Genomic DNA, 72089 nt, shown 5'->3' on the forward strand with positions numbered 1-72089 from the left:
GGGGTGGTGGGGGGGGAAGGGCGGGAAGCATTGCTTGGTCAAGCATTTTCTCTTGACTTCCCAGGCTTCATTACAAGGTCTCCTGGCTCTGCCTGAGGCCCGCTGATATTTCTAAATCACCTCTGCAGAAGAGATTTAATAATATGATGTATGAGATAGGGTTGAAAATTAAGTATGATAATTCCTGCACGCTCAATATGCATTAGTTATGTTTATTATTATCATCCCCACTAGCACCATCATCACTCTGCATTCATTAATTTATTCACGGCACATTTGCTGTGTACCTACTGTGTGTAAGGCACTGAGAACACAGTGGTGAAATAGACAACCCCTGGCTATCTATCCTCCACTGTCCGTTTGATCTCCGAAACAGACCAGAACATAGATCTTAGGGTTTAAAGATTCGGGTTTGAGCTCTAAGTTTTATCAAGCATTCACTTTATAATCTTGGAAAACCACATCTCTGGGCCTGTTTATTCATCTGCAAATGGAATGAAAAGACTTGCCTTGCTTCACAAGATTGTGTGAGGATCAAATGAGGAAAAGGAACGAAAGACTGTTCTTTACTCCTTGTGAGTAGTATGTTCTAGGCGCCCTCAGGTGCCAAGAAACTAATGCTTCTCCCCCTTCCTCTCCCAGCCCCTCCACATCGAGGCCACACGCATTCTGGGTGCCTCTGTCTCCTGTCTCTAGGTCTGATTCCCCACCACGGTGTTGCAGATTTCATGGTCTCTTTTTTCTGGGACTGCGACTAGCTGCTCCTCCAATAAAGGAAAAGCCAATTATGTAATGAATCAATTTGCCTAATGACTAATTAGTGAACATATCAAACACACAGAGTTGTCAACAACTTGTTTCTTTTGGCTCTTTATAGAGTGTTTGGCTGTTCTTACTGGATGTGACGATTTTATCAGCTCATGGATATTTTAAGGGATGTTCCATTTGTGCTGCTGCAGGGATCCTGGAGGGTACTGAGGCAGAGAGGAATTCTCTGATGGAGGAGAAGCAAAGGACGGTCAGCACGTGGTCCCGCTTGGACTGCTTGACTCAGAGATGGAGGGACTGGAGGGAGCAGGAAGATATGGAGGCAGAGACCCTGGGTCCCTGGAGCCCCGGAGCCCAGGAGCCCCAGCTCCCAGCCCCCTTAGGCTCTGCCAATCCATCTAATATAAATCACTGGAGACTTCAATAAATAATTTTTAAAATGCTTTTGGGAAATCTACAAGCTGGTCATTGAACAAAGTAGCCATCCAGTACCCAATGATCCAGGCACTGATTCACATGTCGTCAACTGGCCTTTAAGGACTTGTTAAGGCCCAGACAGACCCTCCCAAGTGGATTTCCAATCACTTCCAAGCACAAGCGGCAGACCCTGGTCTCTGATGCACTGCGATCAGAGTCATCTCTGACAGTCACATGCCCTCTTACTTTAACTGGAAGCCCAGCACATTTACCAGTGTCCTAGCACAGGCCATCAAGTGAAAGGGACAGGGGCTGCTTTCCAGAATCCCAGGTGTGGTACTCAACGCTATCGGAGAGGGTCAGACCTGGAAATGTCTTAGGTAACCTATTTTCCCTCTAACCTTCCTCGAAGTTACCACATTCCCTACCTGTTTCAGCCACTTTTCTTTTCTGAGCCAAAAAAGAAGGTCAAAGAACTTTCCCCATTAGCAGATGTCTTCTCCATATGCTCAGCTTCCAGGTGGGGCCCAGAGTGGCTGGATGGCAGACCTTCACCTTCTTTTTTTTTTTTTTTTTAATTTTTCTGTAATGTTTATTTATTATTAAAAGACAGAGAGAAACAGAGCGTGGGCAGGGGAGGGGCAGAGAGAGAGGGCGACACAGAATCCGAAGCAGGCTCCAGGCTCCGAGCCATCAGCACAGAGCCTGACGCGGGGCTCGAACTCACAAACTGCGAGATCATGACCTGAGCTGAAGTCGGACGCTCAACCGACTGAGCCACCCAGGTGCCCCAGACCTTCACCTTCCTCTGCTGCTCACCATCTGTGGTTGCGTTAGCTGTCCCCGGGGGCCTGCACCTGTGCGATGCATCAGCTGCGGTCCCACTGAGCATGTGCCCTGATGCCGTAACGTCCTTTCACCAGGAAGAAGGTGGGCTTCCCAGAGTGGAAGTGACCACCAGGTCCCAGTGGGCTCAACATGGGTAAGGCTGAAATTGTCCCACTCTCCCCCTGCACTTTCTTAGGAAGGGGAGAAGAGAGAGGAGGACCGAGGTCTGGGAGAGAAGTTCACTGCTGGGGTTCCGTCCTCACTTGTGACATGTGAACTGCGTGGGAGGACCCAACCCCCGACCAGAGTAGCGGGCAGTGAAGGTAAACACCTCACGGTTTTGTTCACCAGGAGGAACTTGCCTCAGGCCTATGCCCGAAAGAGACAAAGCTGGATCCTTCCCGCAAGATTCTGAGCCGCTCCGTTAGTGGCCGCTGGGTCTCTCTGTTGGGTCTCTCTAGGCCCATTGCCCCAGCAGGAGAGTCGGCTGAAATGCAAACCAGATCAGATGTCTCAGGCCCCACGTCCCATTCCAGAAACCCCTTGTCCTGAAGACAGTTCCTAAAGTCCCCAGTTTGGCACATATGGCCCTCATTATCCGAGTTCTGTCTTTGTGTAAAACCTCACCACCCACTCTGGTATTTCACTAAACTTGCACGTTTTCTCACATGCTGGGCCCCTTGGACAAATGACTCTCTTCTTGTCTCAAGGCTACTTCTTTCCAAGCGTATGACTTGGCTAGGGCTGCCGTGGCTCACGGTCTGGGTGGCTTAAACAACACATACATGTATTCCCTCACAGCCCTGAAGGCCGGAAAGATGGAGATCAAGGTGTGAGCAGGGCTGGGTCCTCCGAGGGCCGTGAGGAAAGTGTCGGTCCGGGGCCCCCGGGCCTGGCTTGCAGACGGCCGCCTTCTCCCTGTGCGGTCACACGGTCTCTCCCCTGTTCGTGTCTGTCTCCCAACCTCCTTGTCTTATGAGGACACCAGTCATTTTGGCGTGGGGACTTCCCTAACAACTTTGCTTTAATTACTTCCTTAAAGACCTTATCTCCAAAAACAACCACATTCGAAGGTTCTAGGAGTTAGAAGGTCAACGTAGGAATTTGGGGGGACAATTCAGCCGGTAACACCAAGCCAAAGTAGGGGGAGTCATTGCTTTGGTTTGAAGGGGTCAGAGGGGGGTGCTCAAACTGGGGCAATGCTGAGCAAGCCCAGACAGTTGGTCCCCTGGCCCTCAGTCCCTGCAGGCCTCAGCGTGCACAGGGTGTGACTTCTATTACATACTCTGTTCCTTGTTCTTCCGAGTCTCTAACTGCTTAGTAGGAACTCCTTGGGTGAAGGGGCCATTGCTTACTTATCTCTGCAGGTACCTAGCATATATTTGGTGCTCAAATATGCAGAGGAATTAATAAATGTTCCCTATGTTCTGGATCCTTCCTTTCCTCGTGTCTCTTCCTGGAATCCCTTTCCCCCTTCCTTTTACTTGCAGTTTTTCTGTTTTGTTTTGTTTTTACGTTCAGCCCTCAACAAAAGCCCAGCTAGAATGCAGAAAACCATTCCAGATTCTTCCACTAGAGCTCACAGGGAAAGTTTCTCCATCTTTCATGCCTGGCCCTCCCGACACTTTGTCCTCTGCCTGGGGCTTAGTTTTGTGGAAGGAGGCTTGGCTATGACAGTGTCTCATCTTTTCCAAAGGCTTGAGTGCAAGAAGCTCGCTCAGCCCCTCCCTAAGGAGACATGCTCACCTCGGTTAAAGCAATGCCTCCTGCAAAGCTCATCCTTATGAGCTTGGTTTACCTCAGTCTACTCAGAGCCTGAGGAGTGAGGCCCAGAGAAGGTCAACACAGGGGCCCGGGCTGTGGTCAACACAGGCTGCTTTCCGGGTTGCAAATCTGCTGGGGTGGCTGAACTTCGAGTCAGGTGGTATCTGATCCACCTCGTTCTCCTGCCTTGCATCCTGCTTCCCCATGGGCGTTGATTGCAGCCCCCACTGGCCGGGGGCTCCTGAGAGTGGGGCCACCAACTCCACCATGCCTTTTTCATGGTCCAGGCAGTGCCTGCAAGATCCCCCTACTGTCTCCTGGCTGACTTGTGATCACCTGCTCTGTGCCCATCTGGGACTGGAAGGCGACTGCACCTGTTTTAGGAACAAGAGAACTGAAGGCTCTGGAACTATAGCTGAAGACCATAGACGGCTCTAAATTAAATTCTGTGCATCACCATAATCACGATAGTTAATCTTTCTTCTGTGCCAGATCCTACGCGAGGGGGGCTTCCGTGTATTAATCCATTTGCAACAGAGTACAATCCAACCAGGCTGGTTCTCTTGTTACATTGCAGGTGAGGAAACTGAGTCACAGGGAGGTTAGACTACCTCTGTCAAAGACAGACCAGGCATGGTAAACTGAAAGTTACACCCACATCACCTCTCCAGCAGTCTCATAACAGATCTTAAAGTTTGTGTGCCCCTCTAAACCAGTGTTGAGAGAGAAACGCTCAAACCGAGAGTTTACAAACACACACACTGGCAGGATTGGGCCACCCAAGCCCATCCAGTGCGAGCGCTGTGCCTGCGCCAGGCCAGGGGCTCACCCAGATGGGATGCGTCGCGCAGGTCAGGCACACCCGCACACTGCCGCCTCCATGCCTCCCCTTGGCCTTCGCCCTGCCCTGTCCTCCCTCCCCTCCCCCTGCACTGTCCCTGTATTCCGTGGTCATGCTGGCCACACTGTGGCCTGTTTTCATCACAGCTGTGGTCAGGGCCATGGGATTTAGCAGGGAATTAGCCTCTAATTGTATCCTGTGAGTCATGAACATCTCGCAGCTAATAATAACTCCGGTTAACCCCTGCACAAGAACTCGGAAATCTCAGAGCTCTTTTATCCAAGAAAACCCAATTGATCCTTCTCATCACCTCATCGGGAAAGCAGGTGGTTTTGCCGATTCTCGTCTTCTTGGCCAACTAAGGGCCAGGCAAAAAGACAGAGGGCGGTGGCTCCTTTGCTGGGTGACTGGAAACCCAAAGCCGGCTTCAGTTGGGGCAGAGCCAGTGGGATCTGACCAAGGCAGCTGCCTCTGTTTGGACCTTCAGAGAGAATATAGATGGGACAGATGCTTCCCCCACAGTGTGGGTTATTGCAGAAGGGACAGAACGTAGTCCCGGCAAAAGAATCTGTAATGAGACAGAGAGGAAAGAGTCGAAACAAAGTACAGAAAGGAGGCACTGAACAGTGGGCACACGGAAGTGATTGGAGCCTTAAGAGATCGCCTTACACCCCAGGGAAATCAAGCAGGTGGTGGTGCCTGGGGCTCGAGGTCGGGTGGGGGGGGGGGGGTTGAAAGTAATTATCCTCGGTTTATTCTTCAGAACGGCGTCATTTATAGCTGAGCCAGAAGAAAGCAAATCCACCCTTTCTGATCTTTGGCCTCCTTGATGGCACCAACATTGGGACCTGGACGGTGAACTGGGCAGCGAAGACAACTAGATTAGACAGTTGGGTCCCGGAGAAAGGCATGCGTGTTCAAAGGAAGGCTGCAAATCTCTTATCTATGAGAATCTCACAGCTGCGAGTGTCTCAATTTGCCGTGTGTGGAATGGACCTCTGAGACTCCAAGGGTTAGGGACTGGCTCTGGATCATCATGCAGATGCAGGGGCAGGGCTGGGCTTGGAATCCGAGGTCTGCCTCCCAGCCAGGTGTCAGGCAAGACCCCTGCAGATCAGGAAGAGCTCCTCATCTTGAAATGCCCTTGGGGTGGGGGCCAACTTGACCTTGAGCATCTGAGTTCAGCCTCTTTTGGACAACTGTATACACATCTTTCTCTCCAGCCCGGCCTGTGAGCCACATGCATAATGTAAGGCGTAAGAAAGCGATTTTTTCCCCTTTTCCTGAGGAACATCAGGCTTTGTTTATCTGTTTTCCTTTTTCTCCCTCTTGTTTCTTTCTCTGTTTCTTCACTTACAACAGATCAGCGCCAGGCACATCATAAGCATTCAACAAACAGCTGCGAAGCGGGTTACTTTCTTCTTCGGTATTTGATTATGGAATTAATATAAGATCAACTGCAGGAAATCTCATAGAAGTGTAAAGTGTAAAGAGGAAAAATAAAATGTCTTTAAATTTCCACAATTTCGATAAATACACGCTAACATTTAAGCGTATCTTCTCCCAGTCTTTTGTAGATGCATACCTTTACGCATATGGTTAACAAAGGTGGGTCATAATCTAAACACAATTTTTGTGTACTTATCATTTTATTTATATATACTTGATTTTTACTTATTATTTCAACAGGATTATCTTCCTCACATTATTCAAGTTTCTTAGGAAAAAATGCACCTTACACTTGCTCATAATGCCATCATATGATGGGTCGTAATTTTCTAACCCATCCCTTCTGTAAACAACACTGCGATAAATAGCACCACGCACAAACTGCCGTGTGTCCCTGGGGCTCTCTTTAGAGTCATCCTTAGAAAGCAAGAGAGTAGGGCAAAGGGCACGAGCAGCTCGGGAAGCTCTGGGCACACCGCACCCCCGGGAAGCTCTGGGCACACTGCACCCCCGATTGTCCCGAGGACATCGCAGGTGGGTTTCTATGACTTGCGCATAGCTGTGTAGCTTGAGAACACTTCAGGCATACGAAGTTCCATGAATGCTTACCAATCTGTGCCTCCGGGTCATTAAAAATGTCCTAAAATAAGAAAAGGAAGGTGGAACAAAAACATGGAATGCAAGAGAGGACAAAGGCAAAAAGCACACATCAAGAGTCTGGCTTAAGGACAATGGACACTTTGTCAGCACTGTGGCCCTCCCAGGGCATAGACAGATGTACCCGTGGTGAGTGCACGGCCACTTTCGTACTGAATGCCTATCAGGCAGTACAAGGGTGCCTGTCTTTCTTGTAGGCTGGATAGCTCAGTCAGCATGAATATTAAAATCAATCCCAGTGGCTCTCCTTTGCTTGGAAAATGGCCATGGTTTTCCCTCTCACCAGATGGAAGGGCCAATTTCTCAGACTTCCAATCTGAGTTGATCTTTCAGGCTTTATTTCCCACTTACCCACTTGTGCAGGTTTGAGACCCCAGCTGAGATGATCCGACCATCTCCCCCAGTTCTTCCTTTCTGACCTTTGCGGAGCCCAATCCTTCCATAGCTCCACTCGGCTCCTGTAGAAGTTAAAATTGCTTCAAATCTGGGAGTTGCTCAGGAGGCTGGTTTTAAAGGTCTCACGTGGGGTCTCTGCCATGTCAAGAATCAATGGATCAGATGAGCACCAAAATGTCACCCATCTAACACGTCATCTAGTACCAGAAGAAAGGCACAACTAGAAAGCACTCTCTGGCCCGGTTTAATTGAGAAGGAAACAGGGGGCAACCATCCCTAATGGTGCTTAACACTGGAGGGCAGAGGGGGATGTATTAGCCTGACTTCACCTTGGCTTTGTTGCCACAGGCTGAAGCAAGGCACACAGACAGTTCTGTCTTCTGATGAAGACGTTCCTCAACACAGCCGAGACTTTCTATGGAATGAAATTCAGCATTTGGATCTAAGTAGTGCCCAACTGAGTTTTTGGTCAATCTGACCCAGTCCCAAATGGAAACAGCTGCACCCAAGTGTAAGTGGGCCATCACACCCTCAGACTTCCTATGAGCAAAGCGTAGAGAGGGAGGAGGCTGCTTGGTCGACCCAGTTTCTTTCCTGTGGGGGAGGAGCCCTGGGAACCTGGACCTGACTAGGGGTGACAGGCCACAAAAGCTCAGGCCAGGCTGGGTAGCAGAGACTATCTGACCAATGCGTTTCACCAGAGCTGGGTCAAGAAGGGAAAGGTCCAGCTATATGCAGAAGAACAGATATCAGGGAGAAAAGATCAGAGCAGAGGTTTCAAATGAGGAGGGGGGTAGTTAGTGGAGGGGGGGGGTGTGGAACAGCACATCCCGGAAATGTCAAGGAGACTGGAGCTCGTTCATCTTCTTCATTTACGTTTTTCGAGAAAAAAACTCAAAGTTATAAAAATCCAAAAGGAAACATACTCTTATGATCCAAGATTAACAGTTGTTTTCAATATTGTTTTGTTTGTAAGGAGAGCAGACGATCTCAGATGAACTAAAGTATTTTTGAACCTCTGTCTTGTTTCTTGCCTTTTCGTCTGTGGCAACCACTGCCATAAGCGTGGTGTGTGTTTTCCAGTCATTGCCTTTTATATTTGTACAAACATGTATTTTCATGTATATAGTATTGGGCGGGGGGCTCAGTGTATGGGTGAGTAATTTAAACAGTATCGTTCCACATGCTTTATTCATCATTTTGCCTGTGGTCTCAACAATATTGTGGAGATCTATCCACATTGACACATATGAGGTAGTTCATTTCACTTACCATCGGTGTCCGGGTTCTGTCATATGAATGCCACACAGATTTATAAAGCAATTTACGTGAATTTATACTCCTACCGGTAGTGAAAGAGATGTCAAGTTGCTCCACATTCTATCCAACCCTCTGTCTTTCTCATTGGAGCCATCCTGGTATGTGTATCTCACTGCGGTTTTCATTTGCGCTGGTCCGATGGCTCACGCTGCTGACAATTTTTGTACGTTTGTCACACGGACGTCCTCTTTTGTGCAGTATCTGTTCAAGTCTTTTGCCCATTTCTTTTTGGGATGTGTGCCTTAATTCTTACTAATTTGTAGGAATTTGTATATTCTGGATACGAGCTCTTTTTTGTTTGTTTGTTTTCTTTTATGTGTGGCAACTATCGTGTCCTGCTCCAGGTATAAATTTGGGAAACTGATTAATAGTCATATTGGTAAGAAGTGAATGCATGGGAGGCCAATCTAGATGTTTCCTGATATACTACTACCAGTAACAGCTGCCTTTTTCATTTCCTTAATTGTAGATTGCCAAGAGCAGGCATTTTTAAGTTGAATGAGGTCCTATTTATTGTATCAGCCTTTATTTTATGATTGGTGCTTTTAGCTCCCATTTAAGGAATATTTGCATTTCCCAAATCATGTGATATTATCTTTTATTATCTTATGGAACCTTTGTTTTACTTTTTATATTCATAGTCATAATTCACTTGGGAAGTATCTGTGTGTGTCTCTTATGTGAGTAAGGGTCAAGGTTTATTTTCCCCTGAAAGGAACTTCCAGTAGATCTGGCACCATTACGTAAAAGGGCATTCTTTACCATTGCTCTGTGCCTCTACTTGATCATAAATTAAGTACCCATATTTAATTGAATCTATTTGTGAGCTATTTTTGCATGTATCTATTTGTATGTTCGTTCCTAATACCACACTCTTAATTATTCATTTTGAAATATTTGATACGTAGCAGAGCGATTCCTCCTACCTGGTTCTATTAAAAATTACCTTGGCTGCTCTTGACCTTCTTGCATTTTTCATGTAAATTTTCTTCCACCTTGTGGATTTTTATCAAAAATCCTACCTGATTTTTGTAGAGATTGCCTTAATCTATAGGTCAATTCAAACGAGAATTAAAATCTTCACAATGCTGAGACTTCTAATCCATGAACATGGTAGACCTTTCCATTTATCTACATTTTATATACATTTATATCCATAATGTTTTAGAGATTTTTGTGTCGTGGTTTTGTACATGTTTTATTAACTCTGTTACTAGATCTGTGGCATATATTGGTATTAATGGCACATTTTTTATATTTAATTCTCTAACTTTTTGTTATATATAGAGATATAATTTTTTTTCATCTCATACATTTATCTTTTAAGGTATCAATACCACTGTATTAGTTTCCTAGCTAATTAGCTAGGCAGTTATTAGCTGCCATAACAAAATATCACCTCCTGGTTCACTTAAACTACTGAAATTTATGGGGCGCCTGGGTAGCTCAGTCGGTTGAGCGTCCGACTTCGGCTCAGGTCACGATCTCGCAGTCCGTGAGTTCGAGCCCCGCGTCAGGCTCTGGGCTGAGCCTGCTTCTGATTCTGTGTCTCCCTCTCTCTCTGCCCCTCCCCCGTTCATGCTCTGTCTCTCTCTGTCTCAAAAATAAATAAATGTAAAAAAAAATTAAAAAAAAAATAAACTACTGAAATTTATTTTCTCACAGTTCTGGAGGCTACAAATCCAAGATCAACGTGTAAGCAGGTTTGGTTTTTCCTGACTCCTCTTCCTTGGCTTGTTAGACAGCCATCTACTTGCTGTGTCCTCACATGGCATCTCTCTGGGTGCACGCACTCCTAGTGTCTCTTTGTGTGTGTCCAAATTTCCTCTTCTTGTAACAAAGCCAGTCAGATTGTAAGGTCGATAATCAGATCATTCTTCTTGTAAGCAGACCATTCCAACAATCTCATCTTATTCACCCCTTTAAAGGTCTATCTGCAAATACAGTTCAAGCACTGAGAGTTTATGGCTTCAACTTATGAGTTTGAGGGGACACAATTCATTCCATAACAACCACATTGTTATAATTATTATAGCTTTATGATATGAATTTTACATGTTTTAATGCATTGCTTCGTTTCCTCCTTCCATTTCAGAATTACTTAAACGAGTCATTTAGTTTTGCTCTTCCAATAGAAGGGGAGGCAGGTAGGAAGAAAGGAATTTGTGGATAGATGAAAGAAAACTCTGGAGAAATTCCATAAAGTACCAGAGAAGCAGTACTCATGGCCAAAGACAGAGCTGTTAAGCATTCTGAGCTCCTCAGATTTCTCTCTTTCAATTTCTTATTGCAGGTAAAATAGGGCAATGAGTCACTCGGGTCCAGTGGATTGAAGACTCTACCTTTTTCTGGAATAATCTGAATGTGGGAGGGGATTCCTTTTTTCTTTCATCCAAGTCATACTCTCCCCAGTGGACCAAATAGTAGAGTTTACTGTAGCTTCCCCATGGGCCTTGTGGCGTCTTTCACTTTACTACTACTAATAAAGCTACCATTTACTAACATTAAATTAGGACCTAATTTAATTCTCTCAATAACCCTGTGAATTATACATTTCTCATTCTACAGATCAGCTACCTGAAGTTTATGGAAACTAAATACTGTCCCAAGATGTCACTAGTCATTAATTTTCAAATTAATCCTGGGCTAGTCTGACTCCAGATCTCATCTTGCCCCCTGGCTTAGGTCCTCTCCTGGCTTAAATAAGAGTCTCACAGCACTGGGTCCATTGTCCTGAGTTCCAGGTCTGAAGAAAGAAGACTTGCCAGGGGGGTTGATTCACGAGGCATGAGAGTGATTCCAAGGATTTTCTTTTTAATTTTTTTTAATGTTTATTTATTTTTTTGAGAGAGACAGACAGAGTGTGAGCAGGGGAGGGGCAGACTGAGAGAGAGGGAGACACAGAATCCGAAGCAGGCTCCAGGCTCTGAGCTGTCAGCACAGAGCCCGATGCGGGGCTCGAACTCACAAGCTGTGAGATCATGACCTGAGCCGAAGTCAGACACCTAACTGACTGAGCCACCCAAGCGCCCCCCTCAAGGATTTTCTAATTAAGATTTTTGTTAGGCCAAGAGGTACAGTATGAGAAAAGTGGATATCCAGGCATAACCTTGGGAAACTAATTAATAATCATACTGGTCAGAAGTGAATCCATGGGAGGCCAATCTAGATGCTCTCTGATCTCTTTCCTACTGTTGTGTCCCTCCAACATTCATGTTTACCCGGAACCTCAGAATGTGACCTTATTTGGAAATGCAGATGTAATTAGTTACGATGAGGTCATAATGAATTAGGGTGGGTCCCGGATCCAAAATGACTGGTATCCTTATAAGAAGAGGAGAGCGCACACAGAGGCACCCATAGAGAAGAAGGCCATGTGAAGACAGAGGCAGACATTATGCGGCCACAAGCCAAGGATTGATGGCAACGGCCAGAAGCTGGAAGACGTAGAGAAAGATCCTCCCTTAAAGGCTTTGGAGGTGGTGTGGCTCTGCTGATTCTTTGCTTTCTGACCTCTGGCCTCCTGAACAATGAGAAAATACATGTCTGTCACTTTAAGCTACACGATCAGTGGCACTTTGTTATAACAGCGCTAGGAACCTAGTGTAGATACTTAGAAGTGGGAAGGGATATCCCTGGCAAAGAATTGAGGTCACGTCGCAATACCTCTACTTTCTTATTCTTTTGACTACCTGACTTGTGGGATCATTTCTGCTTCTTGGCAGGTGAGATGTCAATGAAACAAAAACTTGGAGCTGGGGCCGTTCCTGATATCTTTGTTTTAGGCTGTGATGGGCTTCTCAAAATGAACATTGTCTGGCATACAGGAAGGAGCGTAGGAGGTGCAGATGTGTAACAGCCCTCTGCAAACAGGAAGCTTCTTGCACACATCATGTGTGTGTGTGTGTGTGTGTGTGTGTGTGTGTAGATCTATGTGATGTGTATATTCTTAGGTATAGGGTATATACAGAGTAGTATGTGTGCACATCAAACGTCTGTCCTGAGATAAACCTGAAAACCTGTGACCTCCCTCGGTCGTTGCTGAATTCAGCTCCAGAAAAATCAACGTGTTCTTAAGAGCCCTCCTCTGAGAGTGGAGCACCAAAGAACTGTCACTAAGTCACACATTTTAAATCTCTGTGCCATTTTCTCATTTATCCCAGGACTGTCAACACAGCTGTTACCCGGCTTAGGTGTAGACAGCTTTCTAAACGGAGTGGCAAGCCCACTGGCTCTGGTAATAGACACAGTATTAGATGTGTTCCAACTGTGGCTGCTGTATTCAATAAGTCATCTTCCCTGGAAGAAATGAAAAAGGAATTTTAAAAAAATAGGGAGGAGAGAAAGATATCAATCTTTGATATCTCGATAGTGATCCCAGGTGTTTCTCTCCCCGGGAAGAGTTTAGGAAGAGTGGGTGGATGCCGGTCTATCGGTGGGCACAATGAACCTGTTCCCGGATCGATATGCCAGCATTCCTAACGCTGAGCTGTGACCCTGGGGAACGTGATCCCAAGATGTTTGTGAGGAAGCAGTGGGAAGTCTAACTGCTAGAGGCAGAGGCTCCAGGTATGTTGGAAGGAGATGTTGGCAAACAATTACTCTGCATGGCCGGGTCTCCAGCCAATTTCTTAAACTTCACCAGATCCTATAACCAGAGCAAAGTGTCATCAAGTCCCCGCTGACTGATGTTAAATCCAGATATATATCCAAACTATTAGAGGACATCGCATCAGTGCTTTTATGGCTTTGCAAATCCATTCTTTGTCTAATGCAGTAGACACCTTGGACAACTGTTTGGGTGGCTGGGAGGAGGGAAAAGCAAGACATCCCATAAACAAGCAGCACTGGCATCGAGGCTAGGTCTGACTCCAGCGCACTGCTCTCAGAGTCCCTCATAATCTGGCCTCAGCTCCTCAGCCTGGTCTAACTTCCCATAAATCTACGTTGGCCTTCCTGGTCTCCAGCCACACTGAATTCCTCGCCTTTCATGGATGCACATTAGCGCTCAAGTCCACGTCTTTGCACTTCGTGTCTCTTCGATCTGGAACACTCTCTGCTTGGAATAGCTTTTGCCCTCTCGGCTGCTTACCAAATTTCTAAATAAGGGCAGCCACTTCTGAAAGGTTTTCTCCAGCCCACTTTTCCTCTGCCCTACTTTTTCATAGCTCCTTTTTCAATAACTCATATCCCCGCGTCTCTAATTGTGTTCGCCTGGGTGCCTTCCTCACCAAACTGTCACGTTCACCTTTGCAGCTCCTGATTTGGGAGCACTTCTGAGCTCCGGTGGCATCTGACAGGGATAGTTTAATGAATGAATGAAGTAATGAATGGGCAAATCCAGTGGCATATCTCTGCGAGGTTCCTAAAATCCTTGGAAAGAGGTGAGCTATTATCATTCCATAGCACGCGCATCATTACGTAGCATGCTAAATAAACCATGACTGAGCTAGGTCTCTCTGAAGCGGAATCCATGCTTCTTTCTGAGAGCACAGAAGTCCCAGTTTGCTTATAAATTAAGCATCAGAAATAATTAGCGTTGTGGTCAGTTTGCCGGTGTAGCCAATTATCTCATATATCCAAGGAGGGGGTTTAACCACTAATTCATGTAGTGGCTTAGCATGTGACTTTGAGCAAGTATCTGTTGTTCTTTAATCTTCTCACTCATACAGGAGAGATAAGGACTTTGATCTTTAATTCAAGGACTAATGAGGTTGAGTTTGTGAAGGCTCTGAGCATCCTGGGGAAAACGCTTGCCGCAGGACTGTGACCGTGCCCTCTCCTCTCGTGTGGAGCAGAGGGTGATAGAAGCTGTCATCATTCTTCTCCCCCAACTAAGGCAGATAATCTGGCTTCAAAACATCACTATGGGGAAGGTTGCAGTTAAGATATTTCTGGCTAAGAAAGAGAAGAATTAGCATTTCAGGAGTTTTCACCAGCTTGGGGTACAAAATGAAGCCAACCCAGCTTCCTAGGGCTTCATTTGGAGCACCCATTTGGCAAACTGTGGGCAATTCTATCTTCCCTCTTGGTAATCTCCCTCTCATGATAAATTTGGGAAATTCTTCCTTGGTCCCTACAGGTTGGTCCTGGTGATTATGGTCATCCAGAGAATCCACTGCTGCAGGCACTGAGTTCTGTCAAAGGTTCCTCATGCTGAAGGGTGGAAAGAGCCACACACCCAATCACAGGTGCTCTACTCCAAAGAAGCCTGGGGCTTGGATGCTGTGCTTTTGCCTTAATCACATGAGATGCTAGGAATGAGCTTTTCCCACAGAAAAAGCCCATGTTATTTAGATGGCCGTGTCTCTCAATTAAAAAAAAAAAAAACCACAACTATAAATAAATCAAGATGGAATCCTAAAATATTGTTCAAGTAACGCAAAGAAAGGCAAGTAGAGATAAAGAAAGGAACAGAAAATAGATGAAAACAACAAAATGACAGATTCAAGTCCTGTCATATCAATGATTGCCTTAAATGCAAATGATCTAAATACCAACCAAAAGATAGAAATTGACAGAGTGGATTTAACAATATAGTCAAAAGTACATTGTCTGTACAAATACAATGATGTGCACACATCAAATACAAAGATCTAGGTAGGTTGAAAGTAAAAAGATGGATAAAGATCTATCATGAAAACATCAATTAAAAAAGAAAACAGGGGTGGCTATATTAATACCAGATAAAGCAGACTTCAGAGGAAAGCAAACAATAGCGACAAAAAGGGACACTACCTATTGGTAAAAACATTAACCCACTGGGAGGACATAATGATCCTAAATGTGCATGTAATCAACAACAGAGCCTCAAAATATATGAAGCAAAAACCGTTGGAGCTGAAAGGAGAAACAGACAAGTCCACAATTATGGCTGGAGACTTAACACCTCACTTTCAGAAACTGATACACCCACTAGACAGAAAATCAGAACAGAACACCATGATCAGCAGATAGGATCTGCCTGACATTTACAGAGCAGTCTATTCAAGAACAGCAGAATACACATTCTTTTCAAGTGTCCATGGAATATTAACCAAGATAGACCATAACCTGAGTCATAAACAAACCTCAACAAATTTGAAAGAATTCGAATTGTACCGGGTACATTCTCTGAGGAGAATGAAAATCCAACTAGAAATCAATACAAAGACAACAGGAAAATTTCCAACAACCTGGAAATTAAACAACACTCTTGTAAATAATCTATGGGACGAAGAGTACGTCTCAGAAGACATTTAAAAAAAATACATAGAACTGAATCAAAATAAAAGTACAACATACAAAGTATGTGAGATGTAGTTAATGCAGTGCTTAGAGGGAAAATTATAGTCTGAAATTTTGAGGCTAGAAAAGAGGAAATGTCTCCAGTACACAAATAACTTGGGGGAAAAAAAGCAAAATAAACACAAAGCAAGCAGAAGAAAAATAAGAACAGAAATTCATAAAATCTAAGACAGTGAAACAATAGAGAAAAATCAGTGACACAACAAAAAAAGTTCTTCAAAAAAATCAATAAAAGTGATAAACCTCTAGCAAGGCCGACAAAGAAAAAAGACACAAATCACCAATATCGGTAATGAAACAGAGGTAGTCCTGATGGATTTTGAAGCCATTAAAGGATAAGAATGAAATACCATGAACAGCTTCACTCTCATAAACTCAATCACTTAGTAGAAATGGACCAATCCCTCAACAACTAGAGGCTAGCAAAGTCAATGAGGATAAAACAGACAATTTGAATAGTCCTATAACCACGGAAAAAAATTGAATTTGTAACTTAAAAACTCCCAAAATAGAATCTCTAGACTCAGATGGGTTCCTTGGAGAATTCTACCAAACATTTAAAGAGGAATTAACATCAACTTTACACAATCTCTTCCATAACATAGAGGAGGAGAGAACACATCCCAGATGATTTTAATGAAGCCAGTATTACACTGATACAAAACCAAAACAGGACCAGGAAAGGAAAGGAAGAAAAAAAAAAAGAGAGAAAACTAGAGACAAATATCTCTCATGAATTTTGATGTAAAAAAAAAAAAATCCTCAACAAAATATTAGCAGAGCAAATCCAGTAATGTATAAAATGAATTATAAACCATGACTAAGTGGGATTTATTTCAGATATGCAAGGCTGGTTTAACATTTGAAAGTCATCAGTGTAATCCACCATATCAACAGGCTGAGGAAGAAAAACCATATGAGCATACAAATTGATGCAAAAAAAAAAAAAAAAAGCAAAAAAATAGAAAGTGAAATTCCATTTCACCAGAAAACAAGTGTGTGTTGTGCTGGCCTTGTCCAGCTGTGGCAAAGATGGACACGAACAAGCTTTGGTCCCCTGGCCTTGGAGAAACAGGAAATCTGGGGGTAGAGCGGACATAGGGAGAAGAGTGGAGACAGAGCCCTGGCACCACGGGCTCAGGAAGGCTAAGTCCTTTGCCTGATGTCACCTTGCCAGTAACTGAGAATCAGATTGGCTGCAAATCCGGAGATATGTACACAAGCGTACCTTGGAATTACATTTTTGATCAAATTCTTTCACAAAATTACACACACGCACGCACACACGTACACACACACGTGCAGGCACATTACCACAGAGATGAAAACAACATGTCTCAGGACAAGATCGTAAACACAGTAATCTGAAATCCTTGCAATAATTTAAACTAATGACTTTCATTCTTATGATATTTTGAAGGGATAATTGGCATCACAGAACTCTTTCAGATGCCTAGGTTTTCAAGGATGAAATTGAAGTTCAGAGCAGTAAGGCTTGCTGACTTTATAAAGCCACTTAAAGGCACAGAGCAAATTAGACTTAGTTTACTGCTTGGCAGAAAATGCTTTTTACATTGATCTTATGCAGTTCCCTAAAATGTTAGTTATGAAAGCGCTGTGTGTATTAATTATATAAGAGAACACCATATCCTTCAAAAAAAATGTTAACGCCATGTAAAAATCCAGCCTCACTGCATCATTAATTGGAATTATAAAGTTTTTTATGTTTTAATTTATTTTGAGAGAGAGAGGGGGAGCGAGTGGGGGAGGGTCAGAGAGAGGGAGAGAGAGAAAAAGAACCCCAAGCAAGCTCCGCATTGTCAGCACAGAGCCCCCAATGGGACTCGAACTCACGGGCCGTGTGATCGTGACCTGAGCCGAAATCAAGAGTCGCACGCTTAACTGACTGAGCCACCCAGGCATCCCTTAATTGGAATTATAAACCTGGATTTACTATAAACTGTCGCGAATTCTTCTAAAATTATGTGGAAATACTTCATAAACACATAAGAATTAGATCTCATGTATTTGGTCTCTAAAAGAATATTTCAGAAAACATGGTAAACATTCATAAATATTTTAATAATAAAATCTGGTTAGTTTCAGAGGACAGGGAAGGGATTGGTTTGGCGGGATTGCCTATGTTATTTACAAAAGCTGTTCGTAAAAATGGGAACAATGTCTTATTTTTTCCCTAGTACATCTCCCCAAAGCAAGCAGCTGTTCAGAATCCTTCCATGAACTGTTCTTTTCACAGAGATTTTGAGCATTTGCAGGAAAAGCATTTTTAAAATCTTATCCCATTAACATTAACAATGATTTTGTACCAGACACAATTCTAGGCCCTTTCTACATTTTTTTAAAAAAATCCTCACAATTTTCCAAGGTAAGTATTAGTGATGGTAGTTTTATTTTAATTTTACAGGAGATTAAACTCACTGGCTCATCCAGCATCAGAGCGGGCAGCTGGGGGAGTCAGGGCTGGACCCCAAGCGATTCTGATACAGAAGCCTGGGCCCCTCCTCATTCCCATTGCCCCTCCCACCACGCTCCCCACTCTCCTCTAGCGACAGAGGTCAGTGTGAAGGTACCTTCCAGGATACTACAGAGGGAAAATCTGAAGGAGGGGGAGGCCAGGGCAGTCTGCAGAGGTCATGTTCTTGAGCTGATATAAATGCCCAGGATTCTGTAGAAATCTCAGGAGCTGCTAGGGGCACCTGGGCGGCTCACTTAGTCGAGTGTCCAACTCTTGATTTCAGCTTAGGTCATGATTTCCTGGTTTGTGAGATCGAGCCCCGCATTGGGCTCTGCGCTGACAGTGCAGAGCCTGCTTAGGATTCTCTCTCTCTTTCTTTCTCTTCCCCTCCTTCCCTCGTGCTTTCTATCTCTCAAATAAATACACATTAAAAAAAAAAAAAGAAATCTCAAGAGCAGCTAGAAACTAGAGTGATAAGGACTGGCGTGCAATTGAAATTGTCCTGCTACCAAGCAGACCCATCACACGCAGCTGACCAGACACTTTCAAATGTCCATTGTAAAAGCAACGGCTGTCTGATGGCCCCACCAAGCACCCCTCCGGCTGTGCCTAGTTTGGGATCAATCCTCAATTGACATCCATTCTTTTGCTTATTTTCCAAAAGTTAGGGAGAAATAAAACTCTTAAAGGAGGTGGGTAGACTAGTGGGAAAATCATGGAACCAAGCGTTACTGTGGATCATGCGGGAAAATCACCGTTGACATAACTTTGGATCAGAGGTATATATCAGAGGTTATGGATCGGAACAAGTGGATTAAATTCACTTTCCAGGTGACCCGGCAGAAATCATCTGACACTTGGGATCCCTGACGTGAAGGGGTTTTAGAGAAGTGTGACAATGGACCAAAAGTTCTCTCTCTGAATCATAGTAACTATACGTCTATCAAGGATCATTGAAGGATCATGGCTACCTCCTATTTCTTGTCTCCAGAGGTGACCCCACTCAGAAACAATGACTCTTTGTTCCGAAAACGGGAAACCAGACAGATATTGAGGTATGTGCTCGTGCCTCTGGAGGATTGAGGTATGTGCTCGTGCCAATGGATACATGGGTGCCAGGATGCAGAGCTCTGAAATAATCATGACAGTTTCCATAGAAAAGCCTCCTAAACTGGAGATGCCATAGCCCTGAGCAGGAACAGTTACAGTGGGGAGGCTGACACTGAATCCAGTCTCAGCTGGCGCAGGACCATGCTGAGGGAGCAGGTCCGTGGAGGAAGCAAGGCTGAGGAGACGGCAGCAAGTTTCCTACCAGGACTCCAGGCTTTCTCTGTCGCTTTGGGGCTTTGGAGGTTCCTGGTGACTGGCCCTGCCGCAGATTGCTTAGAACCTTCCACAGTGTATTTCTCTGCTTACAGTAGAGACAGCATTGGCCCATCTTCTAGGGCTAGAAAAAAAGAGAAAGGTGCCCAGGGCCGCGCTGGCTGAGGGTGATGTGGAAAGGGTACCCACTGGAAAGGTGGGAGAATTTGGGGAGCCCGGCGCAGGACAGCGTGAGCAGTCATCGTGGTGTGCTGCGGCGCCACCTACACGGGGTCCCCGGGGTCGGGCGTGGGGTCTGTGGACTCCCCAAAACTCAGTGGGATACTCTGTAGGGAGGAAGCAGAGCGTGCACTTTGTCCAGCCCCCTGGACCAAATCAGATCTCGGTGATTTTGTGCAAAATTTACCGATGTTTAATTCTCAGGATCAACTGAAAGACCCTAAGAAGACGGAGGTAAAATATCGCCTCCCCTACAATTTCTTGTGACAATGATGGGATTTCAGGGGCCGGAACACTGAGAGATCCTGGGACATCTGACAAAAAACAAACAAACAAACAAACAAACAACAACAAAAAGAAAGCAGAAGAATATGATTGGAAACATTGATTATATTATCAGGAACGACTGTAATGTCATATTTGACAGCGATGCTCATAGACTCAAATGTGACCGGATGGATTTAAGGAACTAAGGTTGACTTTAAGGAGTCAATGCTTATAAAGCCTCTTGAAATACCAGCCCAGTACTTGGCTTTACAGAATGAAAACTGCCCTTTTCCCAAGTCCTACAAACTAAAGCTGGATGGCCTGATATAAACTTCAGAAAATCACAATAGATCACAGATAAACAATAGAACACAGATAAACAACAATCATGTCTACTCCTGTGGGCCACGCAGAAAATTCACTGGAACACCCAGAAAATGTAATGAGAGACATTCAAACTACGAGCCAGGAAATTTGTCAAATTACAACTGACGTCTTCATTCTACCATATAAAGAAGCTTCTTGCTTAAATCTGGAAATCTCAACTGGTTGTCCTCTGGCCTCAGAAACGATGTTTCTAACTATTAATATTTGTTTTTCTTTAGTTTCTGTAAAAAAAATGCCCCTCAATAAATGCCTGATTGCTCATATCATATGGAGACCTAACTTAGATGAACGGCTACACCGTTCTGCACCATAGCGTCCCGAACTAAGACACAACTGTTTAAATGAACGGACCTATTCTCAAGACTAAGAGACTAAATCACTGCAAAATAGAATAAATCTGCCAACTCGGATTCTGTGCCATGAATCTTTTGGGGGAATTGTCAAAGGGAGAGAAGGAAAGGAGGCAGAATCCGTCACTTTGGCATAAAGACTATTTTGAACTGAAGGCACTTAAAAAACAGCAGATGCAAAAAAGGACATTCTAATCTCCCCTGTTCTTCCTGAAATCAGGAGATAAACACTCCTGTGTGAAAGTGTGCTCCCTGTACCGGGAGAGAAGGAACATTCTTCAATGGGGAATCAAAGCCAAGAGAATCCTGTATAAATAGACCATGTTAAAATAACACTTATCTTCCTTTAGCCTGGTCAGTTACTTTAGCCTGTTTAGTTACTTTTCCACAGTTGCCTCATTTTGTTCAACCTAATGTAAAAGCCTGTGGGTTTGCCGTTTCTTTGGGTCTTTCTTTTCTTACAAGAGCTCCCTGTCATATAAAACAGCTAACTTTATATACTTTTCTCCTGTTAATCTGTCTTATATCAGTTTAATCTCAGGCCTGGCTAAAAAACCCTAAGAAAGTAAAGGTAAGATTTTGCCTCCCCTACATTCTCAAATATCTCCTCTATTGATTAAAATCTCTTGGCGGCTCACAGATGTTGGGGGAAACAAAAGGAACACTATTTGTAATATTTCTTTATATACTGTCTGTTATCTTTTGCAAGAATAATTGTGAAAAAAAGAAGCCATCTTGCTAGGAAAAAAGAAGAAGAAAGAAAGAAAGAAAGAAAGAAAGAAAGAAAGAAAGAAAGAGAAAGAAAGAAAGGAAAGAAAAGAAAAGAGAAAGCAAGCTGGAAGAATTAGTTCTCTATAACTTATTTTCTCCATATTTTTCCACAATGGACCACTTGGCAAGGAACAGCCAAGACTTATTCCCTTGGGTCTACCTCTAGTATGGCCTCCATATCTTACTCTATCAAGAGATTTTGGGGAGTGAGAGGGACATTGTTGGGAAAAACTTGAATCTTCTCTATTAAATATTAACTGTTTTACTCATAATTGCCAAAATCTGGGGGCAACCAAGATATCCTTTAGTAGGTGAAGCATTCAGAATTAAAAAGAAATGAGCTATTGGGGCTCCCGATGACTCAGTTAAGTGTTGGACTCTTGATCTCGGCTCAGGTCACAATCTCATGGTTCCTGAGTTCAAGCCCTGCTTTGGGCTCTGTACTGGGCGTGGAGCCTGCTTGGGATTCTCTCTCTCCCTCTTTCTTTTTCTGCTTTCTCTGCCCCTCCCCCACTTGCACATACGCTCGCTCTCTCTCAAAATAAATAGATAGATGATAGATAGATAGATAGATAGATAGATAAATACAGTGATTTAAAAAAGAAATGACCAACAAGCCATGAAAAGACATGGAAGAAATTTAAATACAAATTATTAAATGAAAAAGCCAATATGAAAAGGCTACACACTGTATGATTTCAACTATATGACATTCTCAAAGAGGCAAAACTATAGAGATAATGAGAAATCAGTGGTTGCCAGAGATTGAAAGGAGGTGGTTAAACAGATACAGCACAGAATTCTTAGGGCATTTAAAATACTGTGTATGTGGGGCGCCTGGGTGGCTCAGTCGGTTAAGCGTCCGACTTCAGCTCAGGTCACCATCTCGTGGTCCGCGAGTTCGAGCCCCGCGTCAGGCTCTAAGCTGATAGCTCAGAGCCTGGATCCTGCTTCCGATTCTGTGTTTCCCTCTCTCTCTGCCCCTCCCCCGTTCATGCTGTGTCTCTCTCTGTTTTAAAAATAAATAAACGTTAAAAAAAATTAAAAAAAAAAATAAATAAAATAAAATACTCTGTATGAGACCGTGATGGTGTATACATGCCATCATGCATTTGTCCAGATCTACAAAATGGACCAAACCAAGAGTGGACCCTGGCGTAAACCATGGACTTTGGGTGATAGTGACCTATCAATGTAGGTTCATTGATAGTAACAGATGTATCACTCTGGTGGGGACGTTAATGATGGGGGAGCCTGTGCCTGTGTAGGAGCAAGAGATATATGGGAAATCTTTGTAATGTCCACTCAGTTTTGCTATGAATCTGAACCTGCCCTAGAAAAATAAAGTTTTAATGAACTGTTTACCATGTAAATGCTTTATTATGTATTAACTAATATGCATGATGCACCTCATGACCCACAGAGACCTCAGGGTTTGGATGGGGCAGGGTCGATTCTCACCTATTGCCTCCTCGTATGTTCTCTGACTGAAATTAGCAACTGAAAGAAGTGCTAATGAAGTGGATGGAAACCATGTTTTACCGGTAGGAGACCTGCCACCTCAATGGGGACAGCAGAGGCAGCTGTGGTCTCAACACACACCCGGGCTGTGCCAGAAGGTGGGTACATGACTCTGCATCTCGTACTGCTGGCTCAGCAACACTGACCCTGCCCTGCTCTGCTCAGGAGCTTCCCCCCCACCCCTGCTCCTGTTGGATGAGGCCGAGGAGGCTGGGCTTCTAGGACAGTCCATATTCACTCATGGCAAAGTTTAGCCTCTGAACCCGAATAATAAAGTTTCCAGGACCCGAGGGAAGAAGGAGGAGGAAGTGCTTTCCGACAAGACCAAAGGGCCTCCTCTGGAAAATGCATTTTTTGGGGGGGAATTACCCACATCAGGATAACCGGTTTGAGGCCTAGAGTTCCATATCATACCTCACTCGTGGTAACAGAAGGAAGCCATGTTGTCTACAAGCTCCACCTGGGGACAACTGCATAACCATGGTGGTCACAGCATCTGCACTCCTTTGGCAGTATAGCCTAAGCCTAACATTTCAGGAATTAGAACTCTGCTCATCGGCTATACATTTGATATCCAATCATCAGATCGAAAAATGATTGAGTTTCTTAGGTGACCAGGACCAGATCTTCTTTCAAAAGTGAGCCAAAATGTCAACCTTAACACAGCATGGAGTTTAGTGATACTGAAAAATAATCAACATATTTTTAGTAACAGCTTTATTGACATATAATTCAAATACAAAATTCACCCTTTTAAAGTATGCCGTTGAGTGGTTTTTAGTATATTCATAAGATTGTGCAATAATCACCACTATCTAATTCCTGAATATTTCATCACTCTCAAAAGAAAACCCACACCCATTATCGGTTACTCCCCCATGCCCATCCTCAACCACCTCTACCCTTGGCAAGGATTTTCTGTCTTTAATAGATTTGCCTATTCTGAAAATTTAATGTAAAAGCATCATATAAATGTGATATTTTGTGTCTGGCTTCTTTTATTTAGCATGTTTTCAAGGTCCATCCATGTTGTAGCAGGTGTCCGTACTTTGTTCCTTTTCATTGCCAAGTAATATTCCCTTGTGTGTAGATACCATGTTTTGCTTCTCCACTTTTCAGTTAATGGGCACTTGGGTTGTTTCCACCTGCTAGCTATTAGAAAAAAATGCTGTTATGAACATTCAAGTACAGTTTTTGTGTGGACATGTTTTAAATTCTCTTGGACATATACCCAAGAGTGGAATTGCTGGGTCATATGGTAACTGTATGTTAAACTTTTTCAGTCATTGCCAAACTGTTTTCCCAGGTAGCTGCACCATTTTACATTCTTACTAACAACAAGGGCTTCAGTTTCTCCACCCACTCGCTGACACTGGTTATTGCTTGCCTTTTTTATTATAGTCATTCTAATGGGTGCAAAGTGTTTTTTGTTGCATTTCCCTAATGATATTGAGCATTCTTTCATGTGCTCATTGGCTATTTGTGTAGTCTAATAAATAAATAAATAAATAAATATCTGCCCACTCTTTATTGGGTTATTTGTTTGGATATCAGACCTTTATCTGATACGTGATCTGTAAATTTTTTCTCCCATATTGGTTATCTTTTCACTTGCTTTATTTATTTAGTTTTTTTAGTTTTTTTAATGTTTATTTTTGAGAGGCAGACAGAGCGTGAGCAGGAGAGGGTCAGAGAGAGAGGGAGACACAGAATCCGAAGCAGGCTCCAGGCTCCACACTGTCAGCACAGATCCTGATGCGGGGCCCAAACCCATGAACTGTGAGATCATGACCTGAGCCGAAGTTGGACACTTAACAGACTGAGCCACTCAGATGCCCCCTTCACTTTCTTGATAGTGTCCTTTGATGCGCAAGTTTTTGATTTTTGTGAAGTCCAACATTATTTTTTTTCCTTTTGTTGCATGTGCTTTTGCTGTCTTATATACCTAAGAATTCATTGACAAATCCAAAATTGGTAACACTAACTCTATACCTTATTCTAAGAATGTTATAGTTTTAACTCTTAGAAATGTGTAGTTTTAACTTTTGCAAAGATACATTTATATCTTTGATCTGTTTGAGTTCATTTTTCTATATGGTGTGAGGTAGGGGTTAACTTCATTCTTTTGTATATGGATATCTGGTTGTTTTAGCACCATTTGTTCAGAAGGTTATGCTTTGCCCCACTGAGTGTCCTTGACTCCCATCAATTAACAATAAGTGTGAGGGGTTATGTATAGCTTCTCAATTCTTTTTTTTCAACGTTTTTTTTATTTATTTTTTTGGGACAGAGAGAGACAGAGCATGAACGGGGGAGGGGCAGAGAGAGAGGGAGACACAGAATCGGAAACAGGCTCCAGGCTCCGAGCCATCAGCCCAGAGCCTGACGCGGGGCTCGAACTCACGGACCGCGAGATCGTGACCTGGCTGAAGTCGGACGCTTAACCGACTGCGCCACCCAGGCGCCCTAGCTTCTCAATTCTTGATCATTGACCTTTTTGTCTATCCTGATGCCAATACCAAACAATCTTGATTACTATACTTTTGTAAGTTTTAAAATTGAGGAAGTGTGAGTCATCCATCTTTTGTTATTTTTTTTTTTAATTTTCAACTCGCCAGAGCCCCTTGTAAGTCCATATAAACTTGAGGATCAACCTCTCCATTTCTTCACAAAAGGAAGTTATGATTTTGATAAGAATTGCATTAATCAGTAAACTATGGGAAGTATTGCCATCTTAACAATGTTAACCCATGAATATGGGAAATACGGGAAGTCATTCCAGTTGTTTGATTTAATTCTTTAATTTATTTCAATGATATCGTGTAGTTTCCAATGTATAAGTCTTGCATTTCTTTTGTAACATTTATTTGTTATGTTATCCTTGATTCTATGTTATCCTTGATGCTGGAATTGTTTAATTTTATTTTCAGATTGTTGATTGCTGATAAATGGAGATACGATCGATTTTTGTATATTGATCTTATAGACAGAAACTTTGCCGAACTCATCTCTAATAGTTCTAATGGTTTTTCACGGATCCTTTAGGACTTTCCATATACGAGGTCATGGCATCTGTGAATAAAGTTTAAATTCTTTCTTCCCATCTGGATCCCTTTTATTTCTTTTTCTTGCCTAATGCCACCCTGCTATGTTCAATAAAAGTGGCAAGTATGGATATCCTTGCCTTGTTCCTGATCTTCGGGGAAAAACATCTAGTATTTTACCACTAAGTGTGATGTCACTGTGAGCTTTTCATAGAAGCCCTTTATCCAGTTATATAATTAGCTTTGTATGTGATTCCCATTACTAGTTAGTTTCATTTGCAGCCGTCACATACTTCAGGGGCTGTTTGAAGCTTTGTTGGTGTCATCAGAGTTTCAGACGACTACTTCCCCTATTACATCTATCTGATGTATTTACCCCTGAATAATCCTGTTCAAGCATTTAATAGACTAATGGGCAAATATGTTCTCTTTGATACAACCTGGTAAAGACGAAATAGCTTAGGCCAAATATTAGAATACCTACCATTTTCTCGCCTGCCTTAGCATTGATTTTCCCCTCTATAACATGGAGGGAAATTGCCTCTGCTTTTGCTTTCTAACCAGGTATTTGCAACTAGCAAATGAAAAAAAAAAAAAAAAAGGGTATGAAAAGGTGTGGTAAACTTAGAGTGCTGTGCCTATCTGAGGGTGATGACAATGATGAGGAAGACAGACCAGGGAGGAAATATAATGGCCCAGTTTGTCTCTGTCTGGAGCTGGGCTCTTAATTTATGGTTTTCATATTCTGGCTGCAGCATGCATGTGCCCAATATCTCCATGAACTGAAATGGGACGTCAAGTCTGAGAAAGGATTCCTAGAACAGGTGATGCTCTCTGGGGCAGAAGAGAGTATAACAAGACAATGCTACAATAATGAGAAAGGGGAGAGAGGGCTCCATGGGTTTGCTCCCCTTCACACCTGCAGGGAAGAAGGCAACACTGACCACAGGCCCTAAGGGCCTGGGGCCCCTTTATCCCACAGCTTCCATTGCAATGTGCAGTGAGGCCACAGGTTGGAAGGAAAAGGGAGTGGAAGGACTTCTTCTTTGACCCAGGACACAGAGGGCACCTGACTCGGGGTGCACAGCAAGGGAAGTGGAGAAAGACATTTGTCCCTCCAGCCAGCTTGTCTCAAGGTGACCATATGCTGCTCAGCCACCAACGTGGTTGACTTCATGAGCCTTAAGTTTACCAAGAACTTTCTTGACCTTGGTGTTCCTGGAATGAACCCTTTCTTTGGGGTGATTATCCATGATGGGACCCAAATGTCGCATTTCTACTAAGATATTGGAGGATAAAATGATAAAGTCATAACTGAAAAAATACTTTTAAGAGTAAACCCGGGGGCGCCTGAGTGGCTCAGTCGGTTAAACGTCCGACTCTTGATTTTGGCTCAGGTCGTGATCTCACAGTTCCTCCCCAACTCGTGTTCTATCTCCCTCTCAAAAAAAAAAAAAAAAAAAAAAAAAAGAAGGAATTAATCTGGAAGTTGTCAGGGGCATGTCACTGTAGTTACAACTCTTACAGCCGCGTTGTTTAAAAAATGGAGCCAGGGATTCGGCTCAGGTCATGATCTCACGGTTCATGAGTTCAAGCACTGCATCGAGCTCCATGCTGACAGTGTGGAGCCTGCTCGGGATTCTCACTCCCCCTTCTCTCTCTGCCCCTCTCCTGCTTGTGCTTTTTCTCTCTCTCTCTCTCTGTCTCTCAAAAATAAAATTAAATTAAAACTTAAAAAATAATGGATCCAGGGGACTTCTTAAAACAACGACCAAAAGTGAAATGTTTAAGGGTCTTGGCACAGTAGCAGCTATCAGTTACAGAGAACAGAGACTTGCTTTCCCTTGTCGGCCATCCTTGGTGTACCAGGAGCCAGCTAGCAATGTCCCTTGTGACAGCACTGGGGACGAAGACACTGGTGAGAATTATGACAGGACATGTGTTGGATGGTACCCTCGCCCTGGACCCCACTAGACACAGTGCAGAGTAAATCATTCCTTTGTGTCTGCGAGTGTGCAGCAGAGGAAAAGCAAACAAAACGAAACCCAAATTCATTTTGTTGATCTCTGAACTTGAATTAGTGGAGCAATCTTGCTACAGAGTACATGGTCTTTGTTGTGAAAGAGGAGGGCCCCCAGGAAGTTATTTGGAAAGAGAAAATGGAAGATATAGTTAAACGATGTTGTCTAGGAATTCAAAGGGAATGCAGAGATGTGGAGGAGGCCAGTGATGAAAGTGGATGCTTTTTAGGGGAGGGGACAAGGAATGAGGGGAGAGTCACATTGACCCCTTAGGAGAAATGTATTCAGTGGGAAATTCCCTGAGGCATGGGGTGACTAATTGGAAAACAAGGTTGATACAAATTCAGTTTTGTTTACTACATGTCGTTTGCATTTCCCTCTCCCACCAGCGTCTCAAACCTTTAAGGGTCAGCTAAAGCCCTACTTAACCTTTCAGCTGGTTTGGGGAACTGAGATACAGGTGGCAAAGGTTCCCACCTCCATTTGGGGGCCATGACCCCAGGGAACAGGGTCCAAAGAAGAGGTCAGAGGCCCTGAAGGGCCCTACAGTAACCAGCGGCAAAGAGCCATAGAAGTGCAGGGTGGTGCCAGTGATGGTGGGAGGGGCATGGGATGGTGGGAGGGGCATGGGATGGTGGGGGCGGTATGGGATGGTGGGAGGGGGCCATGGATGATGGGACAAGCCAGGGGTGGTGGGATGCATCAATGTTGATCAACAGGGCCAAGGATGGTTGTGGGGGGCAGGGGGAGGCTGGGGCAGGTGGTGGTGGGAGCCAGTGTTGGCGGGAGGTGTTGGGGCTGGAGGGTGAAGCACCTGCCAATGGGCCAGGAGCAGTTTTCAGACCCATTTTATTCACTTCAACACAGGAAGAAATAGGTGGGGCACAGAAAACCGACCGATGTAATCTTCTGGAAGCCATGAGGATAGAGAGTTGATTCAAACAAGACCAGAAAACTGGGAAAACTGGTGCTAGTTTCATGGGTGAGAGGCTGCAGGCAGTGCTGGCCATTGCTCAGAATTTAGAGGCAACACAAATCGAATGTGAATCTTACTTCTGTCACCTGGGGGCTGAGCAATCTTAAGCAGAACAGACCTCTTCACCCTCCAATCTTTTTACCTGAGAAATAGAAGAATAATGATCTTGCTGGTAATCATATCCCCTCATACCCTCCCCAGGAGGAGAAGCCAACTCCCCCTTCACCATGGCCACCCACGGTGTTAAGGGAGCCAGGGGATCTGAATTAAGGAGACCCTGTCTAAGGGGGCACAGGCTACCTCCAGAGTCCTCTCTTCCCTACACCAGTGCTCTCCCGGAGGGCCCCGGGCCCTGTCTCCACTCATGGCTGCCAGGAGCCCATTTTAATGCCATGTGGACCTACACCCCCTCACCCTCCAGAACCATGCAGGCCAGTAGCTCCAGGACAGCAGCTCAGAGGTAGGTATGGGGTGGAATCCAACACAAACAGGGACAATGTCCCTTTTTTTAAACAACCTGTTTGGAAACAGAAAGTGGACGGGATGGCGAGGAGGCATGAGGGGGCATATGGTAAGGGACAAAAACCCAATCCCTGTAAGAATCAGACACAGCAGGGAACAGGGACTCTGCCCTGGCATGCATGAAAGGAGGTTGTGCGATATGCCCTGCGCGCTCAGCATTCGGAGACAAAATAAGGACTGGACAGACTTATTCGGGGGTTAGAAGAGGCTCTGTAAGTCAGGGTGTCAAAGGACCAAGGTCTGGACGAGCCCTCATGGCAGAGATGCATTTTCCCAGGCCAACACATGTTCCAGGACCCAGATGTTACCTGGTCAACCTTCCACTGAAAACCCTCTACGGTGCTCATTTTGCAGCTCACTGATGACGATCTTCCTCGGCCCACGTTCCAGACCTTCTTGGCTCAACCTTTCCGGCCCCGCCCGCTTCCATCCACCGCGGGCATTCTGAGGACCCCTCCTACTTCCCAAAGGGGTCGTGGGCTATAATGCAGCTACTTGGGGTACTGTAACTGCCTGGAAAACTCAGGCTCATCCTTCATGGGCTTGTGCTTTTTTTTTTTTTTTTTTTTCTGTCCTGTCTCCAGATTATGAGCTCCTCAAGGACAGTAACTTGTTGGAGCCCCCGGGGCATGGAAACATTTTGCCAGATGAGTGATCCTTTGTCACTGGTTGTTGTACACACATGCACAGTCACACACGCACATGCACGTGTACACAGACAGACACACACGTGCATGTGTGGGCTTTAGTCCATGTTTACTGTCTTCGCTGCGCCAGGCATTTTGCTGAGCGTTTTATGTGCATTTTCTCATTTCGCCCTAAAAACAAATCTTCCACGTTAAAAACCAAGAAATCAAGTAACTGGCATCAAGTCAAACAGCTAGGAAGTGGCAGGTCCAAGACCAACCAGATTCCTCCACCTGCCCTCCAGAATTGTTTTAGAGTTTGGCAGAATGCCGAGATCGTTCTAAGCAAATTGTGGAGACTAAACTGAATGAGTTCCGCAGTGTGGGGAATGGGTGTGAACTTATCTACCATGTGACTTTGAACCTGAGCCTCAGTTTCTTCTCTCTATAAAATGGGGATAATCGTTTTGAACCGCAAGGCTTTTGTATGGATTAGATAAGCTAATATAAGTAGGGCTGTAACAACCCTCCCGGTCAGGGCTGGTACCAGGGGGAAGCCAGCCAGGCACCACTCCACCAAGGGCCCAACATTGAAGAAGGTGCTGACTCCCAGGAGCTGACCTCCAACCAGAACGACCTTGAGCATGAACACCTACATGCCCTTCTTTACCCTAGTCCCGGCCCTGCTTCTGGCGCTTGGGCGGTAAGGAATCATTACCAGTCCGTCTCCATTTTATTTCCTAAGCAAGGTAAGTTTTCTTAGGCATCTGGGTGAAATTGTTCTAGCTCTATGAGGAGCTATTTCAATGAATCATCTCTCCTTATAGTCATATACACCTCAGGATTATTACTGTTTTTATTGGACCCCCCCCCCCCACCACCTGCCAGGAAAATCTTCATGTCTTCATGCAGTTTCCACCCACGGTGGGAGTGATTTGCTATTTATCCAGTTTTCTGCAGTAGCTCTAGGGGCATTGGACTACCTAGTTCTAGATACTCTGTGTCCACTCAGAATCACCAGGCTAGAGTCTCTGGCAGAAGAACATAATGGATTCAACAGACCTGGCTTATCAGCCGTCACATGTGTGTCAATCTCAGTAAGTGATTCGAGTGCAACAGACCTCAGTCTCTTCATCTATAAACGAGAATGGCATATCTACCTCATAGGTTTATTATAAGAATGAAGAAATTTGCTGCATTTGAAGTCACAAACACAGTCAATGAGTGTCAAATATTATTACAGGACTAGTAGTAATTGTGGTAATATTTTAAGCATCAAGTTACAAGCATCAGAGTCAACGGGTCTCCATCGTGAGGGATGATCTACGTACATCGTAGGAGAGCTGGGAGGGATGTCCAGCCTTTCATGTATAAGCAAGAAAACTGAGGCCCAGAGAGAGGTAGCGATTCTCCAATGTCACACAGCAGGATAGAGTGGACTCCCGATTTCTAGTCACAGATTCTCCTATGCTTCTCCGCTTCCCCCACAGTCCCATCTTAGGCCTCAAGCACCACTTCAATGTATTTGAAAGTGAGATAAAATTCTGACTTTTATACGCATGTATTATAATATGTAATATTATAGTGCAGTAGGTATTATAAAATATACATAAAATAGTGACTCTCTTGTATAAGACCCTTGTCATACACATCATTCGCATAACACATATATTTGGGCACACAGTGAAGAGAGGGATGTTAAGCTGTATTAAAAACAAAAGGTGTAAGCAGGAATAATAGTGTGAAGTCAGTACAGGACAATTTATGACTAATATCAGGAAGTCCTTGTTAAGAATGCCGTCTATTATTAGACTAAAATAGCCTCCCTAGGGACACTGGGGAGGCCCCATGACTTGACACATTTCAGCCAGCACCAGGCACTGCTAAACATGGGAGGGAAACAAAGCGCCCTCCTCCCAGGGGATGATTCCAGGGTCAAAGCTTGAGTGCTAGCCTCCTTTCTGAGTAAAGGGTATAGAGCAGAAGTTTGAACCAGAACTGACCATGCCTCTAGATGCGGCAATGGGACGTCAGTGTCCAGCCTGGTCAGTGAGCAGTAGGGCTTCAAAACTTCTAGGGGCCACTTAGAAGATGTATGCCAAGTGGCACCTGGGTGGCTCAGCTGGTTAAGCGTCCATCTCTGATTTCGGCTCAGGTCATGATCTCACGGTTTGTGGGTTTGAGCCCCGCATCGGGCTTCTTGCTGACCGTGCGGAGCCTGCTTGGGATTCTCTCCATTCCTCTCTCCCTGCGCCTCCCACGTGTGCATGCTCTGACTGCCTCTCTCTCTCTCTCTCTCTCAAAATAAATAAATAAACATTAAAAAAAGAAGAAGATGTATATCAAAACCCCACAGCAGAGCTAGGAAACATAAATGTGCTTACTAGGCTGTACATAAGGATATGTGGTGGGCTCAGTGTCTCTGGATCTTGTGGCGTGTGACAAGGTGACATGCCGAGGCCTTTTGATCAATCTAAAGACGACAGGACAAGATCCTCATGGGCTCCTTACAAAAGCCTTGATAGTTGATTGAACAATCTTTCACAAAAGGGACAGATGAATGTGGACCCAAGGGAGCTCTCTAGGAGCTATACGGCCTCTTTAAATAAATATTAAGATGGCATATAAATATTAAATAAATATTTATAAATATTTTAATTTTTTAATTATAATATTTTTAATTTAATTTTTAATTTAATTAATTTAATTTAATTTAATTTAATTTAAAAATTTTTAATTTAATTTAATTAATTAATTAAATTTAATTTTTAATTATAATTTTTAATTATAATATTTTTTATATTTATAATTTTATAAATATAAATAAATAAATATTAAATAAATATTAAGATGGCTTGTGGTATTCAGAAGCACTGAGACATAGAAAAGTTGCCTGCCAGACTCATTAAGTTGATCTGGGTGATGTTACAGATATACTGGATACATAAAACTAATCAACATCTCATGGGGCACCTGAGTGGCTCAGTCGGTTAAGCGTCCGACTTCAGCTCAGGTCACGATCTCGCGGTCCGCGAGTTTGAGCCCCGCGTCGGGCTCTGGGCTGATGGCTCGGGGCCTGGAGCCTGCTTCCGATTCTGTGTCTCCCTCTCTCTCTGCCCCTCCCCCGTTCATGCTGTGTCTCTCTCTGTCTCAAAAATAAATAAATAAACGTTAAAAAAAAAAAAACTAATCAACATCTCAAAAGATCTTTGGACATGAGAATTATGGATATAATAAACCGGGAAGAAATTTAATACAGAAATTGTGAAGATGTACTGAGACTGGATGACAATAATAGCAACTGCCTGGCAGATGGCAGGAATTAAATGTTTGCTAGCTAGATTAATGGATGGGATTCATTAGCATCAGATACAAAAATGAATTAAATTTGAACATAAACTCCGAGTGTAACAGAAGTGCAAAGGTTGTGGCACATTGATTGCGGTGACCCTCACCCGTGTGCTCCAAGTCCAGCCGCCAGAACTTGGGGGGTGACACCCCGTCTAGTGCACTGGCCAGACTACCTACAGGGTCAGGGGCACTTCTGGGCACCACAGGGCGAGAGTCTGAGGAATGGATTGTGTCCAGAAGTGAGGGATCCAACTGGTGAAATGACCTCACCCTGGGATGGCTAGAGGACCTATGAGATTTTAGAAAGAGGGGAAGGACTGGGATTAGCTGATGGTTGGGTTGAAATTCCTGAAGGGTTGTCATGAGAAGCAGAATGATGCTCGTTCAGGGTGATTTGAGAGGACAGAGTTAGGACAAGTAGAATGAATGACACAGAGCAGGTATTGGCTCAACATAAGGAAGATATTTCCAATGGTCCGAGGTGACAGTAACGTAATGGACTGCTAATGAGCTCCCCGTCACTGCAAGTGTTCAAGCAGAAGCTGACTGAACAGTTTTTCCCCTGTGTTTGGCACAAGACAAGATACATGCACAGGGTGAGGGATCAGTGGCTTGTGTCCTCCCCAGTTCTGAGTCTTGAGAAAAGACGCCATTGCCAGCAGAGGGCACTCTTACAGATGAACGGAGAGCTGGCTGCCTGGGCGCTGGCTGGTGTAAGGGAAATGGATGGGATCCAGAGTGAAGACTGGCGGGGGCCTGGTCACCAGGTCCCGAAAGAAGTTGATACAATGGGCAGGGCCCCCGGGGGAAGGAAACTTGTTCACCTGAGCCAGGCCACCACTGTTTCTACCACTGGCATGAATGCAAAGGCCTGCAGCTGGGGTCAATGACCAAAGTGGCTGAAAGGAGCCATGGGAGAGCTTGGGGCCCACTCAGCTTCTCCCTCTTTCTCTGCCCAGCATGGCGGAATGCTGGCCAAACCACAGTCCTTGCTCACATTTGCACTTTGTTTGGGGTTTTCCTTTACACCTCTCTGAGGGCCATTCCTCTCTCCAGGTCTGCCTTTCCCCTCCAGATGGGGCCCCACGCACACACTGGTACTTCTGGACCCATGATGAGCACCGACAGGCAGTGGGGGCCAACAGGGCTCTCTCTCTCCCTCGCCCTCTGGGAATCAGCTACTCAGAAATGAACGCTTCTGGGGCTCCTAGCGCTAGGTGGTGAAGAGAAGCCAACTGGCCCTGCAGGCAAGAAAACATCTTTTTGGTGCCAACCTCCCTGGTTTCCTTAGTGGCTTTTCACCTTTACACACCATGAGGTGAAAATTCCTCTGCAGGCTTTCACAGGGGTGAGCTCAGCTGGGTCACACCTGGATTGCACTATTGAGCTCAAGGGTCTTGCTTCCTACGGATTTAGCCAACTCAACAATCTCAAGTGTCTTCCCCACAGGAAAAAAAGAGATAAAACGAACAGAGCCCCAAACTCAACCTTCCAGGGCCAAGTCTCTGGTCTTTCCTGGTCACATCAGGCAGCCAACTTTTTACGGGGATGTCTGGACCTTTCCTAAAGCTGAAACGTGGACGTTTCTTTCTGTCTCCAGGCCCTCCATCCCCCATCATGTGGCCACTGGGTAGCATTGGGGTACTCTCGCTGGATGCTCCCGCCTGTGGGCTTTGGTCTGTGGATGGAGTGTCTCCCATCATGTCTCCATGTCACCCAGAATCATCAGTGAATTGTCCACCCCAAGCAGCGTGAGGACAGCTCCAAGGCGGCTCTATCTGGGGCCAGGGGGCCGAATGGGGAGGTGGAGAGCTGAAACTACTCCATGCACACGCACCAGCTGGCTTGGCCAGGAGGAACGGGAAGCCAACTGGCGCCCTCCCTCCCTCTCTCTCTTGAATATAAAACCATATGGATTATTCATCTAAAAGTTCTCTGAGTCTTTGACCCACGTGATGTTTTCAGTGGATAAACTGTCTGTTTATGATTAAAAGAGGCCACAGTTCATCAGACTTTGCTTGTTACAAACCGATTTCGTTTCACTTTTTCTAAGCTGCTGGCAGCTCCCACGTGAGCGGGACCACAGTGCTGTTTGTACCTGACTGACCTGCATGACTGTGTATGTTCCACCCTTAAACTTGCCGATGGCAGACCATAGAGACTAGTCAGCAGACCAGAAAAGGGGACATGACAGCCAGTGTGGGGGCGCCAGGGAAGGCCTCCAAAGCAAGTCTCCTGCAGCCAGGGATGGGGGCGGGACATTCACCAAAATCCAACTCGTCCACCCGGCTTCCATCATAACAAGCAAGCAATCCCTGGATGTAACACTTTCTCGGAGGGAAAAAAGTAAACAAATTACCCAAGCTGCAAAACTATACTTTTTAACAAATTACTAAGTAAACAATTTGGAAGATTTCTGTCAACCATTCACTGGGAAAAATGAAAAGAGCTAGTAAGTTCCGTATTTTATTCTTTTTAACAGCAGAAGTCTTCTATTTGTGTTACGAAGACGTAAGTGAGCTAGGCGGGCCCCAAGCAAAGGCTGTCACTCTACTTCTCTTTTTCCGGGTTGAGATCCTCTGTATCGCCCCCTATTTCCTATTTCTAGGCTTTATCTAATGACCTTCCTGCCAAATGACTGACTGAAACAACATGAGGGTACACAGGTAAAACATCGGATGGGACTCTGAAGCTCTAATGGGGGCAACTGTTCAGAGGTCCAAAAATATATCCTGTTTGTACGGGCCTCGGGAATGGTTGGGAGCAGGACTTAGCTCGTGTGAAGGTGCAAAGCAAAAAGCACAAAAGGTTGATAGACCACCAAAGTGTCAGTTGTTAATATGATAGGAGATGTCTCATGCTTCCCCCGGGTGGTGTCAGTGCATTTTGTCTTTCTGAGAAGACTAATGTCCAGCCAGAAGGTTGCTTGCTGTGGGCCCAGGGGCCAGCACTCCCAGGATGTGCTGCCCCCTGGATGGGCCCTGTGTGCTGTTCTGCTCAGGGGCAGATAGGATGATGATGGGGAAATCCTGGGTGAGTAGCAGGGGTATTAACAGAAGATTTTATCACCACCCATCAGTGACAGTTAGTGGGCCAATGGCCTTTGTGAGCTACTACCCGGTGTGGCAATATCTACCAATGGGTACTTTTTAATATTATTTTACTGAGGCAAGCAATGGACACTGGATGCTTTTTTGACAGAAGAGGCTATTTCAAGAGACATATTAACCACGTCTTTGATTTTCTTTACCCTGATGCGTGGACATCTCAGGGCCTTGCTGACCTGGAGGGCCTGCCCCTACTCGGGCTAGCCACTTCCTAGAGAGAGTGAACAACTTGCCTTCGAGCGTGTGTGTCAAATGCAAACCAACACAATGCAGTAGAAATGCAAAAGTCTCTGGTCCACCCCACCACCGCCTCGTTTACTGGCTCTCAGAACTCTGGGCCATACTCCACTTGCCCTGATCATTCCAGGGCCAAGTTCTAGGCAACTGGGGACAGTCCCTATGCCCACAGCCTGCTGAAATTATTCCACCTAGCCAGTCCTCAGTCTGTTTACCTTGCCTTGCAGTTTCCATCCCACAGAAACCACAAGAAAAAAAAAAAAAAAGCTCTTTTCCCTGTTTCCCCATCCACCTCTTCCTTCTGCCCTAACCCTGGTGCTTCCCTGTGTGGCTGTGGCTGGCCTGCCCTCTTCTCTGGTAACTGTAACAAACTATCTTTTCAATGGCTGTCATCCCCTGGTCTGCTGGCCTTACTCTACCTAAACAATAATAAAACAGATATTTTAACACAAAGAGGTATGAGAAATGATGTTCCTGGGAGTCAGAAATGACAAGCGTATTATTTACGTTACCGAGGGACTTCTCCTTAAAAATGTTCTTTATAAGAAGCTAGGAAATATCTCTGTACTGGAAGTATGGCAAATTGGTTCTATGTCATTTTTTGAAAAAGTTTATTTATTTTGAGAGAGAGAGAGAGAGAGAGAGAGAGAGAGAGAGAGCAGGGGAGGGGCAGAGAGAGGGAGAGAGAGAATCCCAAGCAGGCTCCACACGGTCAGCAAGGAGCCCCCCGATGCGGGGCTCAAACCCACGAACCGCGAGATCATGACCTGAGCCGAAATCAAGTGTTGGATGCTTACCCAACAGCCCCACCCAGGCGCCCCAAGTTCTATGCCATTTTTTAAATTAAAGTAATGCACATTCATAGTTAACAAATCAAATATTAAGAAGGGCTTATGCCAACAAGTGACTGTTTCTTACCAGATCCCCCCATAGACCAGAACCAACCTGCAGAGATTTTCCACTTTCTGTCGGTAATTGTCCTGAGGGTGCCTCTCATAACTCTATGTAATATGCTTCATCTCTGCGGGTCTCTATTCCTGCTTGTGCTCTATCCACCTACCAATGCACATTCCACTGGAGATCAACAGGATTTGGTCCCCTCACAACCAACCCCTTCCTCCTCTGCTCTTTGAAATGCTTAGCATTATATTATTACCTCCAGCACGTCTGTTGGTAACCTTGTAACTGTAACACACTCGCCCTTTTGCTTCTGGCTCTGTTTACTTTTCACAGACTGTTCCCACTGTGCTTTGTAAAGTGAGGGTATTAGTTTCTCTGCACGCGGGCACTTTCTTCTACTTTTCTTTTCCGTCTTTCCGCTCTTCAAGTCAGCTCAGCCATCCTGCCTTCTGTGGGCTGAGCTTGTGCTGGGGCCAACTAATTCCCAGTCCCATATCCGTGTGCTGCAACGGCCCGGCCGGCAGGTGTTGAGAAGGGGAAGGGGGCCAATTTCTGCTAGTGACTCTGCTCTTCTGAGCAAGCCAATCAATTTCTTGAAGCCTCCAAGGCATCACTTGATTTCTTTTGTAAGTTTAAAATGAGCTGAAGTGGGATCAAATGAGACCCCACAGGTGAAACACTGTATAAGCCCCCCTGAGCCGTCCACACAGAGGTGGGAAATTATTTTGGTCTGTCCTCCAGGGTGTGCGGGGAATGGGTGCGTGATCCTCTTGTCCCTGGGCATCTCGTAGCACGGTCACTATCGGGCAGGGACTGATGTCCCCTGGGCCCGTGGTTGGGGAGGGAACCCTTTATCGGGATCCCTTCCGTGTCAAATCCCACCACACCAGTCTTGTAAGTGCTCTTGCTCTCGTGGTTTTTGACATGTATATTTGAACTCAAGTTCTATTTTGTGATTTTTAAAGGGGCAGAGGGAGTTATTTGATCATTATTCACCTCTCTGGAGCAAAATGTTCTAATTTACTGATAATAAAATTCAATCCCTTCTTTTCCTTAATATCCTTAGTAGTCCCGTGTGAATCCCTTTACTGGTCTTGCAGTAAAACCTCGACCATTCCAGAAATGTTATTTATACATGGCCTTGACTCGCACCGATAAACCCTAGAAAGGATTGTTCTATGTCTCAATCTGTTCATCCGTAGCAACCCCTTTCTTTCTAACTTTATTTTTCTCTGTCTGAGAATTGGTCTCTATTTTTGGACTCTAATCCAAAAATGTTACAGTTATTTTTTTCTTTTCTTCCAAAATATTTATTGTCAATAAACAAAGCTAACTTAGGCATAAGGCACTTTATGTTACTACCCTGTTCAAAGAATGACCATCTAAGGACAGTAAGAATAGTCACCCCACCAGCAACCAGCCTGATGGAGTGCCCCTGAATGGGGCAAGATGCTATGTAAAGGGATTTGGACCTGTTTGCTCATAAACGGATGCGGAACCAAGATCCAAGAAATTCAACAGCTTGAGGTTATAATTCTGGTGGGAGGCACCCCCACACCTCCTTTGCTGGACACCCAAGTGGGGTGGTTTAGAGGCCCCCACGGGCAAAGACCCTGGACGGGTATCACCTATGTAGCAATACTTGGCTTCATGTACCTTATTAACACTGTGTCACCACGTAGAGGAAATGAATGTGCTAGATGGTGATGGCAGTGGAAGGCCTTCTGTAGCAATTAACTGCTCATTGCACATGATCACTCTGGCGGATAACCCGATTAGTTCTCTCCTACTACCTCCTCAGACATCCTCCAGGCTCACAGCACGAGAGCCACCTGGGTCACGGCTTTTAGGGGAGTGGGAGACAGGCGGGACCAGGGAGAGAGCGCTTGGTTATTTAAATATCTTTATTTCTTAAGTTTCCGATTTATTCGACAACAGTAACAAATACAGAGAGCGGAGGTAAGGCCAAGCAGTCATGTGTCATACAACACAGGAATTTTTGTCCTTGTACACTTTCTGATCCCATGTTCTCGATATGCTAGGGTAAAGGAAGTTTTAACTAAACCCATTGTAAACACATTGAGAGCTTTGATCTGGAAGGATCCACAGCACCCTCAGCTGGAAGCACTGGGTGCCTCTTCAGCAATGGGTATCCCTCCCCCTTGCCCGCCACCTGCTCCACCTTCCATAAAGATTTCCCTGATGTCCTGTCTTAAGCCTTGACAATGGTCTTGGCCTACTTTGGCATAGGCCTTATCATCTCCTTACTTGGGGCTGTTAAAAAATCTCGGGATTGGTTCTTCTCTCAAGCATTTGACACTTGCTACTCTGTCCAAGAATCTAAGAATATTCCAGGCTTTCAACTTTTCTCTCTCTTTTCATTATCCAAACCTGGACTCCCTATGCTGGCTCCTGGCTACCAAGTCTGCCTGGTTCACTGAGCTGGTCCCAGCCTCCCCTGAGCAAGATGGGCTCAGGACCAACAGATTTCTGACACCAGGAGATTAATTAGGTCCAGGGAGGCAAGAAGCAGGTGGCTGTGAGTGACTTGGCCATTTGTTGGCTGCTGTTTCTCTATGATAGAATGCGAGCCACTGCTACCCCCAGATGCGCGCGTGCGCGCACGCACACACACACACACACACACACACATTCCTAGTGAAATCATGACCATCACCATCCATAAGACCATGGCCACGGGATGTTAACTCCAGTAATGATGGGTGGTTACTTTAGCTACCTCTCAGGGAAACAAGGACAGGTCAGTAAACCAGCCCTGGAAAATCAGAACCACTGACCACACAAAATTCCAGCGAGAAGATCACAAGCTCCAGCCCAAGGGCACGTCTATCACCAGGGCTGGCCAGATACAAAGTCATTTAGAAACTAGCTATTCGTCGTCTTCTGCTCAAACAAAAAGTAGCGAGACAAATACCTGGTAAAGTAAGCCAGCAATAACAACAGGAAGAGTAATAATTGATTTGCATGGCAATCTCTAGATCTAAAATCATCTCTATTTGTTTCTGTAGTTACGTATTCATTCATGCATTCACTCCATGGACACTTTTAGGCTCCAAGATGAATAAAGCTCTGTGCTGGGTCCTGTGTTACAGAGGTGGCCTTTGCCATCAGAGACCCACAGCCTGAGGTTAAAATGCAATGACAGACGTTACACTGCTGATATGGGAACAGGACGGGAGGAGAGGGGGGAGGCGCTCAAGAACTCTACTTCTAGATGAGTTCCTTCACGTCCATCCTTATCTCTACATCACTATTCCCTTTTCTTCTGGCAAGGCTGGATTGCCTCATTCTACCTAACACCAGGAAGCTTCCAGAAAGTCCAGAAAGACACAAGACCCTGGCCTCCTTCTCAGGCAGGTTAGGTCAGGCATACGTTCAGGGAAAGCAGTGGGCATGCGGGTGGGGGACAGACAGGCCTGCAAATAGCCTCCCACTCAGGAGGAATTCTGCCTACAGCCCTCCTTCCAGAGCTGGAGGCTGGACCTCCAAGGGGGGATGACAAGGAGAAACTACTTTAGCAAAACCCCATAATATTAACAGAGCCCACGTCCAGAACATTTCTCTCTATATATGATATATATGCATGTACAATATATATGTCATATATATATTTATATATATTTATACATATAGTACGTAATTTTAGTACACAGTTGTGTAATGTGACACAGTTGTGTAATGTGGGATGGATTTTAAATGCCTCAGTGACTCCTCCATTCAGTAAAAGACTTTACCCTGAACGCTCACATCTCTTAAAGAGCTCGACCTTTCAAGAATGGGATTGTTCTGAAGAATGCTTCAGGGATTCTTTCTCTGGTGCCCGGGCTTCTCAGGGAAAAGACTCAAAGCATGAGGCAGTTCTCTGGGCACATGTGTTCCTGGCTTAGGCTGCCAGATCTGTGCCAGCATGATGCAGGCTCAGGCAGTGCACCTGCCCTCTTCACTCACGGACTCCGGCTCCGGACTCCTGGTTCCACGGTGGTTCTATTGGGGGGGGGGGGGATGGGTGCGTGTGCTGGGACCAGGAAGGACCCCCCTGACCCTCTCTGTCTCTCCCTTCCCTCCTTGGTTTAGCACTTCCCTCAAATTCTAGAATTGGCACACGTCCACCTTGGAAAAGTGAGGAAGTAGACACAAATTTACAAGGAGAAAATAACACTTTTTCTAAACCACTCCACCCAGAGAAAATTTCAGTTAATATTTTAGTGATTTTTCTTGCAATTTAAAGTCCATTTTATATATACAGGGAGATTTGGGGGGGAAGGGGTAGCTAGAGATCATATTCTGCATCCAGCCTGTCTTTTTGTTTTCTATTACATGAATAAGCATTTCCTTTTATCAATCGAAGTGTATCATAATTTAAATATTAATATTTGGGGTCATACTTTTCTAGACAGACCAACACACATCTTACTTTTTCATTGTATTATACATGCTATTGTTTAATAAGATTTTGTACTTAATAGTCATTATAGATTTTCATGTTAGTAAATACAGATCTGTATCATATGTAATTTTTTGTATGATATTTTATAGAACAGAGGTTACCCAATTTCCTTAATCCTGTATTGATAAGCATTTAAAATGTGTCCTTGTCTTTTTAAGTTAAGAAAGAAGAGTACCATGATGATTTCCTGAATTATTTCTTTAGAACTGGTTCCTGAAGCTGGAGAATGAGCTTTGAATTCCTGCCCATGACCCTACATGTAAGTAATGTTGTTGTAGTTTATGAGCAAGAATGACCATAGTCTTTAACATTGAAGATTCTTTTTAATCTGCGTGATTTGGGGCTATAAATTAAATCTCACTAAGGCAGTTTCATATTTATTGGTCATTTGCATTTCATTTTATTCTGTTTGAATTGCCCATTTGTATTCTCTCTCCCCTTTTAAAGATCACTGTTTACCTTTTTCTTAACGTGTTATAAAATGTTTCCATATAATAGCTACATTAATCTTTTTGTATGTATTTGGCAATTTCCTTCCTGCCCACCCCTTCCTCCACCCCATTTTCCTTATCTCTTAACTCTGAATCTGGCGGGTTTTTGTTTCATTTCAAATCACATTTTAACTTTTTATGTATTAACATGTACTGATCTTTTCCTTATAGTCTTTCAGATTTTGGTCGCATCCTTAGAAAGAACTTTCACACCCAGATCCTCATACAAATTTCACTATATTGTCTTCTATTGCCTTCATGATTTCTTGTTTTGAATGTTAAAATATTGAACCCATCTGGAATTCATTTCGGTATGAGGTATGAATTTAACACTCTTTTCCCCTGAAATGGTTAGTAGACTGTCACAACCCGTTCCCTAGCTAATCCTTCCTTTTTTCTGTAGATTTAAGGAGACTTCTCTCCACGTATATATCCTTGCATGTGCTTCCGTGGCCATGTTTCATGAGTGCCTCCACACGGTGGTGGGCACTGGGGCATGATGAGAGATGGTGAAATCTGTTAAGGTCACCTCTCTGTGCTTGGACTCTTTGCTCAGCATTTGTATCGCTAATTTGGACCATTATTCTTCCAGATGAAGACTCGGAACTACATAGCACTGGTGTGGGTTATATCCGTGGATCACTTTCCAGAGAACCACGATAGTCTCACCTCAATATAATAAGCATTTTGGTTTTTTCCTTTCCAGCATTTGTAGGATTTCTTTATTTCTCCTTCCTTTTGGGGGTCGCTAAAAATGTGACCCCATGGCAGTGCTGAGACGTGATATTGAGTATGGACATCCTTATTTTACTCCCAACTTAGCCATGGCCGTCTTTGTGTTTCACAAGTAAGTACAACGCAGACAAGGTATTTCTAAGAAACACTCTCCATAATGCAGAGCTAAAGCATTGCCGGTTGTATTGCCAGTAAAGCAATAAAAGAGATAATTTGGGGATTTTTTCCTTTAACAAATTGTTGTTATAAGTTATATTAACATATTTCCTGCTAATAAGTTATGTCCACACCCCGTGGAATAAATCTGTCTAGTTCACGGTATTCTGTTCTTTGAATATATTCCTGGGTTTAATGTAAAAATATTATATTAATAAATGTTACATCTATATTCATAAACACAATTGTTGTAAGGATATTTTTATTGCTATCTCTGTTAAGTTCTGGCTTCAGTGTGATGCTAACTTTATATAAGCAATTAAGACAATTTCTAAAAACGTTCTATGCTTTAGAACCTTTATAATAGCACCACATTTAATTTTTCCATCAAGGTCCAATAAAATCAACTATGACATATTATTTGTAAGGGATCTGCAGAAGGGTAGCAGCAATTTACATTTTTAAAAAGCTCTCCTTTTCTGGTGTTGAGTCCTTTGATAGAAAGAGTAGTTTTACGATTTCCATGTAATTAAATATCCTTTCTCCTTACTTTCTAGTTTTATTACATTGTGGTCAGAGAATAAGGCTTATACAATTTCTGCTTTATTTAAAATTGAGCTTGTGAAAGTTTGGGGGCCTATATTTTAAAAGAATGTGTTTTATCTCTTTGTGGCTTACAAAACTTTCTTTGTAGCTAGAATGTCAAGTTTGTTGCTTATCTTACTAGTAACACAAATATCCTTAGTTTTATCTCTTCGATCTGCAAAATTTTGTGCAATGTGTTAAAACTGTTAGATACCAAACAATTTCATTACTTTATGGGTTTTATATTTTTACATCATTTCTTCAATATTTAAAACCAGTATTTGAGGGGCGCCTGGGTGGCTTGGTCGGTTAAGCGTCCGACTTCGGCTCAGGTCATGATCTCACGGTCCGTGGGTTCGAGCCCTGCGTCGGGCTCTGTGCTGACAGCTCAGAGCCTGAAGCCTGTTTCAGATTCTGTGTCTCCCTCTCTCTCTGCCCCTCCCCTGTTCATGCTCTGTCTCTCTCTGTCTCAAAAATAAATAAACGTTTAAAAAAAAACAAACCAGTATTTGAAACGCAAATGTTCATGACTATAATGTCTTAACTTGGGATTGTATATTTTACGAATACAAATACTTTTTCTCACTTACCATTTTTAGACTTTTTTTCAATATTTGACATAAAATTCATCTGTTATATCCTTGGGCATTTCCTAGGTGTCAAAGTATCAACCTTTCGGTGTCATTTTACTTTAGGTACATCTGAATTTTGCATTTTGAGACACTCTTAAGATACTTGGTGTTTGAGTAGGAAAGCTTAGCCTACTTACTTTTTTAATGGACAGTATTCTGATAACTGATAAGTTCAGTCATATACTTATTTCATTTTTTTATCTTTATCATGTTTCTACTACTCCTTTTTTTATCTCCTTTTATTCCAGTGGGCTGATCCAGTATTATTTCTCCTTCTTGTTTGTTCCGAATTTGGCAAGTTATTATATCTAATTTATATTTTCCAGTGGTTACCTTCCAGACTGTAAAAACAAAACGCAACACAAAAACCACGTTGCTCTTATATTTCACTATAATTATAAAAAATGAAATGGGTTCCTTCAGACAGGCTTTGGAAGAGGACCGATCTTGTATTTCCCTCCCTCCTCCTGGCTTCCCGTATCAGATCTGGATATCCCAGAGCTAGAAAGAAGCAGGGAGAAGTTTAACTTTGCCCTTGCTTGGGGTGGGGGGGGGGGGGGGGGGGGATTAGTTCAGTGTGGCTTTGCCTATGCCACAGAGATCCTATATTCAGGAAAGAAAAATGATGAGCTGACCACGTAATAACATAAAAGGCTGTTATGGAGAGGAGCGAACATGTTTGCATACTGTATTTTGTTTCCTTCCTGGTACCGGCCTTCCTTGGGTGCCTGGTGATTCTTGGTATCTGCTCCTCATTGAATTGGGTATTCTTATATGCCAGGACCTATTTGTTAGGACTCAGCAGCAGAGGTTGGGATGCGGCATCAGGCCAAGTGTCCACTCGTTTTTGCTTGCTATTCTTCTGGACGTTTTCAGGCACTCAGGTCACATCACGTCACAGGGGCAGACTGGTGGCAGAGCCGAGAAGAGGAGGCAGGTGTCCGCCTCCCGGGCCTGCCTGCTCTCCTAGCCTGGGTGCCTTTGCAGACCTGAGTCACTCAAGCCCACTGAGGAAACAAAGCCTCCCCCGGAAGCTGGGAGCCGCCCTTTGGAATGTGGCCGCATAAAGAAATGAAGCAGCTTCCTCTGTTTTTGGTGACACCGTCTTATCACAGTCTGAGCAGCTGAGCCAGAGTTCTCCCAGAATCAAAGGCGCCAGGAAGAGAGACCTCCTCCGGAGGCTGGGGGGACCTGAGACCGTGAGGAGGCCCCGGGCTGAAGGCGGAAGGCCCGGGGATGCGGCACACAGGGCCCGGCTCTCTGAGAGCGGAAGCCGGCCGTGGGATGGCCTTCTCCGACTTCCTGGCTGCCTGTGGTCCCCAGCAGACACACGGCGGCTTTTGGGGGGGTTTGTTTAGTTTGCTGCGAAGACTCAGCTCCCCCAAGACACAAGCCAGGCCTGGCAACGCGAGAGGAAGTTGGGCTAGCTCAGAAATAACCTGATCCTATGGACGAGTCTGTGTCCCGCCTTCTACCCTTCCTCGTCTGAGAGGTGGGGGGAAGCGGAGGGCCAAGCCCAGATGGGGTGCTGCCCGGCTGTGAGCCGCAGCGAGGCTACACCTGCTTCTCCTGGCGGTTGCCGTGCAGGGCAGATCCCCTCCCAGCGTCACAGGAACGGGACGGCCGTGGAATGCAGAAGGAGGGCTGTGCGTCCTCCTTCACCATCCACGCCCCCTCCTTCCCCAACACATGTGGAAACGCATCTCCATTATATGTATAATAATAAGTATATAATAATAATAAGTATATAATAAGTTGTGGAGTCCGGGTGGAGACTCATTTCTGTTTGACTCCAGAGACTGTCCCCCCATTTCCGTGCTCCTTAACAGAGTGAAGTCCTTAAGGATACAGACCCAGCCACTTACCCGCCGGGAGGTGTCAGGCAAGTCACCATCTTTTTGGTGCCTCAGTTTCTTCATCTGTGAAGTGGGGCTATGAGAAGGTTATTTATCCATTGTGAGGTTTAGCTTTGTCATGTGTGCAAAGAGCTTAGAACCATGTATGCATCAAGCATGTAGCAATTTCGTGGTTGCTTTGGGGGGTTCTCCTCTCTGAGACCCTCAGACGATGAGTGTCTGTGTCCTCCGCTTCCCACTCACCTCCGGAGGCCCTCAGAGCCTCAGAATGAGGTCTGGGTGCTGGCGGGCAGGCCCTAGCTCAGTTGGGTCCTCGGGGTGGCCTCCTGTGTTGTGGCAGCCTGCTGCCCTCTAACTAGGCCCCTGGCCGGAGTTGAAAAGTTGATGGGCTGGGGGTGGGGGCGCCTGGGGGGCTCAGTCGGTTGAGCATCTGGCCTCGGCTCAGGTCACGAACTTGCAGATCGTGAGTTCAAGCCCCGCGTCGGGCTCCGTACTGACAGCTCAGAGCCTGGAGCCTGCTTCGGATCCTATGTCTCCTTCTCTCTCTGTTGTTCCCCTGCTTTCTTTCTTTCTCTCTCTCTCTCAGAAATAAATAAAGATTAGAAAAATAAATAAAAGTTGATAGGGAAGGGGGGGCTCCTGGAATGCTCCTGTATGGCAGGAAGACCAGAAGGCGGCGGAGAAAAGAAGTGAGAGAAAAGGGAACAGAGCATCCGTGGTGCCCGCATCCTGGAGAGGAGGGAGCTGAGCAGGAGGGGCTGGATAGCATATAGCTTGTCCGTGCCCGAAATTCCAACCTCCCGTCTTAACTCAGGCACATCCCGACAGAGTCCTATTAGGGACAGAGGTCCCAGGACTCCTTTATCACCTCAACTACCCCTGTCACCTGCAAAGGATAGGCCTGGGCTCCCAGCACTTTGTTCTCACTAGCTCATCACGGAGCCCGCCAATGAGTGAGGTTCTTCTGGGGTCAAGTGTTGTTTCCTTCAGGCCCCTCAGAGGGAGAAGAGGAAGAAGGGCTCCGAGAACCACGGAGGAACGTGCTGCGGCAGAGTTGCAGCTGGCTCCTGTGCCAACCATTCACTGAGGTGTTGAAAACCAAAGTTCACCTGGGTGCTTTTGAAGATCCAGTTGGTTTAGCAAGTGCCTCATGAATTGGGCAGCATCCCAACCGGCAAGTAGAGATGCTCCCAAGTGTGGTGCAGATAGGAAGGCTTTTATAGGAAGGCAGAAGGGGCCAGAAGTTATTAGCAAAGGAGAGTTGGTCTTTTTTTTTTTTTTTTTGAGACAGAGAGAGAGAGACAGAGCATGAACAAGGGAGGGGCAGAGAGAGAAGGAGACACAGAATCCGAAACAGGCTCCAGGCTCTGAGCTGTCAGCACAGAGCCCGATGTGGGGCTCGAACTCACGGACCGTGAGATCATGACCTGAGCCGAAGTCGGACGCTCAACTGACTGAGCCACCCAGGCGCCCTAGCAAAGGATAGTTTTAAGCCAGGACATTCTTCTTTCTGGGGGGAGGGAAAAGGTCAGGTTTGCGTCACACAGGTGACCTCACTAGTGCTGATCTGGAAATTTCAGATCGACTTTTTGAAGGGATTCCTGGAAGGGATTGAAACTGTAATTAAGTCTTGGTTTGCTGTCATGGGGGGGCAAGCGACTCCATTTTGGACTTGTTTTCTTTTTTAACAGAGACCACTTGGAAAAATCTGAGTGACTTCCTTGTTACTAAACCCAGTGAAATGTTTTCCTCTCTTCCTGTTTCTCCTGTTGGCAGCATGGAGCACTGTTAACCACTTCCTTCCTTCACCTCACTGCCCGTTCTTCTCCTACTCCTGCCACCATTCCATCCCGTTTGCCTTGACAAGAGGAGCCATGTTTTAGATGACTTGACACAAGGGCCAGAGAACGTTCTAAGGGACCCTGTAGCCCAGCGAGGCAGGGGCCTCAGCCGTGAATCTGGGCTTCCTCTGAAACACTGCATGTGCCAGCCATGTAGGAGAGTCCTGGGCTCTCTATGACCCTCCTGGCCTGGGCTCCTAGGTTGCACTGAGTGATTTCTAGCAATCACTGACAGATTTTCATGGGAGAAAATAGGGAAATTAACTTTCACCAAGTCCCCGTAGTGTGTGTGTACAAAGCATAAACTGCAAGTCTTTGTAATTTCCGTCCGTCAGTTCTCTTCTTTTTTTAATATTTTTTTAATGTTTATTTATTTTTGAGAGAGCAAGAGAGACAGAGTACAAGCAGGGGAGGGGCAGAGAGAGGGAGACACAGAGTCCGAAGCAGCCTCCAGGCTCTGAGCTGTCAGCACAGAGCCTGACACGGGGTTGGAACTCACGAACCTCGAGATCGTGACCTGAGCTGAAGTCGGACGCTTAACCGACTGAACCACCCAGGTGCCCCTGTCATTCGGTTCCTGAGACAGTAGGTACATGCAAGGAGAATTTCCAAGAAGCCAGCTCTCAGCAGGGCTTGGGAAAATACCGTTTTGCTGCGGCTTCCCCAACACTGTATCATGCAGTAAGAACCATCTCAGCGTTGCTCGAAAGGACCCTCTCCAATGATGCACTTTGCCAGCCCTTGGAAGCCCTGCCATTTTGCTCATCAACATGCTCTTGGTTATGGCTTAATGAGGTAGGCGGTGTTCTACCCCTGCTGTTTCCAAAAGCCACAGCTCGGCATGTTTTCCATAAATCACTTTAATAAAAGACACATGAAAAAGTAAAAACCCTCTTCAGCATGTGTGAAATGAAATTAAAAAACAGTTACAAAAATACCAAAGAATCTGGTGGGTGAATCCACAATCGAGGGGGAAAGGGAGAAATTTATGCCCAGTTCCTAGGTGAGATATCAGTTTCCTACCAGGGACAGAGTGAAGGCTGCCTTCCAGAAATATTCGTTATAGAGGGGAAGCACGGAATGCCAAGAGAAATAATACAGCTTGGCTTAATTAACTGAGTTGAATTCACGTTTTCCTTCTGTCGAGGCTCAGGTCACTCAACTCTTCCGCCTTTTTAGTCTTCTCAGTCTTCCTTCAGTTCCGCACCCCTGCAGTCCCCGTCGGAAGAGCCTCCAAACAGTGAGTCGTTCTAGTGTCTCAGATACTGGATACTTGGATCCTGGATCGCCTTGTCTTCTTTGGGCAATTTCCTAAGTCTTGATATTGGTTCCTGGACTTCTGAAAAGACTAGTCGGAGTCTTCCTTACATACTCTCAGTGGGGTCATAAACAGGTGTAAACTTTATGGAGGGAAATGTCATCAAATCTGTTACCCTCTTAGACCAAGAAATTCCACCTTTATGAACTTTTTATAATGCAGAAACCTGGACACATGTCCAGTTATATGTACATACATACATGTCAAGTTATATGTACATAGGATACGTTTACAGATTTGTTTGCAAAAATCCAACCGTCCAGGGCGTCTGGGTGGCGCAGTCGGTTGAGTGTCCGACTTTGGCTCCGGTCATGATCTCACGGTTCGTGAGTTCAAGCCCCACGTTGGTTTTCTCTGCTGTCAGTGCTGAGCCCACTTTGGATCCTTTGTCCCCCCCTCTCTCTGTTCCTCTGTGTTTGTGCTCTCTTTCTATCTCTCTCAAAAACAAATAAACGTTAAAAAAAGAAAAAGAAACAAAAGATAAAAAAAAAAAAGGAAACAACCAACCTTCTGTTGAGAGGGACTTGTTCAATAAATTCTGCTATAACAGACAACTGAATTAATATGTGCCATCAGAGAAAACTACGATAATTCTATATGGATTGATGTGGAAATATCCAATAGGATCTTAAATGAAAAACTAAATTGCAATACAATATGCATAGTAAGCATTGTCTGCATAAAACATAGAATAGGCAGAGTAACACAATCTGAAAGAACATACCTCAAATGCTGAGGGTGGTTTGGGGAGTGAGAGAAGGACATGGTAGGATCATGGTTTTCCACCCTTCCCATGCATGTTAATGGAGTGTGTTTAATTCTTGCTGCTACCAAGATGATTCGTCAAGATATTTCGAGGGGCACCTGGGTGGCTCAGTTGGTTAAGCGTCTGACTACTGGTTTCAGCTCAGGTCTTGATCTCATGATTTTGTCAGTTCGAGCCCTGCATCAGGCTCTGGGCTGACAGCATGGAGTCCGCTTGGGATTCTCTCTCTCTCTCTCTCTCTCTCTCTGCCCCTTCCCCACTCACACGGTCTCTGTCTTTCTCAAAATAAATAAACTTAAAAAAAATTGTTTTAAAGGTATTTCAAGCCTGTTCAGCTGCTTCTATTAGGCCTTGTAACCGAGTGCAGAAAAACTCTGCTGTCTTTTCTTACCTGCCTTATCATATCTTTTTCCTGATGAAATACATATGCTTGAATGGGGAGAAAGTAAAACTGAAGGGAAAGATAAACAATTCAGGTGAATTATTATGTTTTGTTAATTATAATGTTTTGATTATTTTTATAAGACATTACCATAAAGATTAAACAACACCAAAAAAAAATAGGAAAAGGACAAAAATCAGCTAACTGCTTTACTAATCATATGAGCGAGTTCCCAGGGCACAGCCATTTCGTGTCAGTTCTTGGAGGCCTTTAGAGGAGGAAGACCAGCCCAAGATTCTGCAAATCCACTCTGTTGTCATTTAGACCCAGCTGCGTTGAGAAGTCGCTTTCAAGATGGCACAGACATGGCAGGGAGTCATGTCCAGCCTCAGGGAGCCATGAAGCAAGAGCAGGAAACATGAACCGGAGGGGCTAGGAGGGGCTAGGAGGGGCCCACAGCCGCTGGGGCTCTAAAAGCCAAGTCAGAGAAGCAAACCTGAGCTCCTCACAGTGCCCTCTGTGCTACTGCAAACCCCACTGATAGCAGGTATGGGGCAAGGCCACTGTTGGGGTGCTGGGAGAGCATGGCCAGTGGAGATAGGGCTCATCCAGGAAGCCCCTCCCAATCTCCGCCCCCAGGATCTTCGCCCATTCATGTGTCACCTTCACACTGTGACATATAGGCGCTCTCGGCTCTCTCAGCTCTGCCTCTGCCACACAAGGCCACCCCACCAGGTCTCAGGGATGCCTGAGCTCACATACGACCCTGGCACTAAGATCTCAGGGCTAACTTTCTCTTTCCAGGCTCCCTGTGTGCAGTGGAGACACATCTGAGGAGGTGAGGATTGCTTTAAATTTTCTTCCTGATCACTGCGTTCCCCTGTGAATTTTTTTTTAGCATTCTTTGCCTGACAGTCTTACTTAGGCCCATCACCTGATATCCCCCTGGGTAACTGCTTGCCATGTGTGGTCTTGAAGCTCTGGTTCCTCAAGCACCTCGACCTTCCATTCAATGCCAGATGGATTACATCAGTGCTTCTCCAGGAAAAAGAGGCTCTCTCCTCTTGCCCAGCTTGTCTCCAGTTTTCTTGGACAGAAGGCCGTCATTCTGATACGTTAGACCAATTATGAGTTTTCAACACCAGCTTTGAATCCTAATCCTAACCTCAGCACTAACTTCAACCCAAGCCTTGGTCCTCTCTCTTTCTCAGGGCATCCTGCAAGGAGATACCATGAGCCGTGGAAAGAATTCCAGTACTAGAATAGAAAGAAGTCCCAGACACGGTGTTAATTTACAACAGAGCTGCAAGACAGCATGTTTAGAAGGATCTCATTTTCTTAGTCTCATGCAGGTCCGTCTCCTGGATGTCTGGGTTTCTAGGCCCTGGGTGCGGGGTCCTGGATAGTACCTCCATGAAGCCTTCATGCTGGCTGGCTGGTGAGCCAGGGATGGCCTTCCGAGTTAGCCTGGGTGATTGCTTTTTGATTTTCTCACTCACTTCTTTGCCCGGTGCAACCAAGTAGTGGCCAGCAGGACATTCCCCTCTTTAGGTCAGATTAAGTGCAAGTGGGAAGAGCCTTGGAGAAAGGGGCTTTACCCATCGTATTAGTTTCCTGGCAGCTGCTGTAACAAATGACCACAAACTCTGTAGTTTCAAATAACCAGAATGTTCTCTCACAGTCCTAGAGGCCAGGAGTCTAAAGTTAAGGTGTCAACAGAGACGTATTGCCTCCAAAACCTCCCTTAGGAGAATCCTTCCCTCCCTCTTCCACCTTCTGGAAGAGCGGCTCCCCTGGCACTGCTGGGCTTGTGGCTGAATCTCCCCAATCTCGGTCTGCACAGCACCTTCTCTTCTGTGTGTGTCTGTGTCAAAACTCCCTCTGCTTCTCTCTTATAAGGATACATGTTATTCAAAATGAAAACAATAAAGAGAAAAGATATCTCTACTCCCCTATTCACTGCAGCATTATTTACAATAGCCAAGACACGGAAACAACCTAAGTGTCCACCAGTGGATGAATGGACAAAGATGTTGTACGTCTATACAATGGAATGTCATTGGGCCATGAAAAAGAAGGAAATCCTGCCATTTGCAACAACATGATGGACCTTGAGGGCATTATGGTAAGTGAATAAGTCAGACAGAGAAAGACAATACCATTTGTTTGATTTCACTTTTATGTGGAGTCTAAAACAACAAAACTCTGGTGGTTGCCAGAGGCAAGGTTGGGGGATGGGTAAAATGAGTGAAGGTTGACAGATTTCCAGTTAGAAAAGAAGGTCATGGGGATGCAGTGTATAGCACAGTGACTAGAGTTAATAATACTTTATTACATATTTGAAAGTTGCTAAAGAGTACATTTTAAAAGATCTCATCACAAGAACAAAAATTTTTATAACTATGCATGGTGATTGACGTTAACTAGATGGACTATGGTGATCATTTTGCATGTATACATATGTCACATCGCTTTGTCATACACCTGAAACTAATATTATATATCAATTATACCTCAACTTAAAAAGAAAGAATACATATGATTGCATTCATGTCCCACTCAGATAACTCAGGATAAGCTCCTCCACTCAAGATCATTAACGTCATTAAATCTTTTGCCCTGTAAGGTGATATTCATAGGCCCCAGGGATCAGAACACGGACATATCTTTTGGAGCCACCATTCACCCCACCACACCCACCCACGATATTCATAGAACTGAGCCAGATGTCAGATGTCAAGTATTGAAAGGGGTCAAAATTATTCACACAATCGCCTCCAAATAAATGAGTGCAACAGTGAGTCAGTACCCAGTCAGGGTTTCTTTCTCTTGGCCAAGTGCTGAGTTAAGTGAACTCAACTCTCCTTTGCTCCCCTGACCGTTGTGTGTGCCTGCGGGGCCAATTCAAGATCCTTCTGCTGGCTTTGGTCCCAGAGATTCCTCAAGGCAAAGGTCAGACACTCGATTTGTAGGAGTGTGTGGACACAAGGATGCTATAGTGTGATTAGGAAAGCCCTAGGCTCCAGTCCTGGATCTGCCATTTACAAGCCATTGACAAGATATTTGCTTTCTGGTTTTCCAACCAAAAAAGAGGAGCAAGAATAATCTCTACATTTTGGGATTTCATAAGGATTAAATGATAAACATATATGTATATTAAAACCCAACTCTTAGCACCACAAGAGCCCAGGGATTGAGCTGGTTGTCCTAATGTCTACTATCAATGGAGCATTCTGCTCAAGTCTTAACTGTCCACTCAGTCGGTTCAGGAAGTTCCAGAGACTCCAAGGGCACCCCTACCTTCTTCCAGCGAACCTGAGAAAGTGGCAGTGAGCTGCACATAAGAAACGAAACCGGATTCTGCACAGAAGATAGTCACTGCATGATGCAAGAGTATTTCTCCCTTCTGGTTCCTATCTTAAATGCACAAATATATAAAGACTCCCCCCAAAATAGGAGAAAGAGGTCATCAGAGGCCCTAGAACTCCTTTTCTGCACCGAGATGTGAGAGGCACTCTCCCCTGCAGGAACAGCTCTCACTAGGCTCAAATTGAGAGATTAAATGCCCTGTTGGCGAACCCCCTTCTCTTGGGAGGCCCGACCATTATATTTGTTACCATCACCATCACCAGCAATGATAACAGTTATGTTAACACCATGGAGACGCAGCACAGGAAGTGGTCCTGACTTGCGCCTTGAGATCTGAGGCCCTCTGGGGCCTCCATTTGGATCCCCCTCACCCCCGCCCCTTGACAGTCTGCACATGCTCACATGCCCATCTACTCAGCCCCACACAGGCCGCCAGCCACAGCTAAAATGTGAAACCGAACTGTGAGCTGCTGTCCATAGGCAAAGCCTCCAGGGATTTTTACTAAATCCAGTCAGGATCTGTGGCTTATTTATGAACTCATGTGGCTTTTTGACTTCTCTGACTTTTGCCAAATTGCTGACATGTTCTTAAATTATCCAGTTTTTGTTTTTCCTTTGTCTCTGCTTCTTGGGAAGATAAAGCCTCAGGCATGTGGTCCTAGTCTGTTCACAGCAGTGATGGTTTTCTGGGCCATTGCCTCCCACCCGGACCGCCATTCACTTATCATTTCAACCCAGACCTCAGAAGCATTTAGCCCTTAGGAACACAGAAAGCAGGCAGTTTCAGTGAAGAAGCTACACTACAAAGGTGTTTTTTCTTTTTTCTTTTTTTTTTTATTTTATCTATATGGCCATATAATGGGAAATTTTGTGGGAATTAAAGAAATTCCCAGGTAGTATATGTGCTTTTACCAGGTGCTCTCTAATGGTCCAGGCAAATCCAGAAAACTCCCTGCTGCTTCCAGGACTGACATGATGGCTAACATTGAAGACCGTTTCATCCAAAGCCACGACTTGTTTTATAGCAGCTTTGAGGACAGTTGGCTTTGTCCTGTTGAAAAGGTCCCAGAAGATTTTGCCTGTGGGCTGTCCTCTGAACTCCACCCTAGTCCTCCTCACCCTGTCCCGTCTGGGAAAGTTGTGGTGCTAACGCTCCCCAAAGTCAACATTCCTGCAAGGTTCAGACTGGAGCTGATTAGCACATTGTAACTTTCAAATTAAAGACAGGAATTCTCCATCCTCGTTCAGGTTCGACACAACTACTCTGTAGAATGCTCACGAGAGAACATCAAAAGAGAAAAAAAAAATAAGCACCAACCTCCCACATCGTAGCTGGGATTGTCACTTCCTAAAAGAACACTCTCACTTGCCTTCCCTAAGCCTGCGAAGGCATCCTGCGTGAATGCACTTAAGAGGTTGAAAGCTTTGGCCTGTGTTCATCTCTGTGTTGGGTGGAGCAGCATGGCCCCACGTGCACTTGCCGTTGGTCTGTGGGGCTTTGAAACATGTTCACAAATTCTTGGACACTCCCTTCAAACAGTAAACCCTTCCCTTTGAGTGTGGTGGCCCTGTGACTCACTACCGACAAGCAGAAAGATGGCAGAAGTGATGGCATACGCTTCAGAAAATAGACGTATTCAGTTTTTATTGCCAGGTAAAAAATTACCATGAGTTTCTCTTAAGCAACACAAACGGGTTACCTCACAGTTCTGTAGTTCAGAAGACCAGGCACAGTGTGGGGTCTTCTGCTCAGGGTCTCACGAAGCTGAAATCGGGTGTGGCCAGGACTGAGATTTCTTCTGAGGCTCTGGGTTCGCTTCCGTGCTCGTGCGGGTTATTGCCAGAATTCAGTTCCTTGCTGTTGCAGGACTGAGGTCCCCTGTTGGCTGGGGACCACTGCCAGCTCCTAGAAGCTGCTCTTGGAGCCCTGACGCATCGATCCCCCCACAGTATAGCACCTTGCTCCTTCAAGGCCATCAGGAAAATTCTTGGTTTCAAATCTCTCTGATCCGTTCTAGGGGGCCACCTCATTATATCAGGCCAACCCGGGATAATCTCCTGTGTCATTAACTCAAAGTCATTTTGTTAGGGGTCTTAACTGCAATATCCTTTCTGCCATGGGGGTGAGATCCCATCCTATTTATAAGTGCTGCTTTCATCCAAAAGCAAGGTATGACAACAGGGGGCAGAATCTGTGGGAGCCATTGCAGAATTCTGCCTGTCGCTCTGAATCATCAAAACCCCTGCTTGTCTTCCTCCCTCTCTCTGGGATCTCTCACTTTGGAGAAAGCCAACTGCCATAAAGCGACGATACTCAAACAGCTCTGTAGAGAGGCCTACCACCAGGTGGAAATGAGATCTCCTATTAGAGTCAACAAGGAGCCAAGGCCTACAAGCACTAATCATGCCAGAAGCCATCATGGAAGCCGGTCCTCCAGCCTCGGTCAAGCCTTCGGGTGACAGCAGCCCTCTCCAACATCCTGACTTCAACCTCTCGGCAGACCCTGAGCCAGAACTGCCCGACTGAATGGCTCCTGGATCCCTGACCCTCAAAACTTGTGTCGTATAACAACGGTCTACTGTTTTAAGATGTTGTATTTTCAGGCAACTTGTTACCCGGCAGTAAATAACTAACGCACAGACTTTATTCGCTAAGAGAGCAATTAAAAACAGTAAGAAAATGTGGGATTTAAAAAGGAGAATGAAAGTCCCAACAACGCTGCTTTCTATTCTCAGAGACAGAGCTTTTCCCTGGGCCTTGGTCACACCAGCCAAAGACTCTCAATTACACTGTGCTCACCATTGGATGCCTTCCCTCCTCCTTGGGGGGTGCAAGGCCACAGAGCCAAACCACGGGTCCCATTTCCCAGGGTTCTGGTGCCGGTTCATTCCAAGTTTCTCCCCAACATTTTCCTTGGTTTGAATTAGTGCTTTGCTCCACGCTGAGCACCAAACTCATCAGCCTAAGTGTCGTTCCTCCCCATCCCTGCTTCTCCCTGGCTGGCCTTGACCCTTCTGTGCATCCCAGCTCTGGGAAGGAGATGGGGAGGTGGAAGGCGGAGCTTGGGTGGCCCTGGAGAGGGCGCATCTGGGGCTTCCCACACCCTGGCTTAAAGCCACGACTTGATTTAAGCCATTTCATGGTGGGAAGCGACACTCTTAAATCTGGGCTGTTTTCCTCCCAAGCTGTGAACTCAGCACTAGATGACAAATCACAGCATCGCTTCCTCCTGACTGTTCAGCCACCCCACAAGCTGCATCCCTTCCCGACAGGGATGGGGAATCCAAGGGTCTGCAGGAGGCAAACACCCAGCCCGTGCCTTGTGTTTGGATGAGTGAAATGGGCAGGGTGGGCTTCCGTCCCCAACCCCCGTCACTCCTGGGAATCCGCTGCCAGCCCAGCGTGGATAGAGGAGGGGCAGAGGGTCCTGAGGGCCCTGTCCTCCGCTGTAAGCAGGGAGAAGAAAAGCCATTCCTCTGAGCAGCAGCAGGTCTGAGCAAAGTGCCAGTTCCCAGCCCAACAAAGCCGGGGCTGCAGCTATAATTATTGCAGGTCAGTTCACCTTGAGCTCCAAGGAGCAGTCAGTCGCCAGAAGGCTCGGCGTGACACAGTGCAGACCCCTCACCCACCCCTGCCGGCGGTGAGTAATTGGCACTAAACACGGGATGTGTCTGGATTTAATCTAACCTGAGCTCAATTACTTGACTCGCCTGATGGAAACCTGCCCGGGCTCCAGGGCTTAAGTGAAGAGGGCTCTGAAATCTTCTGATCCCTGCAGCCCGGGTCCCGTCCTTCCCGCCCTAGGGTGGTAGCGAGATGCACCCTCTCGGGGCCAGCAGCTAGCCCTCCGGGTGCTGCCCCATCCATTACTTCATCTGATCCCCCAGACACAAGCGGAATGCTCGGAGGGATGTGTTTCAGACGCGGTACCCTAGTCGCTCAGTTGAGGAGAGAGAGGCTCTGAGTCAGTCACTGGCCCAGAGGGCTGAGCAAAAGTCGCTGAGAGGAGAGAGAAAACCGTGACGGTCCCTTCTGGCATCACTGGGACAGAATGGGGCTCAGTCTCCCAGCGCCCAGAGAGAGGGAGACTAACCAACAGAGGCCCACTGGGAGACACCTGGGTCCTGGCTCTGAATCACCCCACTGCACCCTGCATTTGATTTTTTTTTAATTTTTTTTAACATTTATTTATTTTTGAGACAGAGAGAGACAGAGCATGAACAGGGGAGGGGCAGAGAGAGAGGGAGACACAGAATCGGAAACAGGCTCCAGGCTCTGAGCTGTCAGCACAGAGCCCGACGCGGGGCTCGAACCCACTGACCGCGAGATCATGACCTGAGCCGAAGTTGGACGCTTAACCGGCTGAGCCACCCAGGCGCCCCTACATTTGATTTTTTGAAGCCAGCCTGTATCTCTCTGCTACAATCACACCAGCCTGCAAGAGCCCTCCTCCCACGGAACAGAGACACCTTGCACAGGATTGGAGAGGCCCGCACCCCAACCCCATCGACCTCTTCCCTTTCCTCTGGTGTCTTCATGCCTTTAGGCTCACTCCCAGCCCAGCCCTTCAAAGCTACTCCGTTCCATCCAGCCCATGCCTTTGAGAAGGCGTCACCGTTCCATCCAGACTGCCTTTGAATTTGGCAGCTCTTGCTGTGGAAGCCTCTCCCAGAGTACATCCAGGTGCTGTTGAGCTGGCCATCTCTCCTTCTTGAAAGTTGTTCTGTCCCTTGCAGGAAGCGGGCATTAGAAGGCTTGTGGGTCATCAGGGCAAACTGAGTTCTCCTCACTCCGTTCCATATGGGTACATATTTCCCCTGTACTGCAGCCACAGGCCTCACCCTGCCTCTCAGCCTGGCCCCCCGTTAGGCTTGGGCCAAGCAGGAGAGTCCTGGCGAGAGCTCTCAAGCAGAAGGTGAGAAGTGTCCAGCTAGAACATGCTTTTGTTTGCTCCTGGGCCAAATAGGCACACCCGGGGAGCAATCAGCCTGCCAACTTGGAATCTTTCCCTGAATTCCATCCGGATGCCATACTGTTCCCCAAAGGGCCAGACCCCTGCCCTGAGTCGGAGAGAATTAAAAGCACACACAATTAGAGGGTAATAAAATCCTGTCTCATCTATTTTTCTCTTAAAATGCTGACTCCCAGGCTAAGATGTTGTCAGTGGGAGAAACAGAAAAACCGTATATCTTAGACATCGTTTTCAATAAAAAGTTGAAGCAACTGGTAACCATTAAAAGGCCATAACACAATTGGTTAAGGTGATTCGGGCCAAAGTGAAAGTCCCTGGGTTTGAATCCTGGCTCCACCATCAACTAGCTGTGTAATTTGGGGTAATTGGCTTAATCTCTCTGTGCCTCAGTTTCCTCATTTGCAAGACATGGACGATGTCAACCCTTGTGTGTTCGGGATGCTGTGTAGATTGAACGAACAGGTGGAAATAGCTTAGGACACAGCCTGGCCTCCATTTTTCTCTCAGTGTGTGTAATAAAGCAGGATGGGTGTTCTATGGAGGCTGAGGGAGGGCAGGGAGGCAGAGGCAGAGGGCAAGGTGATGGACCAGGAAATAGTGCCGATGTCAGGACTCTTCTTTGGGAAAAGGAAGGAGAAAAGGCTGGCCTGGGGCCTGGACCCCAGAGGGGACAAGAAGGAAGCACTGGGCCTGCAGAGCATGGAGAGGAAGATGTTGCATGGGTCCCAGTCTGAAGGTCAGCACCTGCTCCGGCCATGCTGTCGTCATGATGAGGTCAGAGGGAGAAACAACACAGATCTGGGCCACAGAAAGAGCTCCAAGCTCAGGATGAGGAAGAAGGTTGAAGACTGGCTGGGAAGGGAAGCTGAGGTGTTCTGTGGGCCCCAGGGCCCAGCTGCAAACACTTCAGGGCACTTGAATCATCAGGCTGGAGAGGGGACACATGGCACATTTCTTCAAAATCAGCGAAATTCAGGAGTATTTTTTCTAGGGGAATTGATAACTTTGAATTTGGGTTTTCCTGCCTGGGTGAGTAGGCGATGACCACCCTCCTCTGTTCTGAATTTTCTCTTCCCCGGGGTTGCGTTGCTTAATGTTGAGTCAGGAGCCAGGCTCACTGTTGGCCTCTTTACAACCCAAGTCTTTTTCAAAATAGGAAGATTCATGGGTCCCACTCCAGGAATCCCAAGCCAGCAGCTGGGGAGGAGTATACACAGGCATCCACAGCTGTAACAAGCACCCCAGTGATCGATGTGCAGGATGTAGGACACTATGAGCAACACAGGATAGAGCCTCATGTATTGGTGAAAGCCGGTTACAAAGTCACTAACAGAGAAGGCAGGACACAAAGACCAAGAAGTATAAAACTCCTCTTTGCCAGACCTCAAACAAAAACAGTTCAAAGCAAGGAGGCCATACCTTCTCTTTACTTAGAACCTTCCAGAGCAGCACTCTTCAAAGGAACGTTTGGCAGTGATGAAATGTTTTAAATCTGCAGTGCCCAATATGGTAGCCACTAACCACATGTGGCTATGGAACACTTAAGATTTGTCGAGTGTGATAGAGTTTTTAATTTTATCTGTTTTTAACTCCTTTCAATTGAAATACTTGCAGTTGTGTGTGGCTGGTGGCTGCCATATTGGGTAGTGGAATTCTGGAGGAATGTGGGTTACAGAGGGATTAGACACGGGTCAGCACTGGCTATAACTTGGTTCTATATCTATATGCAAACACACACATACACACACACACACAGACACCTACAAAGATAATCATATCAGAAGAGCTAACAAGTAAAAGACTTCAGTTGGAAACTGGTCCAGAGGAAAGGAGAGAGCAATCCAAGGCATCTACGTGGAGTACTGGACGTTGCATCATGTCGGCTTCTCTCTTAAGAAATAACAATTCAGGGGACGCCTGGGTAGCTCAGTTGGTCAAGCGTCCAACTCTTGATTTCGGCTCAGGTAGGTCATGATCTCATGACCATGGGATCAAGCCTCGAGTTGGGCTCTGCATTTAGCATGCAGCCTGCTTGGGATTCTCTCTCTCTCTCTCTCTCTGCTCTCCCCTCTGCTCTTCCACACTCTCTGCCTCTAAATAAACATTAAAAACAAATAACAAGGGAAAGAAGGGCAGCCCTCTCCATGGCTCAACAGCATACCTGCCTTTCATTTGACTGTAACCAGACAATTCTGCTTTGCCATCATCCTGCAGAGTCAGATCAGTGATAAACCGAGCTGCAGGATAGGCGTTGGAAAGTCGCTGATACTCCCAGTGACCAGAATACAGTACTAGGGGATTCTGAAAGGTCATAAGCCGACAGAGGGTGAGACTAGTCAAAACCAAAACCAGGGAAGCTGGCAGGGCACGCATGGCAGGACCCAGAGACCGTTGTCACTGCTTAAGGATGCCAGCAGGTGGTATCTTCTTCACCCACAGGTATTCTGGGCCCTAGTTGAGTATGACTCTTGCTCCAAAGAGTTGATTTTCTTTCTCTAAGATATTTTTTAATGTTTATTTATTTTTGAGAGAGAGAGAGAGACAGAGAGAGAGAGACTGAACACGAGTGGAGGAGGGGTCAGAGAGAGAGGGAGATACAGAATCTGTAGCAGGCTTTAGCCTCTGAGCTGTCAGCCTAGAGCCCGACGCGGGGCTCAAACTCACAAGCCGTGAGATCGTGACCTGAGCTGAAGTCGGACACTCAACCGACTGAGCCACCCAGGCGCCCCTCCCTAAGATTATTTTTTTAATTTTTTTTTAACGTTTATTTATTTTTGAGACAGGGAGAGACAGAGCATGAACAGGGGAGGGTCAGAGAGAGGGAGACACAGAATATGAAGCAGGCTCCAGGCTCTGAGCTGTCAGCACAGAGCCCGACGCGGGGCTAGAACCCACGGACCGCAAGATCATGACCTGAGCCGAAGTCGGCCGCCTAACCGACTGAGCCACCCAGGCGCCCCTCCCTAAGATTTTTAAAAGCATCACCAGGCACCTGATATTATAAGACAATTTGAGGCAAGAATGAGCATCTCTAAATTAGGTGATTCGGACTGGATTAGATACTCCCCGGGTGAGTGTTTTGGGACCTCAAGCAAGTGAAGAATGATTCTTTTAGCTCTACAATGCGTTGGTAGGTATAAAAACAGCTCCCATCTGATTATTGGCCTGTGGACAGCTATGCCACTTCTTGGCTCCTTCCCTGAGATTTAGAGACCAAGCCTTATAAGGTGTTTGTGAAAACCAAACGTCTGACACCTTTGCAGGATGTGTGAAGCCAGGGACAGACATTTCTGGCATGTTTCCTGCTGTAAGTCGCACCAGGCCTGTGATATGCTAATGAGGTCATTATGGAAATTACAATGAGTCTATGAGGCCCAAGGAGCTAGCTGAGCATCCGGCAGCCCAGCATCAGGGGCCTGGGAGCTCGGCCGGCCACAGTTGCCCCAAATTCACACCGAAGACGTCCAGGGAGAGTTCCGTGTCACCCCGGCAGCCTGTTGCCATACACATCCTCCTCTGAGGTCTCTGGCCTCAGCGACACGGTGAAGCCTTGGTCCAATATGAAAACGAACATGTGTGAAGCTGTCTGCTACCGAGAACCAATGACCACGGGCTGCTCCTTGTCGCCTAGAGGCGGTTGAGTTAAAGCGATCTGTGATTCTGGTACCTCGTGCTCCATGAATCCTCATAATTTCCGGGGAGGGGGGAGGTCCCAGGCTCAGAGGTTACCTGCCCGGAGGCGCTGTCGCCTGAGATAGGCTAGAGGGATCTGTGTGGCCAGCAGAGTGAGTGCCCAGAGCTACCTCGGTGGTCTTACATGGCCCACTGTGTGGACTGTGCTCTGGGGTAACGGTACAGCCCTTCTCCCTGCTCCAGAGGTGTGGACACAGTCTTAGAGGTGAGGGCACAGTCTCCCTCCCACGAGCCGAGCACTGACTATGGCATAGCCAAGGCTCTAACGGGGGATCTGCTGACAACTGGCTCTGCCTCTTACCTGTTTCCTCTTTGCTGATTGATGCTGAGGGATAGGATGACTAGCCGGTCCCCCCCACCCCACCCCACACTTTGATGCTCCCCGTCAGGAGCAGGAGAGGAAATGTCATGTGTCATAGGCTGACACTCTCATGCTCGGCACCTCTTACATCTCACCTGGCAAGACACTTGTCTTGCTAAGACAAGAATTGTTATAAAAGGTCATGCGATGGCCCCTGGTGATGGAGCTGCTCTGTATCTTGTCTGTGGTAGTGGTCACGTGAACTGATAGGTGTTCACTTATGTCGAACGAAACACGCAGAGAGACACGTGCAAACGAGTACACGTGGAACTGGTGAGATCTAAGTAAGGTCTCTGGTGGCATCAAAGCCAGTTTTTGGCTGTGACACCGTATTACAGTTTTGCAAGGCCTTGCCATTGAGGGACAGTGGGGCGGGGGGTGTCTCCATATTGTTTCTCACAACAGCATGTGAACCTACAATTATCTTAAAATAAAAATAAAAGCACACGTTGAAAAAAAATGAATTCTCACAGGGCAAAATGTGTTTAATTTAAGCTACTTTGTTTATTTTTTTTAACGTTTATTTATTTCGTGAGACAGAGAGAGACAGAGCATGAGTGGGGGAGGGGCAGAGAGAGAGGGAGACACAGAATCCGAAACGGGCTCCAGGCTCTGAGCTGTCAGCACTGAGCCCAATGTGGGGCTCAAACTCACGGACCATGAGATCATGACCTGAGCCGAAGTCGGATGCTTAACCCACTGAGCCACCCAGGTGCCCCTAATTTAAGCTACTTTAAGAAAGAGGCAGCTTGGGGCCCCCGGGTGGCTCAGTCGGCTAAGCGTCCGACTTCGGCCCAGGTCATGATCTCGCAGGTGGTGAGTTCAAGCCCCAGGTAGGGCTCTGTGCTGACAGCTCGGAGCCTGGAGCTCTGTGCTGACAGCTCGGAGCCTGGAGCCTGCTTTGGATTGTGTGTGTGTGTGTGTGTGTGTGTGTGTGTGTGTGTGTCTGCCCCTCCCCCACTCATGCTCCATCTTTCTGTCTCTCAAAAATAAACATTAAAAAAAAAAAGAAAGAGGCAGCTAAAGCCCAGGAGGGGATCCTCTGTCACTGATTCTGTCTGCCCTTCGGGTCTCAGATCCACATTCACCTGCTGGCCCATCTCCCCACCACCAGGAGCGGAGGACAGGGAGCGGCCTCAGGGCGAGTGCCGGTAGGAGCCAGGAGTCAGGAACCCGGGGGAGTTCTCCAGAGGCCTGGGGTGCACATGAGGCTGGCCTCCAGCTCACCCCCAGGCAGGTAGGCCTGGCTTCTGTGTTATGCAGGGGAAGAGCCCCATCCTCACATGTGCACCCTGCAGACTGCCCCTCAGGATGGGGGAGACGAAGATTTAGAACAGGAACGAGGGAGGATCTATTACGCTTGTTTAAAACAACCAAAAAATGTCTATCCACCAAAAAAAGGATATCATGGAAAAATATTTTTAACCGGTATGTTTTTTGTTCTATTATAGACTCCTAGTTTGATTTTCCTATTCTAAGGCAAGCTTGAGCTGGCTAACCCTTATAAGTGTCTATCCGTACCTTGTAATTTTCAAGTGTTGCCTGGTCTGGTATATTTGAGAGATACTGGCCAAGCTAGCCCAGCAGCATCTCCAAACTGCCCATGGCCCAAGGTCTCCCAGCCCCCTGAAGTGTCTTCTGTGGCAGGTCATGATTGTTGCAGTAGTACTGGGCTGGCCCATGAGTGTGAGCAAACCTAAGTTCTTCTCACAGCTCAGTCTTGAGAGGGCAAGAGAGAGAATGACTTACTGGAAAGCAAGGCGGCATCTGGTCTAAGGTTCAGAAATCCTGCAACCCTGCTAATGAAAACATGACTTTCCCTTGTGGAAGCTGTTGGTACTGGTGTGTGTGTGTGTGTGTGTGTGTGTGTGTGTGTTTTGTTTTGTTTTGTTTGGGATTATGACATTTCTTCCATGTACCATTCATGAAAGGCAGGAATCAGCAAGATCAGATGTTATTTCCCTTCATTAAGAGCTAGCCAAGCTTGGGGATCTGTCCGTTAGGTGTCTGACTTCAGCTCAGGTCATGATCTCGCAGTCCATGGGTTTGAGCCCTGCATCGGGCTCTGCATTAACAGCTCAGAGCCTGGAGCTACTTTGGATTCTGTGTCTCCCTCTCTCCCTGCCCCTCCTCGCTCATACACTGTCTCTCTCTCTCTCTTTCTCAAAAATAAATAAACATTAACAACAACAAAAAGAGCTATCCAGGCTTCATTCCTTCCTTGAGGCTGTATCTTCTCTCCCTTGCTTAGGGGAAAACGTCTCAGATTGAATGTTCCTCAACTCATGTAAGGTACAGACAGAATGGAAGCAAGAGTGGGTATCTTGCCTTGAGTGAATTAATAAATAATTATTTGCGTAATTGCTATCAATTCAAAACTTAAAATATTTCCCAGAGGTTCTTACCGGATTGTATTATAAGACAGCAATTCAAAACTGCCCTAAGGTCAGGGCACCGGGTGGCTCAGACACTTAAGCATCCAACTTCAGTTCAGGTCATGATCTTGCAGTCTATGAGTTTGAGCCCCGCATCAGCCTCTCTGCTATCACCACGGAGACTGCTTCAGATCCTCTGTCTCCCTCCCTCTACGCCCCTTCCCTGCTCACTCTCTCTCTCTCAAAAATAAATAAAGATTTTTTCTAAAAAACTGCCTTAAGGTCAACATCCTAAGCAAAAGCAACCAACCTGAGAAATAAGGGGAAACACGCTGGAAGCACATGGCACGTGATGGAAATGGAGAGGCCCGTAGCATACACAACTGGTGGGTGATTAGAAGGAAAGTTGCCAATTGGGAACCTGAGAGCTAGTAGCTTGCCATTTATGTTCACCAAATTTAAACGCCTGGGTTAATACAGAAATGCGGCTTCCTAGGCCTTGATATTTGCTACCAGCAACTATTCCTGCATAACTTGGATCATGTTTTCCTTAAATTTAGAGGATCGATTGATTCATCCCCTACTGTGCCCCACTTATTATAATGCGGACCTAAAAGCAGGCCCTGGAACTCCACTGTGAGGGTTCTGGAACAACAGGACAGGAGACCAACAGTCTTTGTAGAAATTTCTCAGCCTTTGGTAGACATAGTACAAATCTGAAACCCTTTTTGACCCTCTAGGGCTTTGGGTTTACGACTCGAAGAATTACTCTGGGAAGTCAAGGAACCTCAATTTGGGAAGATGTCAAAGACACTCAATTGCTTTGAGGACACTTTTTTTTAGACTGGCAGGAGTGTCACTGAAGAACTCTCCAGCCTACCTCCAACTATCCTCGTTTCAGACAACACCAGGGAGGTCACTGCAACGGGTCAAATCTTGAGGGTCAAGGCCAAGGAGTATACCCTATCTAAGACATACCCGTATCATAAGAGCAAAAGGGGTGGATTCGATCCAGATCCCTGGGGATATCAGAACCCAAAACCAGGCTCAAGGGGCAAAACGGGTCAATTACACACACGGCCAGGATTGCAAATCCACAAAAAAACTGACTGGGTTGAAACAGTTCTGGGTCACAGTGAGAAGGTCCTGAATGAAATATTTAAAGCAGCATTGCCTATATTAATTGTAGGGTACATGGTTGTAATGGACCATTTGTGTCCATGAGGGACCAATTTGTGTCCCCCCCCAAAGTCATATGTCGAAAAGCTAACCCTTAAGGTGTTGATATTAGAAGGTGGGGCCTTTGAAAGGTGAGTAAGTCAGAAGGAGGGAGCCCTCCGAATGGGATTTGTGTCCTCATGGAAACAACCCCAGAGAGCTCTCTGGTCCCTTCCACCACGTGAGGACACAAGAGAAGTCAGCCATCTGCAACTCAGAAGCAGCGCCTCACCAGAACTGGACCATGCTGGTACCGTGATCTTGGACCTCCAGCCTCCAGAGCTATAAGCAATAAACCTGTGCTGTTTATAAGGCTCCCCCCCCCAGTCTGTGGCACTTTGCTATAGCAGCCTAGACTGACTAAGACAATGGGTAGGTCAGTGCAAGAATGACAAGCTTTGAGAGCTTAGTTCTAGGTTCTACAGTTTTTCTCAGATTTTAAGTTTGTCTATTCTTTCAATAAGCATTCATATTTGCTCTGTGACAGGTGCTATGCTGAGCTCTAGACAAACAGTAGTAAATAAGGCATAAGGCTTGACCTGAAGGAAATGATAATTTAGTAGTGGAGATAAAAAATGAAAACCCAATGGCAATATGGTGTTTTAAATTCCATGATAATGGAAAGTTCTAGGTGGAATTGAAGTATCTGGGAAATTCAGTCTTGGAAGGGAGATAGAAATTTTACAGAAGAGATATTGTATAAGCTAATGAATGCATAGAGTATTAAAAGAAAATGGGCAGGTGAACTGGTGGGCAGCGCATTTTTTTAAGTTTATTTTGAGAGAGACAGAGAGGCACGAATGAGAGAGGGACAGAGAAGGGGAGGATCCCGAGCAGCCTCCACGCGCTGTCAGTGCAGAGCCCCAGTCAGGGCTGGAACTCTAAAACCATGAGATCATGACTTGAGCCAAAACGAAGAGTCAGACGCTTAACCGACTGAGCCACCCAGGCACCCCTGGTGGGGAACGCATTTTAAGGAAAAGGTCAGCATGCACACTAGAAGCTTCCGTAACCCGCTGCTACTCAGCTGATTCTCTGCATTCTTGGAAACCCCACCTTTTCCCTTTGCAAACACGCTGAAGCCGCGTCCAGTTGCTTTGACCCTGTTCCGCTGGCTGCCCTGACTCCTCCTTCCCTAGCTGACTCAGTGCTCCTCGAGGGTCAGTTTCTTTTTTGCCAAATCTGTTTATGATTGTTATGCTTGTTAGCAAAGTGGTTTACTTCAAGTAAATGTTACTAAAGCGGATGAAATATGGGTACAACGAGTGTAGTTTCGGTGAAAATTAGATGGTAAGTTTTGAGAAAATTTGCTAAAGTTTGAGCCACGAAAATATACTGCTACTTAATTAGGTGTAGATGAGAAGCTGTAAATTATTGGAGAAAGGAAACCGGAACATCCCATCAGGATCCTACAAGCAGAATGTGGCACCAGTTTTAAACTTCTTAATCCTTATAAAGAAATGAACACTGGGATTTGTAGAGGATGCGGTATAGATAGGCTCTGTGCAACACAGATACTACAGAACTCCTGCCGGGGCCCTAAACCTAAGAAGAGGCTTTGGCTTTATGTCAAAAGATTAGCGAATAAACGTTCGTGTATACACTTAAAGTAAAATAAAATAGTTATGATACCCAAGTATTATTTGGGTTTTTGCTTAACTGGCTTTTTGATTGCCAAACCAACCAGGGACCCCAAAACCATTGGTTGGAGAATTCCAGGTCTAGTTCAAAGAGGGAGCATAAGAGGGAAAATCAAGTAACTCAGAGTAAGTGCAGGATGGAGTTGGTGCCCGGAGAGCCAAGAGGTTGCTGGTGGGTATATTGGAGCTGAGGGAGACCAGAGCTCTTTCGGGGACCACGGGGTACACAGGGAGGCTGTGAGCATGCTAGCAGCGTGAAGATTTCAGGGCAGGGTTTGAGATGAAGTGGGGGCTACCAAACGAGACCCCCAGGAGCTCTAGCACCCATGCAGAGATCCCCTCGTCCACTCGATCCTGGGGACTGGTGAAGCCAGGGCATTCCATTCTGAGAAAAACCTTTTCACTTCGCATTTTTTTCTACGACATCAGCATTATAGAGAGTTGCATGTAAATTGCATGACCATGAACCATCGCAAGGCTCGTGTTCCTAGTTCTGGGGTGAGTCTTGGGCTGATCAGGAGATGGCGAGAAAAGCTTCATCTCCTACGTATGCAGAGTGCTTCCTGACATCCCAAACATTTTCGTACTCATCGTAACACCTCAAAAGGCTTTTGTCCCCTCCATTGTTCTCATAGTCAGTACATTGTTCTCATCATCAAGTCTGAGAGACATGAGCTGCAATAAAGCACGTGGGTTTAGGGTCAGGTCCGGGTTCAAGACCTGCTTCTGCCACTGGGCAATTTTCTACTCTTGAATCTTACTTAAGCTCACTCATTCGTGTTTCCTCACATCTGAGGCAGGGACAATAATACCCACTAGGCAGTGTTAAGGAGCAGACTCAGTTATTGCCAAAACAACTTCCTAACATTTATTGACCACTCTGTGCCAGGACCCTCCTAAGAGCTATATGTTTATGATCCAGGAGCTGTCACAACAGTATAATAAGGTACTATCCCCATTCTATAGATCTGGAAACCAAGACTCACGCTGTTAAACAACTCAGCCAGGGGAACAAGCCAGTAAGTTACAAGAGACAAGAGTCAAAGCAACTGCCTTCATGAAGGTAACTTCTTCACTACATGTGAACACTGGCTCCATGCATCCAAAATGCTCCTGGTTGTTATTTCCCATGGAAGTTCACTCCTTCACAGGCACTCATTTGCTCTATGTGGATGTTCACCCTGCACAGATATTCCCTTTGCTTTCTTCCATCTTTCTCTGTATACAGGAGATGACCAGAACCCTCGTTCCTTGCCCTGTGAGCAGACAGAAATTTGTTGATGGCCCCCAAATTCAGGAAATGCACAGAAATACTAAGGCAATGTAGGATTCAAAGAGAATGCATGGTTAAAGAACATAATTAACAAAGTTTTAAGTCAAGCCCATTGCCTTAGTAACTCTGTGAAGTCCATAGCCACAGGCTGAATTTCTCTACTACCAGGTTTCTAGTAAGTTCTATATGGCCATTTGGCTTATGTGTCTCAGGAAGTGTCAAATTCTCACCAATATGAGCAGAACAACATGAAGAAAATGAGTTCACTCACACTCATCCAGCATGCTTCCTCAGCACAAACTGTTCATCTGAATCCCAGGCTAGGTCAGCCTCCCAAGAAATAACTCAGGGTAAGGCAAATAGTCGTTGACTGCTCTGTCTCAAGCACTATCGGTGCACTGGCTCATTTAAACTTCATAATCACCATGGGACGTAGACATCATGATCATCTCTGCTTTGTAAATGAAAAGGCAGGCACTGAGGGCCAATAGTGACTTCTCATCCTGTGCCAGGATTCATACTTACACCCAGTGTTTCTCTTACTACACTGATCTGCTTCCTGCCCTTCCCCAACCTTACAGCACCCTTAGGAGATCATTTCATGAAGCTCAGTAGAATAATTGTGTCTTTAAAATACAGCATCTTTAATAAATGCAACATAAAATCATATGGAACTTTTTTTTAAACTCCATTCCCTAGAGTTAGATACTGGTATAGTTTGAATTGTAGCTTTACAAACTGAGAAATCCAGGCAGCTGGCCAGATAGGCATCTGTTTGCCTCTGTATGTGCTACTTTGCAATTTACTCTTTGAAACAACACTTTCAAATAAAACAAAGGTAAGCATTGCAAAGACTTATGAAATAGACACGAACCCTCAATGGGAGTCTCTGAACAGACAAAATCCCCCGCAGATGAAATACCATTGAAACAATGACATGTCGGGGCGCCTGGGTGGCGCAGTCGGTTAAGCGTCCGACTTCAGCCAGGTCACGATCTCGCGGTCCGTGAGTTTGAGCCCCGCGTCGGGCTCTGGGCTGATGGCTCGGAGCCTCGAGCCTGTTTCCGATTCTGTGTCTCCCTCTCTCTCTGCCCCTCCCCCGTTCATGCTCTGTCTCTCTCTGTCCCAAAAATAAATAAAAAAAAAAACGTTGAAAAAAAAAATTAAAAAAAAAAAAAAAAGAAACAATGACATGTCGATGACAGGTCAATATCCAGCACGAGAACCCCTGTGAGCCTTGGTCTGGCTATTGTCTGAGCAGCTCCCAGACTATGACACACAAAGTCTTGAACAGTTTGTGTTTTTCCACAGCAGAACCTGTCTTAAATAGTCTAAGAATTCTCAAATGTAGTTAACTCAATGTAAATAAAAGAAAAAGCAACAACGAAGAGAGCTCAAATATCTTATCAGTTGAAGGGCAATCACATAATGACTTACATAGTTTTTAGTTCTCAGTGATGTCATTGGAAGTATGAATTTGACATTGTGACAATATCTATCAAGAATGAGTAGATAAACCTTGAGGACATTATGTTAAATAAGCCAGTCGCACAAAGAATAATACTGTATGATGTGAAGTACCTAGAGCAGACAAATTCATAGATACACAAGGTAGAATGGGGGTTACTAGGCGCCAAAGGGAAGGAAGGATGAGAAGTTGTTGTTTAAAAGGTACGCAGGTTCAGTTTTTGCAAGACGAGAAGTTGTGGAGATTTTTATGCACAACAGTGTGAACATACTTAACACCACTGAACTCACTTAACAATGGTTATGATGGTAAATTTTATGTTATGTAGGTCTTACCACAAAGGTTTTGTTTTTAAAGCAAAAAAGAATGAGCGGAAGATAAATATCCTTCACCTGCTATGCTTCCCTGTATATTCACCTTCCCATAGTTAAGATTACTATACGGCCATGTTTGCTTGGGACAGTCTCAGTTCGCCCTTATTGTCCTTAAGCAATGATTCATGGGTGTCCTTTTCACTCTTAAAAGCGTCACGGGTGATAATCATTATGCTCATCTTACCCATTATGCCTATGGTAGCAAAGAACAGTCAGAACTTAAAGCTAATGAGCACATTACGCGTATCTCTAGCATCCACATTCGTTCATTCATTCATTCATTCGTTCAC

This window comes from Panthera pardus, unplaced genomic scaffold (genome assembly GCF_024362965.1).
Source record: "Panthera pardus isolate Hobbes unplaced genomic scaffold, ASM2436296v1 HiC_scaffold_22, whole genome shotgun sequence".
Classification (NCBI taxonomy): domain Eukaryota; kingdom Metazoa; phylum Chordata; class Mammalia; order Carnivora; family Felidae; genus Panthera; species Panthera pardus.